Consider the following 56,320-nt stretch of genomic DNA (forward strand, 5'->3'; position numbering starts at 1 on the left):
CGGAAGTACGTAGCTCAAAATGTATTAAAAGCGTCACACCGGTTACATGAACGCAAGTAGTTGACGGAGGAAGTTCTGTGAGGCTAAAAGAGAAAAGCTCGGGTAAGGTGCTGCCCAAATTTCCTTCTAGTTTAAAAAAGGGAAAGCTCTACTGATCAAATCATAAAGAATAATAATAACTAATCAAGGTAAGTAGTTTATCTCACCCTCTCTTTAAATGTCTATGGTAGTGTACCTTTATTATGTTGCATGATTATGCTTAATTGTTATATTGCATTACATGTTTAAAACACGTTTCTCTACAAAGGACCCATGCATTATGTTTGTAAGATTATGTTAAAATCAGTTTTAATTGGGTGTAAGTTATGCTTTCCAGTCTAATCTTATCTTTATGTTAATGGTTGATTTGGATGCGACTCTAACCCTACTGACTGCATGACCCGCTAATCCATTAGATGGGTTAATTTTCGCTAATCCTCATCTTCCTATCAGGGCGGAGAAATTTATGTTTCCAGGGCTGGCAAGGGCATGTATGGTTGGCATCCCTCAGGCCTAATCTTACGTTATTTTATGCTAGGAACTAGCAGGTATGTATGGTTGCACCCCTCTAGTCCAATATTATGTTTATGCTAAGGTTGATTGGATGCGACCTCTGGCCTACTGCTGCATGACCCGCTAATCATCAGATGAGTTAGTTTTCGCTTAGGTCCTCATCTTCCTATCAGGGGGGAGAGATTTATGTTGGAAGCATAACCGATCACACTATGTATTATTACGTTTTCGGTCCCAACCATATGTTTTTCATGACATGTTGCTTGTGATTGTGCATTGTTCACTACCCTACGTGAGAACTACTTACTGGGTAATTATATTACTCAGTCCATATTTTTACAGACTTTGTAGGTAAGAACACAACGTAGATAGCAGAATTGACGTCGCTCAAATGGCCAACCATCAAACTCACTATTATAGTGCATATGCATTTTGTACCCACGCAAGTTTTATGGATCTTGGTGTTTTGAATAAATAAACTTTTTTATAAGTTTTCTATCTATAAAATATAAATTTAGATATGTTCTTTGAAATTTTACCAAACTCATCTCATGATAGAAAAAGTCTAAGTATGCATGTCATACGCGGTCGGATCAAAAATGTGTAAGGATCCGGGGTCTTCATAACACAGCGTAGATAGCATAATTCGGATGTCGCCAAAGGCCTAACCATATAAACTCAACTATTATAAGGCACAATCATTTTTGTAATCCATCCAACGCTATATGTTTATGGACCTGGTCTTGATAAATAACTCTTTATATAGTTTTCTATCTAATTAAATAAAATAGGATATGTTCTTCTGAAAATTTTTACCTAACACTCATACTCATGATAGAAAAAATCTATAGTACGCGATATCGTAGCGGCGGATCATAATGTGTAATGGATCCGGTGGTTACAGAACATGCAGCGTAGATAGGATAATTGGACGTCTGCTCAAATGGCCAACATCAAACTCACTATTATAGGCACATGCATTTTGTACCACCTAAACGCATTTTTATGGATCTCGGTGTTTTGATAAATAAACTTTTATATTGTTTTTCTATCTAATTAATTAAAATTTAGAATATGGTTCTTGTGAAATTCTTTCCAACACACTTCACTCATGATAGAAAAATCTAATATGCATGTCGTATGCGGTCGGATCAAAGTTAAGGATCCGGTTGGTTACAATACACAGCGTAGAATAGCTATAAATTCGGACGTCGGCTCAAATGGCCAACCATCAAACTCACTATCATAGGATCATCGCATTTTGTTACCACCACGCTAATGTTTTATGGATCCTGTTATTTTTGATAAATAAACTTTTTTAATATCGTTTTCTATCTAATTAATAAAATTAGATCATGTATCTTTGAAATTTACACCAAATACTCATCTTCAGATAGAAAAGATCTAAGTATGCATTGACGTAGCGTGATCGATCATAATGTTATATAGGAATCCGTCCCATTACAAGATGTTGAATTAAGAGAGAGCGCGCGCATAAATTAAGGTTTACTATGCGTAAAGATATATGCCAATTAATTGAATTAAAATATTTCCGAAGATTTAACCCATTCTCAAACAAATCTCAGTAACAAAGAATCGTGTGAAAGAGTAAGTGTGAGTGAGGAAGTTCTGTGAGGCTAAAAGAGAAAAGCTCGGGTAAGGTGCTGCCCAAATTTCCTTCTAGTTTAAAAAGGGAAAGCTCTACTGATCAAATCATAAAGAATAATTAGATCACAATCAAGGTAAGTAGTTTATCTCACCCTCTCTTTAAATGTTCTATGGTAGTGTACCTTTATTATGTTGCATGATTATGCTAATTGTTATATTGCATTACATGTTTAAAACACGTTTCTCTACAAAGGACCCCATGCATTATGTTTGTTAAGATTATGTTAAAATCAAGTTTTAATTGGGTGTAAGTTATGCTTCCAGTCTAATCTTACGTTTATGTTAATGGTTGATGTTGGATGCGACTCTAACCCTACTGACTGCATGACCCGCTAATCATTAGATGGGTTAATTTCCGCTTAAGTCCTCATCTTCCTATCAGGGCGGAGAAATTTATGTTTCCAGGGCTGGCAGGGCATGTATGGTTGCATCCCTCCAGGCCTAATCTTACGTTATATTTATGCTAGGGACTAGCAGGGTATGTATGGTTGCACCCCTCTAGTCCAATATTATGTTTATGCTAAAGGTTGATGTTGGATGCGACTCTGGCCCTACTGGCTGCATGACCCGCTAATCATCAGATGAGTTAGTTTTCGCTTAGGTCCTCATCTTCCTATCAGGGGGGAGAGATTTATGTTGGAAGCATAACCGATCACCACATGTTATTATACGTTTTCGGTCCCAACCATATGTTTTCATGACATGTTGCTTGTGATTGTGCATTTGGTCACTACCCTACGTGAGAACTACTTACTGGGTATATTATATACTCATCCTATATTTTTACAGACTTTGTAGGTAAGAACACAACGTAGATAGCAGAATTGAACGTCGCTCAAATGGCCAACCATCAAACTCACTATTATAGGCATATGCATTTTGTACCACCACGCGTTTTATGGATCTTGGTGTTTTGATAAATAAACTTTTTTATATAGTTTTCTATCTAATTAATAAAATTTAGATATGTTCTTTGAAATTTTTACCAAACTCATCTCATGATAGAAAAGTCTAAGTATGCATGTCATAGCGGTCGGATCAAAATGTGTAAGGATCCGGACGTTACAGATACTCTTATTTTTCTCTTAATTTTTCAATTCTCAACCATTTTCTCAGCAACCAAAATAAAAATTAACATTATAAGTTAAAATATGAAATCTCACATAATTCTAAAATAGCCAAACAATTAATAAAAAGGGAGTAAGAGAATATTGAGAAAAGGAAGAGGGATAAAGATGAAAAATAGAGAAGTAAAAAGGTATTAACACATCATTTAGGTCATCTTCTATTTTTTTTTTAATTTTTGAAAATTCGTGTATTTTTGGCACAAAATACGAACAGTTTCCATTTAAAATAAATAATAAAAAATATTTTTAAATTTATTTTAAAAGTTTAAGATTATTTTTTATACTTCTAAACTTTTAAAGATATGTTGGAGAAGTATTTTATATAATTTAGTCAATATATATTTACTCATTTAAATGCTTTTTTTTTTCATAATTTTTGTGAGAACTATCAATGAACAACAACATTTTATTACATTTTTATGGATATTTCTGTGAGATTCAAACACACCATCGCTAGATGCTAACTTTTTATTTCCCTATTTCATTTTCTTTTTCTTTCTTTTAATTAATTAATTAATTAATTAATTTATTTTTTTTTTTTTGTAACCATCACACAACCTTTCCCTTTCTTTCTAAACCCTATTTCACGTTCAGCGATTGCACCCCGTCCCGCCGTTCGCCGCACACCGTACGCCGTTCCTTCTCCTCGAATTCCGCCCCACGCTGCACTCTCAACTGCCGTAGTCTCACCCTTCCGACGAAACTGTTGCCGCCCTCCCTCTCACACTCTCTCGCCTCTGCGAGAAAAAAAAAGTTACTTTTCTCTTTCCCTCTCTCTTTTTCTCAGAAACACAGTGATTCAGCCCCTAGCCTGCGCCGTTGGCGGATCTCGCTGCCGCCGCTCATCTGTCGGATCCATAAGGTTTCGTTTTTTTTTTCTCGTTGGTTATGGTGGTTTATTCTCTTCTCCTCGGAGAAGAAAATCAAAAACATTTTTGTTTTGTTAATTTCTTCTTCAATCAGTGTTCAACTAGTCTAAAAGAAAACATAGAACGAAGAATGTATACATCACGAATTAGAAAAAAGAAAAAACAAACAGATTCAATAAGCACAAGGTACAAAACAAACACATCATTCTTATTCGAATCGATAAGTAAAAAGGGAAACAAAATTGTTTTGGAAGATGCAGATGAACAAAGCGCAAAAAAAAAAAAAAAAAACTCGACTATAGTTTTGTTGGCTATGATAAACTTGTTGGAATCAAAAGCTGTATTTTTATCTGAAAAGATTGGGACAGGAATACAATGGGCAAACAAAATAGTAAACTAACGATGAGTCCTCTTGCATATAGAAGAAAATATAGATGCCCATGGGCTAGGCATAATTTGTTTCATAGAATCTCTTATTAGTTGTTTTCTTTGAGCAAACTAGTTAAATATACCATTTTTCCTGTTTCATATATTTTTTTGAGCTTCAATTTTGTATATGTATGTATTTTTTATGGTTTCATTGCTTCAAGAAAACTTTGTTGGAAATACTCACATTAGAGAGAATCTGACTTATAACCATTATTAAGATTCTTGGTGCTAGTTTGTAGATGGCTTCTAACTTCCACGTTGAACAGCTTATGTATTCTTATTGACCGTAAATGCATTTGATTTTTGGGAGTGATTTAATAGGGTTGCTTTTAGAGTTGGTGGGTTTTGCTGCTTTTATTGGTGCCATTTTGACCAATTGCTTTGAAATACTTTGAGTTTGGTCAGGAAAGGACAAAGTTTAGTTTCATCTTGTGTTTTTAAATGCCCAAGGCGCTCTAAGGCACAATGGCCCTCTGAAGCCTAGGCGGTTTTTTTTTTTTTTTTTGTGAGGCGTACTATATATAAAAGTATTACATTACAAAGAGAAAGCATAGTTGAAGTGGAAGTATGAAAAAAAAGACACCAAACACAAAAAATTTTGCTTTTAGGCTTAGTAAACTTGATTCTTTTAGTTAATAAAGAATGAAAACCCTTAAATATTACTATTTTTTAAAAATAATAAAAAAGTTCAAGGCCCAAGGCTTTGAGCCTTGGGGCTTCACAAACGGTGTGCCTTATTTGCCAGACCTGCGTCTTGGCACGCACCCGAGAGGGCTTTTTAAAACATTGGTTTCATCTGTTTGGTTTAATGCGAAGGCCTAATGTGCAGATCAAGTGTGTCCATTTCTGATAGAGATAATGATATGCCCTGCACTTTTCTTATCAGAATTGTTTTGGTTAACAGTTTGATCGTTGAACTAGTAGACGATAACATTATAAACATCTGATCCAATTTAAGATATACTCTGAGATGTGCATAGAAAGTTGAAGGCTACTGATGTTTTGCCGTTTTGCCAACTTCTATAAGTAATAGTAATTTTAAACCTATAACATTTGACATAACTGTTAGGCATCTGCTGTTAACAATTATTACCAACATCAGTTCTTTTTATGCCATTTCTGCATTATCTACATTTTCTATCTAGTATATCTACCTTGGTTATGGTCAGATTAAGTTTCATGTCATTTTTCTAATTATTTGAATGTAAAGTGATAATTTTTTCATTATGCTTTATTCATTTCTCATTTGCTATTGCTCCCAATATCAATTGTCTTAGTGTTCATTCACTTGATACTTTACCGTGAGTGATATTTTTCCATTCTAATATAATTGCCTGTATGTGTATGGTATAAGAGAGGCTAATGGCTGACTGGGAAATATGGTAGTATCAGTATGAGATTTGTTTTGCTACATAGTTAGTTTTGTTTCTAAAATGATTGCTATATAGCTTTGCTTCTAAATTTAAGGACACTATTAGAGATGGGGATATCTATCTGCTTGACAATTTGTCAAGCATCTGTTAGGTGTAAGGCTAAGCTGGGAAATAATCCTTGCCTAATTTCCTTTTTCCCTCTGAAGTCTGAACTTTGAATTTTGCAGTTTTTTTTTTTCTTATCTTGGTTAGTTTTGTTGCAGATTATTTTGCTATGGATTCTTCAACCCAGACATTCCAACCTCGTGTAATGTCAATTAAATTATGGCCTCCAAGCCAGAGCACAAGGTTTATGCTCATAGAACGAATCATCAAGAATCTTACAACACCCTCCATTTTTTCCCGAAAGTATGGCTTATTAAGTAAAGAAGATGCTGAGGAGGATGCCAAGCAAGTAGAAGATATGGCTTTTGCAACTGCAAACCAACACTTTGAGAAGGAACCAGATGGTGATGGAAGCTCTGCAGTTCAAATTTATGCCAAAGAATCTAGTAGGCTTATGCTGGATATATTGAAAAGAGGTCCTAGAGTAAAAGAGGATGGAGAGGTGCTAATATCCGAGAAGGCTACTACTCGAGGAACGGTTTTTGATATATCAGGAGGACGAAGAGCATTTATTGATGCAGAGGAGGCTAAGGAGCTTTTAGAACCCCTTAAAGATCCTGGAAACCTGTTTACTAAGATCTGCTTTAGTAATAGAAGTTTTGGCTTAGATGCTGCTCGTGTTGCTGAACCGATCTTGTTGTCCATCAAAGATCGGTTGACAGAAGTTGACCTATCAGATTTCATTGCTGGAAGATCAGAGGGGGAGGCTCTTCAAGTCATGAACATTTTCTCTGCAGCATTAGAAGGTTGTGACTTAAGGTATCTGGACCTTTCAAACAATGCCATGGGTGAGAAGGGTGTCCGGGCATTTGGGTCGCTTCTGAGATCACAGAAAAATTTGGAGGAGCTTTATTTGATGAATGATGGTATTTCAGAGGAAGCTGCAAGAGCAGTTTGTGAGTTGATTCCATCTACAGACAAGCTTCGTATTCTTCAGTTCCATAATAACATGACAGGAGATGAAGGCGCAATTGCAATTTCTGAAATTGTCAAGGGTTCTCCAGCATTGGAGGATTTCCGTTGTTCTTCGACAAGGGTAGGTTCCGAGGGAGGGGTGGCTCTAGCTGAAGCTATTGGTGCTTGTACCTGTCTCAAGAAGCTTGATTTGCGTGACAACATGTTCGGGGTGGAAGCTGGAATGGCTTTGAGTAAATCTATATCTGCTTTTCCAGGTCTAACTGAAATTTATCTTAGTTATCTGAACTTGGAGGATGAAGGAGCCGAAGCATTGGCTAATGCTCTTAAAGATTCGGCCCCTTCGCTTGATGTTCTGGAAATGGCTGGAAACGATATAACTGCAAAAGGTGCTGCTTCAATAGCAGCATGTGTAGCAACAAAACAATTCCTCAGTAAGTTATATTTGGCTGAGAATGAACTGAAGGACGATGGTGTAATTTTGATTGGCAAGGCACTCCAGGATGGACATGGTCAATTGAGCGAAGTTGACATTAGCACAAATTCAGTCCGAAGGGCTGGGGCGAGATTCATAGCACAAATATTAGTGCAGAAGCCAGGATTTAAGTTGCTAAACATCAATGCCAATTATATATCTGAAGAAGGGATCGACGAAGTGAAGGAGATATTTAAGAATTCTCCTAATATGCTTGGGCCTTTGGATGAGAATGATCCAGATGGAGAAGATTATGATGAAGATGCTGAAGAGAATGGTGATCACGACGACGAACTCGAATCAAAGCTCAAGGGCCTCGACATCAAACGAGAGGAGTAAAAATTTCACAGGTCTGATTCGATCATCCTTTGATCTTCACCAGTGTTTTTGTTTCTTGTTTCTTTTTTTTTTTACTTTATGTGGTAGTTTCATACCAATATTTAACCAATTGTAACAAATCTCTGTTTTTAGCTAGGTATCAGAATCCTAGTTTAGAGATTTTTTAAGCAAAATTAGCTGCTTGCTATTCTGTAATTTGCCAGCTTTATTTTTTTTGTTGGCATATAAATTGATACAGTTCATTGAGACCTTCCGCCAATAGAATTGTGTTTTTTATTTTGGAAATTAATGTTCATCCTTTTATAGTGGACATCTTGGAGTTGAAGGTGTCGTTTAGGAGTTGTTGGAAACCATTTTGTAAAAATGGGGTAAAAATGTATGTTCAATTATAAGTTTGCTCCATGAACTTTTGTGTTAAAAAGGTATCCAAACATTATAACATAGGGCGAGTTTATTTATTAGATAATATTAATATTCACCAACTGTGATGTTTAGGCATGGATTCAATTTGATGTTTATTATATAATGAGTTCAAGTTTGATAGAAAGAACAGCTTACTTATGATTAAGCATGTGACATTTTGAATGGTATAGTTTTACATTTATGGGTTATACTTCTTTACATGATGATCAAGCCAATCTTTAATTTAAAAATCAAAATGACAATCTAATTTGTAGAGAGAAACAACCTAAATTAGTCTCTATATATGTAACTTTCCCTTCCAAGTTGATGGACGATATTTTCACAACATTTCTAGTTTTTAAAGTTTTGGTTTCTTTTCTCCTTCATGGAGTTCAATTAGCTCCACGAAATTCCATTTATTGCATCTTGTGATTCGAGATAGTGTGTCCACGAGAAGATACAATTTTGATCTATATGGGAGAGAATTACTCATTGAACTTAAGTTAAAATTGTTGTAAAGAGTAGGGGTGTACATCGCTCAATTGATATTAGTTTTGGGAAAAATTGGCACTAAATTGATCGGTAGGTTTTCATTTTATGAAAACTAACTATAATCGACTACCAGCAGTTGGTTTTGTTAGATTTTTTTCCTTAATTTTGTATTCAGATGTTTTTTCTTCAAATGTGGAGATCTGAGGTGAGGCGAGGTGGTGTAAATAGTAATCTGAGGCGAGTGAATGGCGACACTGGTGAAGGGAGATAGAGACAACAAAGAGATTGCTGGCGAGTTGTTAGAGGGAGATGGAGAGAGAGCGAGAGGGTGAAAGAAAGTTATGGCCATGAGGGATTTATGAGGTTGTTAGAGGGAGATGGAGAGAGAGCGAGAGGGTGAAAGAAAGTTGTGGCCATGAGGGATTTATGAGGTTGAGGGGGAGCAAGAGCAAACCAAAACGTATCTTTTTACGAAAGGAGTTCCTTTTTTTTTTTTCCTCTCTTTTAAACAATCGGAACCAATCAAAGGTCACACCAAATCGATTGAACAACCTTGATTCCATCGGTTTTGATGCATCTATTTTCACTCATATTAAGGAGATAATACGTGTATTCTGTTACACCTCCTATCATTCGTACAAGCTTAGCTTTAGCTAAACGATTGGGTATCAACCTTATAAGAGAAGGGGAAGAAAATGCTTTAGCTAAACGATTGGGTATCAACCTTATAAGAGAAGGGGAAGAAAATGAATTATTTCAATAATTGGCAATGGAGGAGGGAATAATCAAAAGAGAATAATTTAGTGGTCCCACTAGTTGGTTATTCTGGACCACCAACTCAGTCATAAAACAACAAGGAAGGAAGGGAAGGAGGCAACAATCATTTTGGGACAAGCTGAGGACAACTGCTAAATGAGAGAGAATCTAGCCCTCTCGAATAGGCTGATTATCTTTTCATTTCTTGGTTTTAGTTGATAATATTGTTTTTGCGTATTGTGTTCTTTCTTTGTATTTTCCCCCTTGAAATATATAAATAATATTGCACAGACTATTGCTCTGTTTTTGGGGACTCTGTTTGTTGGGTAAATTTGTGTTTGTAGATAGGGATACCTAACAAATTGGTGTTCAGAGTCGTTCAACTTGGGGAGGACTAGGCAAATGGCACAGAAACAACTCGAGGAGAGGATGGAAACAAATGAGAAAGAAATGCTCAAGATGAAGAACTTAATCGTGGGACTCTATAAGAATATGGAACGACTGATCGAAGAAGTGCGTGAAAATAGTGTGATGAAGAAGAATGAAGATTCGGGCATAGTGGAAGTATCCCATCTCAAGCTGAAGGGTAAGATGGAAGAAACAACTTCTTCAACAGGACAATGAGCAGTTGGATATGATAAAAGTAAATATAAGAGGTTAGAGATGCTAATATTTTTGGGAGAAAATCTAGAATCATGGGTCTATCGGGCGGAACATTACTTTGAGACTCACGAGCTTAGTGACACGGAAAAGGTAAAGGTAGTTGTGGTGAGTTTCGTACCAGATGAAGTTGACTGGTTCAGGTGGAGCCACAATTGGAAACCAATCACGTCCTGGGAAGAGTTGAAAAGAAGGTTATTCGAGCGTTATCGACCCACGAACGAGGGAAGCCTCATAGCAAGGTTGCTGCATATCAAACAAGAAGGGAGCTACAAAGAGTATGTGAGAAGTTCGTGACCTACTCTACCCCATTACCGGAGTTGGTAGAAAACGTTCTCACAGATGCTTTCCTTAATGGTCTGGAACCTGCGTTACAAGTTGAAGTAATCAACCGTCATCCTTTTGTTGAATTTAAGTGAGAAACATATGAGTACAATAAACATATGAATACAATAAACTAGGGCATATACCCAAAAGTTCTCCCACTTGTCCTAGTTTACAAACTTCGTAGACCTAGACTCTGTAGGTAACTTTCAAACACTTTAGCCATGAGGGCCTTTGTAAAAGGATCAACAATGTTTTGCTCAGAAGATATCTGAGTTACTACAACGTCTCTATGATGTACAATCTCTCGGATCAGATGGTATTTGCACTCAATATGCTTGTCGCGCTTGTGGCTTTTTGGTTCTCTTGAATTTGAAACTGCACCACTATTATCACAATATAGGGTGATAGGCAGATGCATATTTGGAACAACTTCCAAATCTGTCAAGAATTTCCTCAATCATACTGCTTCCTTTGCTGCTTCACATGTAGCTACGTATTCAACTTCCATTGTGGAGTCCGCAATACAGTTTTGCTTCACACTTCTCCACACTACTACTCCTCCATTCATCTCGATGTAGATTTTCTTGCATCTTTATCGGTTTGAAAATCAGAGTCAGTGTATCCAGTAAGGATCAAATCCTTAGTACCATACACGAGCATGTAGTTCTTCGTTCTCCTAAGATACTTGAGGATATTTTTAACGGCAGTCCAATGATCATATCCAGGATTGGACTGATACCTACTGACTATCCCTACTGCGTAGCATATGTCAGGTCTAGTACATAACATTGCATACATCAGGCTCCCTATTGCGGAAGCATAGGGAATGCGTCTCATATTCTCAACCTCTTGAGGTATCTTAGGACATTGATCCTTTGAAAAATGAATTCCATATTTGTAAGGTAACAGACATCTTTTGGAATTCTGCATCTTATACCTAGACACATTTTGTCTATATAAGTTGCTTGAGACATGGCTATTGTTCTGTTCTTGCGGTTCCGAATAATTTGAATCCCGAGAACATACTGCGCATTTCCTAAATCTTTCATTTGAAACTGCATTGCTAAGGTTCTGTTTCTTCTTTTAGATACACCGTTCTGCTGAGGCATATTAGGTGCAGAGAGTTGTGACATGATTCCGTGTTCTATCATATAGTCCTGGAATCTTAAGTCCATGTACTCTCCACCTCGATCTGATCGTAGTGTCTTAATTGTTTTACCTAATTGGTTCTCAACCTCAGCCTTATATTCTTTGAACTTTTCAAAAGAATCAGAATTATGATGCATTAGGTAAATATGACCATACCTTGAATAATCATCAATAAAACTGATGAAATATTCATACCCACCTCGAGCTTTGACATTCGTCGGTCCACAGAGGTCCGAATGTATGAGCTCTAAGGATATTGTGGCTCTGAGACCTTTTCCAGTAAAAGATCTCTTAGTCATTTTTCCCTCAAGACAAGACTCACATGGAGGTAAAGAATTGTCTTCTAACTGATTTAGGAGACCATTCTTAACCAATCTCTCAATCCTTGTGAGATTTATGTGGCCAAGTCTTAGGTGCCATAGATAGGCATTAGAAGAAACTTTTTTTCCTTTATTCTGAGTTTCGACTGTTCTAAACATCTCAGTATTTAAGACAAATTTTGCTTTAGTTAGTCTTAATTTATATAAGTTGTTTTCAAGTATAGCAGAACAAATTTGAATACCTTTTCTGAAAATGAACGCTTCATTAACTTCAAAAGATATTTTATACATTTGTTCCAATATATATGTGATAGATATTAAATTCTGTCTCATTTTAGGAGCATACAAAACATCTTTAAGTATGATATATCTATCGTTGAAAAACAACTCAAGTCTCCCACTGCTTTAGTCGAGATAACCTCTCCTGTTCCAACCTTGAGGGTGATCTCGCCTTCTTTAAGCTTTTTCTAGGAACTAGTTTCCTGAAAAGAGAAGCAAATATGATTAGTGGCTCCTGAATCCAATATCCATATTGAGGTATCATCCTCCACTAAACATGTCTCAGCAACTAGTAAATCATATTTACCTTGTGCTTCTTTCGAGGCAAGGGCCTGAGGACATTCCTCAGTTAAGACAAATCTCAGGTCATCTATTACTAGTGTTGAATTCAAATTTTTTTTCCATGTTGAGTAATTATCGCCGTTTAGTTTCTCAGAAGCTAAGAGTTGATCTAAAGAGCTAGTCATGCTGAAAAGAAAAACATATCATTTTTAATAAAACATTAATCTTTTAAATCCAATCAAGTTTAGAAAAAAAAAAAAAAAAAAACTAATAATATACCCTTCATTATTATATTTTGCAACGATATTTCAATGGTTTAGAATAACCTTCACCGAGGGGTGATCGACTATTCTTCCATTGAACCAAGACTATCTTGACTAGATACTATCACTAGATTAACTCTTATCCCTATAGTAACTTAGTTATCGCTACTTTGGTCAAGAATTTGCTAACACTTAGTAATTCTCGTAAGTGTGACCCTCCATTTTCAAACGTCAAAGATCGGAATCATCATGCTCCCGAAGTTGGAAAGACAAGAATGAAAACGGACCTGAGAGACCCTATCAATTTCTAGAGTTCACGAAGTTTCGAATCCTATAATACAGCCCTCCGATTGGTAAGGTCGCTCCAGGGCAGACATGCAGGGGCATTATAGGAATCTTATGGTGCGACCTAATAAAAGAGACCGTAGGATGTGTTGACACATTTTCTTCTCCCACTTACTATGAACAATTCCCCTATTCATCTTGGTATTGACTCATACAAACACTCTCCGAATGGAGTCCACTCCCAGGGTGGCCCAAAGTCAAGCATGAATTTCACGGTGTGAACTCTTAGGGATACTAGAGCTAAAAGTACATTACTTCTCTCCAGCTGAAGTGTTCTAGACGGTTACGGTATAAAACACTTAGCGATACATTTCAGCTAACTAAATATATCCTAAGTCTAGGTGATTCATCCGAGTATAACTTTTATACTGGATTTTTAACCTACGATGTCTAGGTGATTCATCTGAGTATAACTTTTATACTAGATTTTTAACCTACGATGTCTAGGTGATAAACAAATTTTATTACCTCACACCGCTCACGCATGCTCATAAAATCGGTTTAACCTAACTCAGACGGCGGCTCGATCTCCAGGTAGTAGGTGTTCCATGAACCGTCAACTTAAAAACCTTCAAACTTAGTCATCTTATCTGACTTTTTTCCGGGTGAGTTTTCTTGTAACTTCAGTTTTACAAGATATCGACCTATTTTTTATGAAAATTGGGATTGCTCGATGGTTAACCCTAAATGAGCATGCATCTTATCTGTATTATAGATTTTAGAAGTCTAGGTTATTTTATAACAATTATAACCCTAGAGCATTCATCTATAACATGTTTCCTTCAATCAAACATGCTTTAATATAACACTTATATTAAAACTAAGCATGCATAGTCTATATTTTATAACACTTATAAGATATAACAAATGAATGTCACATGCTTTTCCTATGGTAGGGTTTTAAAACTATATGACATACTATATGCACACATAATGAAACAACATTATACATCACATGCATAATAGGTAAACAACACTAAAGTGGACCGATTTTGGCATTAAAAACAAACAAATAACTAATTTATTACAAAAATCAACAACCAATTTCCCGGAACCGACTTCAAACACTTTGAACCATTTGGAACCGCCAAGAAACCACTCGAACTGGCCAAAAAACTCCTGAACCGGCCCAAAAACTCCAAAAACCAAGTTGAACCAGTCAAACCGGCTCAACAGGTCAAACAGACTGGTCTAGACCGTCTGGACCGGCTGGCGCAGTCAACGGGCGCAGGTCGGGTCGAGTCGACGGAATGCGCGAGTCGCGAGCAGGCAGGAGGCACGCGGGTTGCGGGTCGCGGGCGAATAGCGCATGCGAGGCAGCTACGGGCGGATCGGACCGGAGTGGGCGGAGATACCGGGTCGGAGCGCGAAATGGGTCAGACGCTCCATCGACAGCTGGCGCACACGGGGTTACTCCGAACCGGGCCAGATCCGGGTTGGCGGATCGGTCTGGGAGCTTCTCTCGGGTTTGGAGGCTAATTCTGGTCTGTGAGCAATTTTTCTCCAATTTGGCTGTTGTCCTCTCTCCCGGAATCAAGAAATTAAGCCTAATTTCAACTCTAATGACTCCAACAAATTTATAGACCCTTTTTCACACATTAATGCTCATAAACATGTGAGCAATTACAAATTTCCACTACTGAACTATGACCGGCCATCATATTAGCAAATAAACGTATTCCTGAGCTTAATGCGCGAAAACAATGAGGGATTAGCTCAAGGAGTACTAAAAAAGGTGCTAATGGCAGTGGGACTCCTGCGGGTAATGAGAAACTTAAAAAATGAAGCCCATTTCTTTGAAATCCCACTATAGTAATACCAATAAAAAGAGAAAATGAGAGACCCAAAGTAATGAGAAAATGACTTGAAGAAATTTAAAGAAAAACAATGCCAAAATCATAATAAATCCACTTTAGTCCATATTTCATTCAACACTTGAATAGAAAGGAAAAAAAAACACCCACTAAAAACAATTGAGTGTAATTAAAGCATGTTCTGATACCACATGATGGAACATGAGACATACGCAGCGGAATAAGGACCTAATTATACTCTAATTTCTTTTAATTTAAAGGAAAAAATGCATGCAATTGAAGGAAAAACAGTAATTAAAAAATTACCTTTGAAGCTCCCGAAACCCGCTTTTCCTCGCTGAATCTCGATCTAAACACGAACGGACCACCACTAGAGTTGACCTACTATCCTCTGGACTCAGAACCGGGTTGTGGGACCCGGTGGATGAAGAACCCGAGAGAGGGAAAGAGATTGAAAAGAAGATGGAATTTGGGTAGAGTTTGGGTTTGTTTTTCCAGCCCAATTTTGAAAACAAAAATTGGCAAATTGTCAAACTTTTTCCTTTAAATTAAAATCAATTAGAGTGTAATTAGGTCCTTATTCCGCTACGTATGTCTCGTGTTCCATCACCTTTGTGCCTGGATGAATGTATGAGGGAGGCCCAACTCGTAAATGACTGTAACCTAGCTTTTAAAATGACCTTAAACGAATTAGGTTGTGTTGGACCCAGAAAAAGGGAAGGCCCAGAACAAAGAAAAAGGGGTCAACGTATCCACGAAAACAAGCCTCAAGGGAATAGAAAGAGGAGCCACCAGACAAGTTTTGATCCCGATCAATGGGAACCCGATGAAGAAGGATCCACTGGTGAGGCGATTATCTGATCGCGAGTATAAGGAAAGGTTGGATAAGGGTCTTTGCTTCAGATGTAATGATAAATACTCGCAGGGCCATCGTTGCAAAATAAAGGAAAATCGTGAACAATGCTGTTCATAGCAACAGAAGAAGATGAGAAGGAAACAACAGAAAGCACTGGTATGGAGGAAGAACTTGAGGTGAATATGCTGGAACTCATTGAAGATGCGAAAATATCTCTTTGATCAATGATGGGGTTCTCGAAACAAGGCACCATGAAGCTAAAAGGAGAAGTCAAAGGGGAGATGGTGTTAGTACTAATAGATTGTGGGGAAACTCACAATTTCATACACCAAAGTTCAATCCAGAGGGCCAAAATATCAGTCACCAGCACGACAAAATATGAAGTGATCATCAGTAATGGAGAAGCCATAACCGGTATTAGAGTATGCAAGGCAGTGACAGTTAAGTTACCAGACTTGGTTATGGTGGCCGATTTTCTTCCAATGAACCTGGGAAAGATGGACTGGTATTGGGAATGCAATGGCTAGTCATGACAGGTTTTATGGGGGTTCACTGACCCTTTTTGACAATATGCTTCATGGAGGGAACTCATATAGTCCTTCTGAAGGGGATCCATAATTGACCAGAGTAGAGATTTCATTAAAGCGTTAGCCAAAGTGTGTAAAGAAGAAGATTAGGGTTTTTGATAAAGTTTCAGACTCTGGAAATCACTGGTAATCGAAATACAATCCCAAATAAGGAAGTTAAAGAAGAAGAAGCGCTACCGGTGGTGATTTAAGCGCTGCTGAGTGAGAACGAGGATATTTTCATGGTTTGCGTTGCCCCCCAAAAGAGAAATTGATAATCAAATCATCACTCTTGAAGGACAACCCCCAGTTAATGTGAGACTATATAAATATAGGCATCATCAGAAGGAATAGATTGAAAAGCTGGTGTAAGAAATGCTACAAGTAGGGATAATCAGACCAAGTCGTAGTCCTTATTCCAGTCATATTCTGCTTATTAAAAAAAAAAAGGATGGTGGATGGAGATTTTGTGTGGATTATAGGCGATACCGTGGTGATAAGTTTCCAATTCCAGTCATTGAAAAGTTACTTGACGAACTCCATCGATCTACAGTGTATTCAAAACTGGACCTACGCTGGGATATCATTAAATTCGGATGAGGGATGAGGGATGAGGACATTGAGAAAACGACCTTTAGAACACATGAGGGGCATTATGAATTCATGGTGATGTCATTCGGTCTAACAAACGCACCAATGACTTTCCAATCTCTAACGAATCAAATCTTCAAACCTTTTTTTATGAAGGTTTATATTAGTATTCTTTGACAACATTCTGATCTACAGTCCAGATATATCAACTCACGAAACACACTTAGCAGTGGTATTCAACGTCTTAAGAGATCACAAGCTATTTTCAAATAAAAAGAAGTGTGCATTCTACCAGACTAGGATTCAATACCTGGGTCATTGGGTGTCTCAAGAAGGAGTTGAAGCAAACAAAGAAGATCAAAGCATTGGTCGAGTGGTTGCAGCCTCAAAACGTGACAGAGCTCATGGGCTTTCTTGGATTAATCGTGTATTATAGGCGTTTTGTGCAGAGGTATTGTTAGATCACAACACCACTTACCCAACTGCTACAAAAAAATGCTTTCTGTTGGAATGAGCAAACCCAACAAGCATTTGAAGAGGGCTATGGTAACTGTTCCTGTATTAGCCTTACTAGATTTCACTTTACCGTTCATGATAGAGACAGATGCATCCAAATTCAGGTTAGGAGCAGTCCTTACATAGAACTCGAAACCAATTGCTTATTTTAGCTAAAAGTTGTCCACCATAGCCTAAGAGAAGTCAATATACGAAGGGAGTTGATGACTATCGTTTTAGCAGTGCAAAAATGTTGTCATTATCTACTAAGGGCAAAGTTTACTGTGATTTTCGATCAAAAGGCACTAAAGTTCCTGATAGAACAAAGAGAGGTACATCCATAATTTCAAAGATGGTTAACGAAGTTGATGGGATACGATTTTGACATCCTATATTAACTGGGTCTTTAGAATCGAGCAACTGATGCATTATCAAGGTTGCCTCCTACAGCTGAATTACTTATATTAACCATTCCTTCATTGTTGGATGTGGAATTGATAAGGAAAGAAGTTAGCGAGGATGAAGAACTTCAAAAGATCATTGCGATGTTGAAGGACAATCCAGAGGGGAAGCCCAAGTATTATTTGGGAAGTTGTTTTATAAGGGCAGGTTGGTTTTACCAAAAACCTCTTCACTCATTCCCTTACTTTTACCTACTTTCCATAATTCGGTATTGGGGAGCCATTTAGGATTTTTTCATACTTATAAAAGAATGTCAGGTGAAATATTTTGGAATGGGATGAAAATTGATGTAAAGAAGTATGTAGAGCAATGTGAGGCCTGTGAACGTAACAAAATAGATGCCTTAAAACCTCCAGGCCTACTACAACCATTTCCAATACTGTACCAAATATGGGAAGATTTGACAATGGACTTTGTTGAGGGGCTATTGTATTCATAAGGGTTTAATACCATCATGGTGGTTGTAGACAGGTTGAGTAAATGTGCCCACTTTATAAGGCTACGCCATCCATTTTCAGCAAAGCAGGTTGCAGAGCTCTTCATTCAGGAAGTCATACGACACCATGGAATACCAAAATCCATTATCACTGACAGGGACAAGATTTTTCTCAGCCACTTTTGGAAAGAATTCTTTTCGATGATGGGAATTATGTTGAAGCGAAGTATATCATTTCATCTGTAGGAAGATGGGAAAATCGTTGCCTAGATACATATTTAAGGTGCTTTTGTAATGAACAATCAACCAAGTGAAGTAAATGGATTCCATGGGCTGAGTTATGATATAACACCACTTTTCACACCTCGATCAAGTCTACTCCTTACCAAGTTGTTTTTGGAAGACAACCCCCTCCATTGATATCATACCTTTTTCTTTTCTGGTGGTGTGGTTGTAGAATGTGAGGAAGTGGTTCCTAGTTCTTCCAAATCTAGCTCTTTTATTGACTTAGTAGGTGGCTCCAATTCCTTGCCACTCCTTAGTGTTATTGCACTTACTTTTCCCCTGGGTTTCGATTCTGGCTGAGATGAGAGTTTTTCAGACTGTCTCTCCAATTTACTCATCGAAGTGGCTAGCTGAGAGACTTAGGTCACCAAAGCATCAATGACATTCTTTGTATCCTATCAAAATTTAAAAGAGTGGTCAGCAAGGCTCCTGACAATATCTTCCAAGGACATACCTGAGCTAGACAGAACTCGATTAGGCTGAGCTTACTCATTCTATCCACCCCATTTGAAGTTTGGATGATCCCTCCACCCAGGATTGTATGTTGGACTGAATGGGACCTGCCTCTTTTTTGCCAATTGAAGTTGTAGCATCCAATAGCATTTACCTCAAACATTACTCTTTGTAGAGCATTTGGGCAAATGTCAGCTGTATATCCAGCTCTATGACACATTTGGCAAACAATAGTAGGCGGTCTATTCTCTGTCTTCGCCATCTGTTTAAAAATAGAAACTAGGTCAAATATTTCTTTTCTAAGTTCACTAACCTCGTTCCCTGACTGTAGCTCTAGTGCCAAATTGTTGAGAATTTGTTGCCATGGTAGCTATCAGTTTCATTTCCTCAGTTGGGGTTTTATTAACTAAAGTTCCTCTTGCGGCGGCATCTATGCTACTCTTGTCAGTCTGCATCAACCCCTCGTAAAAATACTAGATCAACAGATAGTCTGAGATATGATGGTGGGGAAACTTCGCACAAGTCTTTTTGAATCGTTCCCAATACTCGTGAAGCGTCTCCCCATCGAACTACATAATATTGTAGATCTCATTTCTTATGCTGCCAGCTCGGGATGCAGAGAAGAACTTTTCCAAGAACTGCCTCTGCAACACTTCCCAAGATGTGATGCTCTCAGGTGGAAGGTGTTGGGATTGGTGTCTTAATTCTCCCGGAGTCTCATTGTTTGTAATGGTACACATTGTTTGATGAATAAAATAAATGTTATTTCATTTTGGCATTTACTCATATCCAATAAACAAAGCTCCTTGGTTATTTTATGTAAACTTAAGCATGTATATGTGATATACAAGTGAATCATGACTTAAGTGATAACCTAAATAGGTTTGTAGTATAAGGATTAAGGTTGGATGCCTGATCCTGGTGACACTACGGATACGGCCCGCTTTGTAGAGGTTTGCAAGTGTTGTAAACTACTATAGATGGTAGATCCTGACATTCATATGGAGACGTGCAAGTAGGGGTGTCCTATACAAAGAGTTTGTATAAGACCAAGACCAAGACCATGAGATGACTAGACTCTGTATATAACGTCGTTGATACTAGAGACATACATCTCACCTAAATGACCATAGGTGACACGACCTCATTCCTGAGTGTTTTGGGAACTCCTGCCTTTGAGGGCGGTCCTTTGATTAGTATGGGTGAGAGTGGCTATATTCTCAACTCAACATGCCTACCTTTTTGGGGACTTGTCTGATCTGGGAGCTAGGAACTCAATCCATAAGATGAAATTCACTCCTTTCCCAAAGCAGGGATAAGTAGAGAGATTGCTCCCTTAAGTGCTGATTCCAGGGCTTGAACATAGTGGCTACAGCTTCTCTTTGGAAAAGAGAACTCGGTCATAGTAGGATTATGACTTATGTCATTAGAAAGACCAGTGGTACTTAAGAAGTTAGATGTAACTACGGGGGCATAATGGTTATTGGCCCAACTGTACTTACGAGCAATTTGTGAAGGGTTGTCGCACTACTGATTGGTTAAGATGGACACATAATATATTTATGGTAAGGAGAGTTTAGCTATTGGTCTTTGGTGGAGTGTCTGACAGTTAACGGATGGTGGATTCTGTGACTAAAGAGTTTAGTCAGTTATTCACGTACCATTGGAGTTTTGAGCTACAAGTCCATAAGGTCCCCTTGGTAGCTCAATGAATTTAGTTGAGAATCAGTTCTTGGTGTTGATTTGAAATGTTCAAATTGACAAGAGGTAATTCGATTATATATGATATGATCGATATGATGTATGAGATACATCTATTGGAAGATTGATGTAAATGAGATTTACATTAAATACCATAGAATAGAAAAAGAGCTATGGTTTATGTTTCTCATGAGATGAAATATCAAAACTATAGGTTATAAATATAGTATGATAAGTTGGTTCTCAATTATATTTATAATAATATTAATTATTGGATAATTAAATCTTTTTCTCTAATAACCAATTGAGTGGAAGGTTATTGGTGGTTCATGGTAACCGTGAGATAAAAGAAAAATTGTTTTCCTAATTTTAGTAAGTTTTTGTCAAAAAATTGATTTTGAGATTTTCTCTCGAAAAAAGAGTCTCATGGAAGTTGTCAAGTAAATACGGATTTACTAATCGACAACTTGACAAAAGGTAAACGATCGTGTAGTATTTGTAAGAGACAGACACGGAAGTAAGCAATGAGCTAAACGATCGCTTAGCTTTCCCTAGACGATCGCTTAGATTTTGCTAAACGATTGGGCATCGACCTATACGATAGGTTTCAGCCATCTCCCACTTGCTTAATCCTTTACACGATTATTGATTCCTCTGACTTCTACCTCAAACCAAGTTCACACAGAGCCCATCCCCTGGATTCTCACACCGAGAATACCGAGGTAGCCTTCTTGGTGGTGTCATACTCAACTCGACACCCTGAGGTTCTGTGGAGGCCGTTCGTGCTGTTGAGGTGTTCGTGACCGAGGCGATCGATGAGATTGAGTGTCCGGTGTTCGTGCTGCATAGCGGTTGTATTGTTCAAGCATTTGAGGTTGCAGAATTCGAGCATTCATGATTAAGGAGCGTGGAGACGAGTCTACAAATGTTCATAGTATTTCTCCTTGTTCATTTGTATTTTCATGTTGTAATTTCTGTAATGAATACATAACCGTTTGTTTCGTTTTACGACTGTAATTTGTTAAGTTCATACAGATTGTAATTTTGGAATGATCTTTTTCGCTGCTTATGGAAATCCTTGTGATCGATTTCCTTCAATTGATATCAGAGCCACTCCTTGACATCTCCTTTTAACGAAAAGGGGAATGCCCGCATATTGATTTGCTCTTGAATCACCCCATTCGGTCTCATCCCATCGCACACCACATAGAATTCCTTCAAGTGCTTGTGCAAATCTTCACCTTGTAGACTAGAAAATGCAGGAAGTAAGTGAATTAATGCAAATTTAAGCTTAAAGTTACCTATCGTTTCAGGATAAGCAATGCATTGCGGTTGTTGAGTGAAGTTTGGTGTTGCAAGCTCCCTAAGAGTTTTTTCACATTCAGCTATTATTGGTAAATTTTCAGGAACACTTTCTTCTCTAGATGTGTCTTCAACACGAATATCTATATAAAGCGCAACTTGCTTTCTCTTCTCTCTCCTGATTCTCCTCTCCTCCTTAGAAATTTCTGCAAAATACAACTACCTAGAATCTTTGGGAGTGTGGGTCATGAACCAAAAGAGAAAATCGATTAGCTAGGAAAGCACTACAAGCCTAAAAAATCAAGAAATTCGTTGGCTCCCTAACAACAACACTAATTTTGTAGGTCGTCGAATTCATCGTTGCCTGTAAACCTGTGCTACACAAATGATATTTATATGCATTAAACAAACAACTTATACTAACTAGTAGTATAAATGATAAGTCTGGATCGAACCATATAGAGCCAAATTGGATTCCTCAAAAATTGAAACTAGTAGAAGTAACCAGGGAGGTTTTGTGAAAATTGCGAATTAAAATTGCACAATGTGAAAGAATGTGTAAAAATATCAATTGAACAAAATACTTAGCTTGGGTAGTTTTAGTTTATCTCATTTCTTTTCAATTATATCATAGACTATTCAAAAGATATGTGAGAATTCAAATTACAACTTAGCCTATTGGTTTAGAATCCTAACCGGTAGTCCATAAAAGCAAGTTAATTAAAGGAAAAGGAGAATCGTCAACTAATCAATCAATCAACAACCATTAAGAACTAAGGCAAAGCTAAGCCAAACAATTGATTTCCATCGTCTAACCAATTATTTGATCGAGAATTATCTAAGTTATAAAGTAATGCTTATTAAATGGAGTCCCAATTTAACTTCAAAAACTTACTTAACTCTTGCTTCTAGGTGATGACTATCTAATGATTACAAATTAGGGTCAATCAAAGCAATCACCTATACATGCATAGCTAATTTGTCAGATTATCCCATATAAGACAATTGAATAATAAACACAAGATAAATTTTCATAAAATTCAGAAAAGTCTCATAGAATTACATAACATAGTCTCAAGAATGAATTGGAATGAAAGTAAACTACGAAACCCAAGCTAAGTTCTTACCCTTTAGCCATAAATCATCTTTTAATTCAATACAATGCTCAAAGGGGAAGAAGATTCAGAATTCTGATCAAAAGAAAGGTAAAAACTGAGTAGAAACAAAGTGGCGATCGTGCATTCGAGTATGTGTAACCTAGGCTCGAACTGATCGGTATTTTATAAAATCTATCGCAGCGTCGCAATGCTATGGACAGTGTTGCAACGTTATTCTGCTTCCACGCACTGTTCCAAGTCGTAGCTTGCAGCGCTGCCCTGTTCTTTCACGGAATGGGTAGCTACTGCCTTATAGCGTTGCGACGCTCCGGCTGAGCAGAGAACTTCATTTTTTTGCCCTTCTTTCTTCATTTGTTCAATTTGGCTCCTATCTTTGCCATCTTAATGCCTTTTTGTCCCAAACACTTCATTCAACTGCTTGTACACTCGAGTCCTACAAAAAATTTGTAGGACAATCCCGAATTAAGTAAAGGAAGATAACACATTTTCGATGTTATCATTTCCTCTTAATGAAGATTTTGGTTTCTCCTCGCTTTTGTTAAGTTCTTTGGTTATTTTCCATAAAAGAATATCTTATGTCAAATAGAGTTTGTTATTGTTGAGCTTGGCAGATAATATTTTCTTTAGTTAGATATCTTGTCTCTAACATGGCTGAGTTATTCATTCCTTATCAATGACAGATTTGTTGGGGAGATCGTTTCCTTTTATTCCTGTCGCTGGTGTTGGTCTCTTTTCCTTGTATTGTTTGTATTTATTGGTTGGTTTTAGTGTTTTTAGGATAAGTCATCTTTTGCCTTGATTAGAGTTTTTTTTCGAAAAAAGGTTTTGTATGAAGATTTTATATTGTATAGTGGGCTATCTTCGAGAAAAAGAGCGGTGGTTCTCTGTGAAGCTTGATCTGTTTAAGTAGTTTGCTAGTAGAGTTGTTCAAGACACCAAGTAAGTGGTTATTCGTCTGGCAGGTGAAGAGAAGGTGAGATCATCACTATGACAACAAATTTAGGGGAAGCCTAAATCTACGAATCCATTTAAAGCAGTACTCGTGTTAGGAGGAGGCTAACTTGCTTACTAGTCATTCTGTTATGTGTAAGGTGATTTTATGTAATTTTAGTTGTTGTGTATGTTGTAAAACTAAATTACAAACTAGTGGATTTCTTTTCACTTAGGCAGATAGCTTCCCTGACGTAGGTATAGTTACACTGAACTGAGTTAACAATTCTCTGTATTCTTTCTCTCTCATCTCTCTTTCAATTGTTTTTAGTTTTGTCTATGACATCTTTACAAGCTTGTGACATCATTGTGATTCACCTTTTATTTCAACAGTCATTTTCAATCTTTAATGCTAATGTCTAATATTTATTAAGAAAATTGAAAGATTTATAATGAACTAAGTTTTACTATTTTTTTCATTATTGTTAAAACTAAATTTCAAATTTTACTTCAAAATTATTGTAAATTGATTAAAAGACATTAACAACCAAACAATGAAGTGGATATTTACTGAAAAGTCGATTTTAAAAGTGTAAATATTGTACATAAGAACCAAATGGAAACAAAACCCAAATCTCAAGGGTAAAATTCTAATATGTTGAAAGGGTCTTTTTAAATATAAAAAATTGAACCAAAATATATACAAAATATAGCAAAATTTTAGAACTATCGATGATAGATGCTGATAGACACTAATAGACCTATTAATGTATATAGGGACAAAATGAAATCCAAATGTAAGGACTATAAGTACAACATTTTGAAACTTATGGATTAAATAAAAACTAGACTCGAAATCTAAGGACAAATTCTTTGCTATACAATTATCTTTTCTAAAATACTTCAGTAAATATTTTTAGAAATATTCACACGTACATAGCTGAGAAAAATTAATCAGTGGCAAGTTTTTCTTTTCATTTCTTTTCTTTTTTTTACTTTGAGCTGGAAATTAAAATAATATATGTACATATTTGGTAGATAAAATTTATAATATAATATTCATTTAAATACACATTTTCTAAAATAATAAAAATAATAATATGTGTTTAAGTCTATCTCATAACAAATTGAAAATAAAAATAATATATAATATGTATATTGGAAAAATTGAAAAATAAAGCTAAAAGAAAAATCTTACCTTAGCAAATCATTTGAGGGAAAAGGCTAACTAGATAAATATGATATATGTAATCTAAAAATGAAAAAAAAAAAAGAGATAAATATGATTTATTCAATTTCATCCTCTCTTCAATCTTTGTCAAATGTCAACTAATACATGAAGCATAATAATAAAACATGTCTTATTCCATCAATATTTGGGTCTTTTCATTGGGGAGGGGATCATTTAAATAGATATAATCTGTCTTTTCTTAAATATATAAACATATTTGAAAACATTTATTTATTTTAATAGAACAATTAGAGATGTTGTTTTTAAAAAATCATTACAAATATGATTTTTTAAATGATTAGTTTTGAAGATAATAATAAAAAAAAAAAAGTTCAACTTTAATAGCGAATCAATATATTTTTATTTCATATGACCGTAATTTGTTTAAAAAATCCTTTATTAATTTAGATATTGATAAAATTAATATAAACTCGACTTACTTTAGTGAGAAGAAAAATTTTCATAAATGGTAAAAATGAACTTCAACTTACCTAAAGTTTCTATAATCTATCTCGAGATTAGAGATTCTATTCTTTAACTCTACATGTCAAGTAGAGATAAAAAAGTCGATCTCAAAATAATAAAAATAAATGGGGAAAATATTAATAACTAATTGATGATTTTTTAAAAAAAAAATATTTGTGAAATTGTGCGGAAAAGATATTTTTAGGATATGTGAAGGACATGAAAGGAAGGAAATTAAAGACGAAAGAAAAAAATCTTTGTTATCTTATAAGTAAGAAAATATGACAAATAATTGATTGACCATTTTTAAATAACAATTGAATATGCTTCATACATGTGTATTGTGTATGTTGTATGTAACTAAGCTAGTAGAGAAAGTCATTTATTTAAAAAAGTACAAATGAACTTTGTCTTTTTCTTATAAATTCAATGGTCAAAAACATTGCTTTGTGGGACATTTGAACGGATGATCCAAAAATTGGACCCAAAATGTCAAATGACCCATTTTTAAAAAATAATGTCAATTGACCCTCTGTTGACACATCGCCATACCAAATTACGTAAATTGTCCTTACACTGGCCTCACGAGGTAAATCTCACTCTCACTCTCGCTTGAAATTTCCTGGTTTGATGTGATTGCTCGTCAGTGTACTGTTGATTTGACAAAATGTAACGACGGAAGCCTCAAATCAAATCAATAATACCTAAACACAATACAATGGTGATTTCTTTAAACTCTAAACTCCATTTCAAAAGTGATTACTTCTCTAGTTTTCTACGGTGTTTTGTTGAACGGAGATTTTTCGAACGGGGATTTCCAAGACGAGACTTTCTTAGAAAGGAATAACTTTTTTCAGAAAGGTGAATTATTTTGAGTCTGTTTAATTATTTTTTATGTGTTATTTCTGGAAAGGTAGCATTACGAAATTTTGTATTGGAGAGAGTAAGAAAGAGGAAGAGTATGAGAGAGAGTGAGATTATGAGAGAGAGCGAGATTACGAGAGAGAACGAGATTTTGAGAGAGCGAGATTGAAAGAGCGAGAGCGAGATTTTGAGAGAGAGCGAGAGTACACTTCAATTGTTGTACAGCTTAATGACAAATGTTCTCTTGCTTTGTAGGATGACAGAAAAGTGTCTATTTATTCGATTTGGAGGTGATTGGGATGAGAATGAAAGTTCGTATATTGGGGGACAGTTGAAAGGAATCGTTATGCCCTCTACAGTGAATTATGAAGAACTTAAATCTCGCATTTATAGGGCTACAAAAGTCAGTTCTTCAGAGTTTGATCTTATCTTGAAAGTTAAATATAATATTGAATTTGAAGCCCTTCCACAATGCATAATGGATGATGATGATGTTCACTTCCTTCTTTTGCGAGAAGAGCTTAGTAGACTTCAGATAGCTGTAACGTTGAAGTATAAATAAGACGAAAGGGTTGGAATGGGGTTTGAAAATGTGAGTTATGATTATACGGCTGTGGATAGACAATACGAGGAATCATATCAGTTTCATCGGGAAGAGGATGATATTCCATTGTCTACCAACATTGATATTCCATTATCTACCAACACTGTACCATCAACATTCGATTATATGGATTGTGGTTCTTCAGTGGATGTGGATGTGAATGAGTAACCAGTAGGATTGAATGAAATGGATCGTGATCATGAAGATGTGTGTCGTTCTACAGCAGCTTCAGTGGTTTCACCATCTGTGTCTTCAAGTCATAGGATAGAGTTGATTATGCTTGACACCTCTTCATCTGGGACAGAGGACGTTGAAGTTGGTCAACTATTTTTTAGCAAAAAGGACTTGAAAATGAGATTATCTATTATGTACATCAAAAGAAATTTTGAATTTAAGGTCAGGAAATCAACCAAATCTCTATTCACTGTCAAATGCATTGGGGAGACATGTAAGTGGAACCTTCATGCAGTTAAAATGGAAGGATCTAATATATTCAAGATCACAAAGTATTGCAGTTCGCACACATGTTTCATAGGAATTTTGAATCACGACCATAGATAAGCAACTGCTACGGTTGTTGGCCAACTCATCAAAGATAAGTTCATGGGCATAGGACATATTTATAAACCTTGTCATATCGTTGAGGATATGAGGAGATTATGGCGTGAACATAAGTTATGATAAAGCATGGCGTGCAAGGGAAGCCGCGTATGATCTCACTAGAGGTACTCCAGAATACTCGTACTCCATACTACATGCTTATGGAAAAGCGTTAAAAATAGAGAATCTAGGTATAGTCTTTGATATCGAACTTAAAGATGAGGTACATTTCAAGTATATGTTTATGGCATTAAGGCCTTGTATTAGAGGTTTTTCAAGCTGTCGGCCTTATATTATTGTTGATAGGTTGCACTTGAAAGGAAAATACAAAGGTACCATGTTGGTTGCAATTTCTATGGACGGGAACAATCAATTATACCTACTAGCATATGCTAACATCAATTTCTACCGACGTGTTCTGACACAACCGTCGACATAAATTCACAAATTCTCACCTATTTTTTAATTGAATACCCATCGGTCGACGGTCCTTTGCTTACCATCGGGCTTACTCCACACCTCCCAATGTCTGCTTACACCACTGTCGACATAAATTCCCCATTTTCCATAAATTTTTTTTATTATAATAATGATCACCCGACAGTCTCTCTTTGTACCATCGAGCTAACTCCACAAAACCTGACGATTATTTTCGTATCGTCGGCCTAACCATCACAATTTTCCATAAGTCATTTCATTTATATTTCTTATTTTTTAAAAATCAAACTACGCCCGACGATTGCTCGACCATCGTCGGAAAAAAATTAATTTTACCTGACGGTATTATTTCGACTGTCAAGATAAGAGAAAGATAGCCCGACGATCATGATACCATCAGGATAGCTGAATACACCCAATGGTTAGTTATTAGACCGTTATGATAGGTGCATTATCCTGACGGAAGTAAAGAAACCGTCAGAATAATTTTTTATCTCCACGCCATTGTAGCACCGTTGGGGGAAGTAACATATGTCGACGCTTTTGTCCGCGTCGGGGTAAATTTCGTTTGGAAATAATGAAAACTTTTGTAGTGTTTGATGAGTCAATCTATGAGCATCCTCACATGGACACCGGTGAGAGGCTCAACCTTACTGAGAGCCGATTGACAAGGTCATTGAAGTAATACAAGCTAGAGGGTTTATACACCCAAATTAGATCCAGATTGTTTAGCTCATTATTGTGACTAGCCAAACCTCAAAACTCAATATGGAGTGGGAGCTAATGTTGAATGAACTTGGACATGACGAAACAAAGCAAAAAATCAAGATAAGATTTGATCCAACTTGTTTGGGATTAAAAAAAACGATATCCTTATCCTAAAAGGGTTAAGTTAAACCCTAGGTCAAATTTCTTATAAATACACCATTATGGCTCCATGAGCTATTTACAAACTTTTTAGTTCTCATACTGACTTTGACATTAGAGTTTTTTTTCTTTGTTTTGTAAGTCCTCTTCTATAAATTATAAATTTATCATTGCTATCACGTGAAGACCAGATATTCTTTTCCATATCCAAAATTTGGTATCTAATAACATATATTATTTAAGTTCACAAACATCTAGGTTTGGGGAGATTCTTAAATCTTTGGTCGAAATTATTGCCTTAGTTACTTGAATGATACGTGAGTTTAGATTTGGCAAGCCTAACTAGTCTGTCCATGTTTATATTTGACCTATCTTGTCCACATAATATCACATCTTTTATGTTTGATTGGGCAACATGTCATTGCAAATGTAATCGTGTACATTTTTAGTTAATTAAAATGATATATTTTCATGAAATAAATACCTTATTTGATACTCAATCAAGCATAGTTCAATTAATATAAGAGTGTATTAGAAATTACGAGGTATGTGGTTCGAAACCCCTATCTCAAATATGCTAAAAAAATCTTTCTTTGACTTGTCTTACAAGCTATCATTTTGTTTTAAAAATTCTGAAGGAAAAAAAAGGGACTATAACTAACCTTTTCATTTTTTTTTTTTTTTGAGTTGGATTTCCATTTTTCTTAATTATTATTTACTCTACTATTATATTTTTGGTAATTTTACAGGCGGCTTTTAAAATTAAAATGTGATGGATAATCTTTAGTACCAATACAGAGATAAAGAGATATTATTCTATCTTTTCTAATAAACAGACAAAAGACATGGATAAAATATGTGGTGGATAATTCTTAATACCAATCCTACAGCAAGAGATTTTTTTCTTTTTTAATGTGTTTCGGCAAAATGATTGAATAGAAAAATCCGAATTTATAATCTATTAATCGATGACATGATTTAGCTATATTCATATCGGCATAATAAACGATGATATTTAATTAAAGAAATGACAACTGAAATAAAAATCTAAAAATTAGAAATTAATAAAACAAAAAAAAAATTATTTTTAAATATAGAAAAATAAAACAAAATATTTACAAAATATAACAAAATTTAAAACTATCAATGGTCAGCGTATATCATTGATATTTTTAGAATTTTATTATATATTGTAAATATTTTTTACAGTTTTATCATTTGAAATAATTTCTTATAAAAAACAAGTATAAATCACACTTATTGTCTCCACGAAATTTCAATGTATTTTATGTATGAGTTTTCAAAAGTTATGATTTAACTACTTTATCAAAATAATTATAATTTAGTTTTTTTTTATTAAAGTACGACTTTTAATAATTAATATATATAGATATATCAATTAAAGTTCGAAATATCAAGATCTTGATTTTATATATAGTTAAGTCTCAAAACCTTCCCATTTGACCGTTCGCTTTCTCAGTAGTAAAAGCGCTTCTCTTCACCCCTTTATGATGAAGACCAATCTTCCAAATCAGAAGTATAGGTAAACAATTTCAAATCCCGTGCTAGCTCATTTTCTGGTTGGATAAATCAAAATTGTTTATTTCTCCAAAAAGAAAATCTAATAGCAAATGTTTGAGTTTCGAACTTGGTATTCGTGTTTCAACCCCATTATACTATGAATACTTATGGGGCACTATATAAAGCTACTACTATAAGCAAGTGAATATATATATATATATATATGTGGACTAAATTATTTCAATCTTTGAACGTACCATGGTCATATATATTAAGAAGGTCTTCCTTGTAATTAATTAGGCATTAATATTTTCAATTTTTTTAAACATCAATTTTAATTCATAAATTTAAAAAAGTCTATCCATTTTTAACTTGAACTTGCAATTTTATCGAATTATACCTCAAAATTTCAATTGAAAATCTATTTAAATTTGAAAATCTGTTGATGAAGAAAATATTCATAAGTATATTTAATGAATATAAAATATATGTAAGGTAATTGTATAATAGACCCAATCCCAAACCTCAAAATGGCTTTTTCTGCTTTTTGAAACTTAAAAGAAATTTTGCCTTCTTGCTTACATCATCATCGGTTAAAGTTACAAAATTGTCCTTAATTTTTTCCTCCCATTTTCTTCTTTTCGATTTTTCTTCTTTCATCTATGCCAATCATTCTCCATTTTTCTCTCCATTCGTCGCCAGCCATCAAAATATTGTAAGGTGTCGTTGCTGGCCATCGAAATGTTGCTTGAAACATCAAATGCAATGGAGTGAGAGAGCAAAATGTGAGACAAAGAGAGAGCAATAGGAGACTTAGAGTGAGTGAGAGACAAAAAGATCAAGAGCGAGAGAGAAAGGAGAGACTGAAAGTGAGTGAGAAAGTGAGAAAGAGAGAGCAAAGAGCGAGAGGCCAATCCACATGCATGAGGTTTTATTTTGGTAATTTCACATGAATATAATATCAATAAAGGATAAAAAAAACTCTATTTTTCAAAAAGTAAAATAAATTTCATTTTCCCTCTCATTCATTTGTCAGACCCAACATATGCCCAATATGAACTTATAAATTTAAAAAGATTAATTCTTGTTGAGAGATTTTTTTTAATAGCATAGGCTATCCCGTTTAAATTTTGTATAAGGTTGGATTGCAGGTATTATTGTTGACATGTCAACATTTTCAATGGGTTCAACATTGACATGAGAGATAAATAGAAATTTAATTCTATCTTAAAAAGTCTATGAAGCATACAAAGTTGGCAATTAAATGACACAAATGCGAATATAAAATAAGTAATAAATATTTTAACTAGTTTAAAAATGTAAAAATATTTATGTATTAACATAAATATACACATTTTAAATTTATTTATGTATATATATTTTTAAAAAATATTTTTCGACATTTTTATAAAATTGATATTTCAAAATTTTCAACCACGAACATTCTAAACTTTAGTTGGATCCGGTTAAAATTAGTAAGTTTGAAAAAAAAATATTACATTTTTTCAAATAAATAGGAGTCTTTTTAAATATAAAAAATATTTAAAAATATTTATCCTTTATAATAAAAAATCTAAAAAGTTTTTTTTTGTTACAAAGTCTAAATATATTTTAGATTTTTCTATTGAGAAGAATTTTTCCAGGAATCTGAGTATACAATTATTACTATTTTCAGTGCAATTATTATTTTTCCAACGGGTGTGTCGTGCATCTTATTTCACAGCTGGCTGAAAAGATATTTCATCTTATTTATCACATGTCCTTTGGTTTTTTTCCCTAAAAAAAAGTAACTTTTTTTCCCTTTCAGTAATTGCTCAGATTACATAATTTTCCATCATTCATTGTTTCTCAATTCTTCATCCAAGTGTTATATTTTCCACCAAATAATGACACTTGAGAGGGGATGGGATTTTATTACATCATAAAAAATATATAAAACATATAAAATATCATTAATATGAAAATAAAATAGAAAAATTATTTTAAATAATAAAATTATTGAAAATATTTAGAAATAATAGTAAAATAACACAGTCTATCATATATGATAAATCGTACTAGACTACTATTTGTATCTATCATGATACATATAGATATAAATAATAGTCTATCGTGGTCTATTGCGATATCACATATAGACAATGAATTTTTTTTATATTTTAAAATATTTTAATTCATTTTTTTATATTTGAAAACAATTTTATAAAATAAATAAAAAATATGGTAAGGTTTTACTTTTAAAAATGTTTCTAGAGTGTTTTATGTTTGTACAAGTTTATATTCACAAACATCTCACTTATAATTAGTTACTAATAACCCATAAATTATATATTTTATTAAACTATAAAGTTTCATATCTGATGCTAGAACATGATAAATGTTTTTCTTTCTTTATTTATCTTGATTTAACCATTATTACACTTGAATATATAAATTATTGAGAGTCTTAAAATTTTAGAAGTTTTGCAACTTTTTCATTTCCAGCAATTATAAAAATAACTGTCTTTCAGTTATTTTCTCAACTAAGGGGGAAAATATTGTCTAGTATAATATTACTGTCCTACAATTGAATACTATTCTATTTGGAATTGGCAACATATGACAATTTATGAATTAGGATGTTATGTAGATGATATTTCAAGGTATTGGAAAATATAAATTGGATCCAAATATTTAAATAGACTTTTTTAAGAGTAAAATTGTTGAATCGGATGTCACGAATGTTGCTGCCCCGTGGAAGAATCACTATCCTGAAAGCAAATACGGCGCGACTTCGATGCTAATCGCTTAAGCCGGTTGCTCTCCAAGATTAACGCAACCTCCAAATTCAGGCGTGCACTCGTTGGAAAAAGGACTAGAATTGAAGAGAAGGTTGCTCAAAACAATAGAAATGAAATGCAGAAGGAAGAATAAATTTGTTGTGTGTCATATTCACAAATTTGAACGTGTTTATATAAAGGAGGAGAGGAGGACACCAACGGACGGAATGGAACGAGTGGAAACAGAACGGTCCATTAATGGAAGAAAACCAACGGTTAGAACCTCAACGGTCAGTTAACAGACATAAATCAACGGTCAGAATTTCAACGGACCAATAACGGATAAAAACCCCAACAGATAGAATTCCAAAGGTCAAAAGTCGACAATAATAAACAAAAATAAAAGGATAAGAAATAAAAATTTAATTCTTTTTTCGCCAAGTGCAATTACCCGAATCCGTCCAACCGAATGAATGACAGTGGTGCATGCATGTAGTGAAAGGGTTATACTTCCACCATCAACTCACTTTAGATTCTCATCTAGAATATCTTTGTATTTGTACCCTCTAGACAAATAAAAAACTATACACATGGGACAAAACTTCTCACTCTCCTTTATTTTTTCTATGAACCTAAATCCAAAAATCATTTTCAACCAAAATATGTGGATATCTTATTTTTTGAACTAGTTGAAATATTCATTATTTTTTAGAAAATATAATTGAGGGATATTTTGAGTGAATGAAAAACTAAATATATCATCAAATTGATAAATTTGTGAATAACAAAATATGAACATGTTTTTTTTTTCTTTTCATATGATGTAGAATGAAGAAATAAAATAAGTTCATGATACAAGTTATATGTTATAAGTTATAATTAATTTTAAATTTTCGAATGTATTTGAAATTTCACAAGCTTTGGTAACTTTTCTATCACTTACATTATAGAGGGAGCATTTTTCCAATTATTTCACCAGACTTAGAATAATTTTTTCACTAAATTTTAAGTCTATTTGGATTGATTAGAGAAAAAAAAAATCTTTTTTTTAAAAAAATCATTTTTATTCAGATATTTTTGAAAAAACTTGTTTCAAAAGCTATTTTGACTCATTTTCAGACACTTCAATTCTTTTTCAAAATGACTTATTTTCAAAATTAAACATTTGGAAAGTTAAATCAAACATAACCTTAGTTTATGTTATTTTTTTATTTTTGAAATTTTTATTTAGTCGAAAGCAACTTAAAATATTATATGATACATTTTTTTAGTACAAGGATGTAGACCAAACGCTCCAATCTCTAAAAAGAAAAGATTATGTCAATTATCGTTGAGCTAATTAGCTATTATATAATACATTTAAAGAGTGTTAATTAGGTTATTTTATCAAATGGTCATTGCTAAACATGGATAATTAGATACCTTCCAATCCATTTGATCTTTGTTTTTAGAATTTCTTTGATTCTGCAATTTCGATTAATCATTTAACCTTTTGTTATGAAATTTGAAAAGATTAATGTTTATGGAATATATTCACATTTATTTAAATATTATTTTATGCATTCAACTCCATATTTCCTTCACGCCTAAAAAATATACTTCATATTTCATATTTTTACCTAAAAGAAAAAGAAAAAAAAAAAAATGTATTAGAAAACAGGGATGATAAAGAACAAAGAAAATAAGAATTAGAGAATAAAGTAGAGAGAAAAAATATTATATTTATTGTAATATATATTACAAAGATATCATAATATATTTGTGGAATTTAAAAAAGTATAGGTTACACAATGTCATTCAAATTTTGTAACTCATGGTTTGGTGGTTATAAATTTGTGTTATTTATACATACATTATGAATATCTACTAGTTATTACATATTCTTTTAAGCATGAGCACAAAAAAAATAATTATTTAGGAAAAATTTAATTGTTAAACAGTCCCTAAAGTTAGTTTTTCGTTATTGTAACTAACCTGATATAATTTTATTATTATTATTTTCTTTGAGGTGATATTATTTTTAAATTGTAAGGCTTATGATATTTTGGTGAAATTAATATTTCATTTATTCAATATAGGAAAAAAAAATACTCTTTTGTTTGATAGATTTTGACTCTAATTTTAATTTTTTTCTTTATCTTTCAAAATATTACATTTGTATTCTCGGAAATGAGTTAAAATTTTATTTGATGCATAAGTTTTAAAATAAACATTTTATCCTTTTATTCCCTTGATGCTTCACGTTTGATCTTTGACATTAACTTGTAATTACTTTTTAGGAAAATTTTTAGCGATAGAAAAATGTCAAACTATTTACAGAAATAACAAAAAAAAAATATTTATAGATATTAATAGACTTCTATCAGCGTTTATCAGTAATAGACTTTTATCAATTTCTATCACTGATAGACATTGATAAACTTTTATCAGTATTTATCAAAGAAGATCAAAATTTTACTATTTTGTGTAAATAGTTTCTCTTATTTTTCTATTTTTGAAAATCCTTCTATTTTTAACTAATTTTCATAGTAATGAAAAATTAGTGAAAATTAAACTTAATTAGGATTTATTTAAGGGTTATTTTCAAATATAGAAAGATGAACCACAATATTTATAGATATAACAAAATGTCAATGTCTATTAGTTATAGTTATTTACCACTCAGTGATAGACTTCTATCAGTTTCTATCATTGATAGACATTGATATACTTTTATCAGCATCTATAAAAAAAAAAATTAAAATTCTACTATTTTGTGTAAATAGTTTCTCTTATTTTTCTGATTTTGAAATTTCCTCTATTTTTTTTAACTAATTTTCATAGTAATAAAAAATTAGTGAAAATTAAACTTAATTAAGATTTATTTAAGGGTTATTTTCAAATATAGAAAAATGAACCATAATATTTATAGATATAACAAAATGTCAATGTCTATCAGTTATAGTTATCTAGATACTATCAATGTCTATCAGTGATAGAATGTGACATTTTGTTATATTTGAAAATCTTTTCAGTAGTTTTGTCATTTAAAATAATTTTTTTAGATTCTTTTAAATTAATTAATATAGGAATTTTAACATTAAGCGTCGAAAATGAGTATTTAATAAAAATCAAAGATAAAAGTATAAATCTTGAAATTTAAGGACCAAATAAAAATCAAACTCTTAAACTAGGAAAATTATTATATTTTAAACTTGGTAACCAAGTAGAAACTATACTGAAAACTTAGAGACCAAAAAATTTTTTTTCTTTACCTAAAAAATAATATTTTCCCCTTTTATATATTACCAACCCACGATATATATGTGTTCTTCAACTTCAATTCATCTTTTTCTCCTCCCATTTCCTTTACATGATCTTCCTAAACAAATTTATAAATTAATTTCCCTAAGATAAAACACCACAAAATATATATACATCCCATCAACAATACATATAAAGAAATCTTTTAAAATAAACGGGCAAAATATTGTGTATATCACTGTAAATATAGTCATAATTTCAATTATATCTTCAAATTTCTATAAGTATTAAAATTGAACCCTCAAACTTAAAATAGTTATAGAAACTAGGCTCTAAAAATGATAAAATTCACCTCTCAAATTTTTACGGTCGTCACAATTTCTACAATTGCGTAAGTTTGAAGGCTCACTTTTAATACTTGTAAGTGTTAGATCTCAATTTTTACTATTCAAAGTCCCATACTATAAAAGTGGTTTTTGCAATTCCACTTAAAAAAACACAGTACATAACAGAAAGAGAAAATGGTCAAGACTATTGGAAATTGGAAGAGTATTGAAATGAGTGAATAATCAAGGATGAAACGGAGAATGAGATTGTAAAACATGAAAATAGTGGCAAAAAGAATTTGATCCAAAACACTCAATCCAAATATAAATTTTGAATTATATTATATTACAAACTCATTCAATTACGAATCTCTAATCAACCTATTAAAGATCTACGAAAGATTTAAAATAGTCAATATCAGGACCGTGTTTAATTTCACCACAATCATCTAACCAAACAGCCACATAGAGACCATCAATATATCTATGGAAAACGTGCCATAAAAAAAAAAAAATAGAGATAATTGAGTACTCTTTCTTTTATAAATAAGGCCATCCTTTAATCTACACAAAGGCAAGAAATATCATATCATCAATGGCGATTCCTTTGTCTTCTACCATTGTTTTCCCATTTTCAACTAAATCACAGCTTCTTCCTAACCAAACCCTTTTCTCCATTAATTCGTCTTCAGATTCTCATTGTTCATGGACATTGAGAACTCAACTTCTTCTTCATCAACCATGTTTGGCATTGTCTAAAAGAACCAGGAAAAATGTATTGTCCGCCATATCTACTGACTCGGAAGTATCGACTCGGTCGGCTGAGGCTGAGACTGAGTTGGCCAAGAAATGGAGGGAGATCCATGGAAGTAATGATTGGGTTGACTTGCTTGAACCGATGAATCCTATTCTCCGATCTGAATTAATTAGGTATGTAACCGACTTTTTAAATGTTAGTTTCATAATGATTATTCAAGTCGGATTGGGTAATGATTTTAGTTTTAATTTTTTATTTTTGAAATTTATGCTTTAATTTCATACTACGGTTCTTATATTTTATTTAGGGAACTTCATGTGTTTTTAGAAGTTTTTGAAATTTTTTTTTAATATTTAAAATTTGACTTGATTTTTTAAAATATCGATGGAAGGAGGATGACAAAAGAAAGAAACTTATAAATAAGAGCAGTATTAAACCAAAAATCAAATGTTTAGATCCCGATTTATAATAATTTAGTTTTTGATTTTGAAAATTAAGTTTATAGACATTATTTTCACCTTCAAATTTCTTTCATTGTTATCTATTTTCACCAATGGTTTAAAAAATCAAGTCAAATTATGAAAACTAAAAAAATGTAGCTTTTAAAAATTTGTTTTTGTTTTTTAGATTTGGTTGAAAATCTAACCATTGTATTTAAGAAAAGAGGCAAGTCATTGTGTTAAAATAAAAATAAAATCAACTTAATTTTTAAAAATAGATAACAAAAAATAAAATAATTACCGATCTTAAATGTGAAATTTTTAAATTTGTGTTTCTCATATATATCTATTGAAGGGAATTAATTTTCCGTAGTGGGAGCAAGCAATCACTTGTGTTTTTTTTTTTTTTTTTTTTTTTTTCAAATTTTAATAACAGAAAGTGAGTTTTTAAAATTAAATTACTTTGTTTAGTTGTTAAATTATCTTCAACTTTGAAAACACCCGAAAATAGTAGATAACAAAATTAAGATACCATTGGAGTTTGTGTTTATAAAATTAATTTTTAAATATTAAAAAAAATTTAAAACAAGATAGCCATCAAATAAGGTCAAAAGGACTTTTGAGTGTTAGAAAACAGTTATCAATTATCTTCTTAATTAAAAAAAGAATTATTTATTAAGCATTAAATTCGTTCCAAATAGATCCTTTTATATTTCTTTTTCGAAATTTTTTGTGCCCTTGTGATTCTTAAATTGAGATTTATGTTTTTTATTGAAAATTTGTGTCTATATGCGATTCTTAAAATTTGATTACTCTACTAGATATAAATTTAAAATCTATGTCGAAAAGAAACCTAAATTTTCAATTTTGTGTTAGTAAATCTATGTAATTTAAAAATTTTGAAGAGTGAGAGACTTTAATTTATAATTTTTGAAAGTTCAGAGATCAAACAGATACAAATCTCAATATCAAACCAACTAAATATCTAATTTAATATTTAGTAGTTGATGTTTGTTTAAGAAAAATTATTTCAAATGATAAAACTATTAGAAAATATTTACAAGATATAACAAAATTTTAGAACTATCAGGAATAGACACTGATGTCTATCAAAAATTATAAATATAAATATAAATATTTTATTATTCTATATTTAAAAATGGCCCTTTGTTTAAAGGCACAACCAAATAGGTATAAAAAAAAAAAAGAAAAAAAAAGAAAAATCCTTATACCATCATATATCCCTCTCCTTCCCTTCCCTTCTCCCAATAATTTGGGCATTGCATTATCACAAGTTTTTGAAAGGAGGGAGAGATGGAAGAGGGATGGGCAAGGTAGAATAATAATGACAATAATATGTTAAATTATTTAAGTTTCCAAAATTTTGAACAAGTTCTAGACTATGTCCTTATCATTGGGAAAGTTTCATTTATACCCTCAACTCTTAAAAGTATTTCAAAACAACCCATTGTATGAATTTTCCATTACAATGAAGATGAAAGTGTTGTGACATGATGATAGCTAGTAAACATACATGAATATGTGTGTTTCAATTATGTATTTACTATTTTGAAAGTTTCATTTCAATTCTTAGAATTAAAATTTTGTTCAAAATAATTGCCTTCTTCTATTAGCATGAAAGACAAAAATATACAACAATACATACTGACGTTTGTAGAAAATCATAATGCTTAATAAATGGTCTATTTAGATTGACTTTATAAATACTTAAAAATGTTTTTAAATACTTAGAAAATCAAATCAATCCAAATCAGACCCAGAGTCACATTCGAAAAAAAAATACTTAGCTGCATCCAATCACAAGCTGCCATGTGGAATTTTTTTCTTTTTTAGAATATTTTTAAAACTCTTTTTCTTTTATAATTGAAGGAGGAGAAGATGCATAAAGATGAGTGTAGCTTGAGATGCATCTAAGTAATCACCCATTTAAAATGGTGTGATTTATGGAAGAAATTTTGAAATTAAGATGAATTATTGCTCCTTTGCGTCACGATATCAAAAAAAATCTTGGGGAACCAAAATTTTTAAAAGGATAAAAACCAAGGACAAACAATAAAAGATGTGATGTCCCTCTCACAATTAATGGACAAACATTATTATAGCTATAAACTCTCTCACAAACATATATACTCTTGTGAAACTCTCTCACAAACATATATACTCTTGTGAAACTCTCTCATGACCCATTCTCCTTTGAACTTATTCAATATTAACTTATTTTGTATGTACATCACTATCATTTTGACTAATATTCCTATTATTCCTAATCAACATAATTTGGAATAATGTGACTAATAATTTTCTCTTATCTTGGAGTGCTTTTGGTGATTTAAAAAGAAAATTATTACTCAATAGAAAATAACCTTAAGCTGGGTTCAAGAATAAAATATTATGGTCTATAGATATTTTTAAAAAGTTGTAAAAACAAAAAATTAAAATAAATAAATAAGGACCTTTTTTTTGGTAGGGAATATGAAAAATAGAAATTTGAAAATAATGAATTAAATGAAAATAAAATCGTATTTTATATTTATAGTTATGTGTTTATTAGCAAAATTTAAAAATTAGATTCTAATTTAAACAGTTGTTTTAAATGTGTTTGATATATATATAATATATATATATATATAATATATAATATATATATATATATATATATAATATAGCATATAACTAAATGTAGTTATCCATTAAATATTAGATTGACTATGGAATATTATTAATTAATTTATGAACATGTTTTATGTTAAAAAAATTATATATATTATCTTATATATATTATATATATTTATATTACATTATATAAAATATATTTTAATGTAAAAAAAAATGAATAAATTATAAACATAATATACTTTATTTCTAAATTTTTTTTTATCTCTATTTAATATAATTTTGCATTTAAAAATTCATTATTCAAATTCTATATTTAACGAAAACATAAAAATGTTGTTTTAAAAATTTGCACGGTTTGGATCACATGACCCAAAAACATTTTTGAGAATTGTTTATAAAAAACACACATTTGTTGAATTCAATGAATCTGAAAATATAAAACAGAATCTAGATGACCAACGAAATAGACTTTATATATTTGGTTAAATTATAGATTTGGTACTTATAATTTGAAAAAAAGTTAGAATTCAATCCTTATATATTTAAAAGTTAGAATTTAGTCTAGTTTAATAAAATCTCATAAATAAGTTATATAATGGGATTTTTTTAAAATAAAATAAAATAAAAAATAAATAATTTATAAAATATAGCAAAATTTTAAAACTATCAATGATATTGATAGACATTCATAGAAGTCTATCAGTATTTATCAATGTCTATTATTAATAGTTATAAAATTTTGCTATATCTTGTAAATATTTTCAATAGTTTACCATTTGAAATGATTTCTCTTCTATAATTTTTTATAGATACTTATAGAAAGTCTATTAATATTTATCAGTGTCTATTATTAATAATTCTAAAATTTTGTTATATATGGTAAATATTTTCAACAATTTTATCATTTGAAATAATTTATCTTCTATAATTTGATAAAATCTTTATAAATAATCTTTATGGGTCGGATTTTGTAGATATGGAGAAATGACACAAGCATGTTACGATGCATTTGTGTATGACCCATATTCCAAGTATTGTGGTACCTCAAGATACGCTTTGGAAAGCTTCTTCCAAAGCCTAGGCATGGAAAACCAAGGCTACCAAGTCACTCGCTTCCTTTACGCCACCGGCAATATCCAAATGCCTAATTTATTCATCAAGCCTCGTTGGCCCAAGCTGTGGAGCAAGCATGCCAATTGGATAGGGTATGTGTCTAATGGTATATCAAGTTTTATGTTTCTAACCTCGACATTTACCACTACTCTCTTTTTGTTTTGTTTATTGTGTCTCGTAGGTACGTGTCGGTTTCTGATGATGAGACTTCAAAGCGTTTGGGGAGACGTGACATCGTTATTGCGTGGAGAGGGACAGTGACAAGGCTAGAGTGGGTGGCAGATTTGACAAATTATTTGAATCCTATTTCATCAGGAAAAATTCAATGTCCTGATCCAGCTGTGAAGGTGGAATCTGGGTTTCTGGATTTATATACTGACAAGGAAAATGAGTGCAATTTTTGTAAATTTTCTGCTAGAGAACAAATCTTGGCAGAGATGAAACGACTATTGGAGAAGTTTAAGGATGAGGAAGTGAGCATCACGTTAACTGGTCACAGCCTTGGTAGTGCTTTGGCAATGATAAGTGCGTATGATATTGCCGAAACAGGCTTGAACAAGACAGCAGATGGTCGCGATGTACACATTTCCGTTTTCTCCTTTGCAGGTCCTCGAGTGGGTAACATCCGATTTAGGGAACGACTGAATAACCTAGGCGTAAAGGTAATTCTTTTTTTGTTCTTTCAAGTTATACTTTAAAGAATTAAATAACTTAAACATGTGAAATGTCCTTTAGAGTAAAAGTGAGAGCATACAGACGAAATTGAAAAAAAAAAAAAAACACCAAACCAGACTAAACCAAAACAATTACCACTAATCAGCATAAATTGGTGAATTGGTCTTTGGTGTCAATTTGAGTTGACATTTTTTTGAGTTGAACAATTGCGGAGTGGGGAATTGAACTTACGATCTCTTGGATCGGAGTACATGTCAATACCACTAAGGTAAGTTCACTTTGGTAAATGATAAAAATATTAAATTAAAGTGAAATAGATAATGACATGTATTATCACCCCTTCTCAAATTCCTCAATGCAAATATAGATTGAGTTGCCACTCTATCTTGTCTGCTATCCACTTTATTCTACCATGTCAAGCCAAAACAACTTATGTAGTTTATGATATTCAATGACAATGATTAAATATAGAATCAAAATTCAAAGCTTAAAGACAGCTATAGAGTTTCAGGACCTAAATTAATAATTTTTTTAAATTTTTTTTATTTAATTAAATGAGATCTAAACTTTAATAAACCATAAAATATTTGTGTTTTTAACAAACAGGTATTGAGAGTAGTGAATGTTCATGATATAGTACCAAAATCACCTGGACTTTTCTTCAATGAAAACTTACCACCATGGCTATTGAAGATGATTGAATGGCTTCCATGGACTTACATACACGTTGGTGTTGAGCTCAAATTGGATCACTTGGATTCACCGTATCTACGACGTTCTACCGATGCCGGTTGTTCACATAATTTGGAGGCTCATTTACATCTACTCGCCGGGTAAAAAAAACTTATTCTCTAATGAGAAACAATATCAATTTAAGACCAGTTTGGAATAACTTTTTAACCATTGTCATTCTAAACAAGCCTTTCATCGTGATCTCTATATACCATACGGTTTAAGCTTAGTTTCAATTCGAATGCAGATATCAAGGGAAGGGTATGAAGTTTGAGCTTGCAATTGGGAGAGATCCAGCATTGGTGAATAAATCATGTGATTTCTTAGAAGATAAATATGTGGTTCCACCAATGTGGAGACAAGATGAGAACAAAGGCATGATATATGTTGATGGTCGTTGGGTGTTTGCTGAGAGGGAAAATATTGATGGTCACCCTGAAGATACACATCATCATCTCAAAGAAATAGGGTTGTTTTCGGACAGCAATTAAAATATCTATGTCGATAGAAAAATTTGATCTCTTAATTTTATGGATTTGTCGCAGAGATATTCTTAAAAAAATGTTAATCAAGAAATTTTTACAACTTCTAAAATCCAACGGTTTGTATTTATGCTCATATAGGTGAATTTTTTTAAGGGGAAGTTTATATGTGTTTTTGTATAAAATATTTTGGGTGTTCTTTTAATTTAGTTCCTCTTATTTCAAATGTCTGGATTTAGTCTCTTGCATTTCAAGATTTTTGCAATGGTACCATTTTGCGATGGGTGGATATATTAAATTTGGTGATCATAAAACTTAGGAAAAAAAAAGAGAGAGAGAGAAAGTTATACCCTATTAAAGTATGTATTTATCACAAGTTCTTTACAAGGAGTATATAGAAGTATAAATACTACACTAAAGCCTAAGAATAGAGCCTACAAAATCTCTAACCATATTAAAGACCCTCCAACTAGGACTATGTATACATTCACACCCTCCCTCAAACTTAAGGCGGTTAGGTTGAAATCAGTTTGAGGTTGTTAAGTAGTTGGAGAAAACGACTGGGAGACAAAGCTTTAGTGAAAATGTCGGCAGGTTGCTTAGTGGTGGAAACAAATCATAAAAGTAAAGTTTTACTTAGGAGATGATGACGCACAAAGTGACAATCATTCTCACTATGCTTGGTGCGCTCATGAAAAACATCATTGTGAGCAATCTGAATAGCACTACGATTGTCACAGTGAAGAATAGTTGCAAATGACTGAGGGACGCCCATATCAGCAAGAAGCCAATGAAGCCACAAGAGCTTTGACATAGCATCAGCTAGAGCGCGATATTCAGACTCTGTACTAGAATGGGAAACTACACTATGTTTCTTACTTTGTCAAGAAATGAGAGAGTGACCGAGGTAGAAACAGTAACTAGAGGTGGAACATCGGTTAATAGGATCATCAGCCCAATCAATATGAGAGTAGCTGGACAAACCAGGGAAGACTGGGAAGAGAACTGAAGTCCATGTCCCAAAGTTCCTTTGATATAATGGAGGATACGAAGAACAATAGTAAAATGTATGGTCCGAGGAGCAACCAAGAATTGACTAACAATGTGAACAATATATGCAATGTTAGGACGAGGGACTATCAAATAAATGAGACTGCCAACAAATTAACGATAGAGACTGGCATCCTCAAGTGGAACGCCATCAAATGGAGTCAAGCGAACATTGGAATCGAATGGTGTTGGAGCCGTAGCAGAGTCAATGGTACCAGAGCGCACCAAAAGATCTGAGGCATACTTCGTGTTGGGGTTGATGCCCTAAAGTCTCATGTCCTATAATTTGTAAACAGTATGTACGAACGCTTGTGTTGTTAATATATGATATTTACTTCACATCTTGTATTTTGCTCATTTACTTGTTTTATTTGCTTTACCACAAACCAATAAACATAAAATCCTTGGTTATCTGTATGTGACTCAAGCATGTATGTGCTGACATACAAGTGGATCATGTCTTGAGTGATAACCAAAATGGTCTATAGTATATGGATATAGGAGGGAAACCTTATCCTGGTAACGCTATGGATACGGCTCGCTTTGTGGAATGGTCACAAGTGTTGTGACTTGTCACAGATGGTCTGATCTTGATCATTTGTGTTGGGGACATGCGAGCGGGGGCGTCCTATACAAAGAGTTTGTATAAGACTTGACCACGAAGTGTTAACATCTCGTTATATAACACCATTCATGACAGAGACTTCACTTCACTAGGATGACCATAGGTAACATGACCTCAATCCTGAGTGAGTTGGGAACTCCTACTATTGAGGGTGGTCCTTTGATTTATATGGGTGCGAGTGGCCAAGTCGCCGATTCAAACCTACAATTTTGGGGTTCGTCTGATTTGGGAGCTGGGAACTCAGCTGCACAAGCTGGAATTCACTCCTTCCCCGAGGCAGGGGTAAGTAGATAGATGGCTCCCTTAAGGGCTGATTCTGGGGCTTGAACGATGTGTTGCCACACACCTTTTCTTGGACCGAGAGGTGTTCACACATAGTTGGACTATGTTGTATTGTTCATTAGAGGAATCAGTGGTACTTAAGGAGTGAGATGTAACTGCAGGGGTAAAACGGAAATTTGGCTCAACTGTACTTACGAGCATCTGTGAAGGGTCATCGTACTCATGATTGGTTATATCCGATGGACACAGAAATATATCTGTGGTAAGAAGAGTTCAACTGTTGGTCTTTAGTGGAATGCTTGAAAGTTAACAGATGGTAGATCTCGTGGCTAAAGAGTTTAGTCAACTATTCACGGACCGTTGGAGCTTCGAGCCACAGGTTCATTAGGTCCTCTGGGTAGTTTAGATAAAGTCGAGAACCAATATTTTCGTTAATTTGAAATGTTCAAATTGACAAGAGGAAGTTCGATTATATATGATATAATTGGACTGGTTAATTATATATGATATAATTGGCAAATGTATGAGATATATTATTATGGAGGAAATTAGATATAAATATGATTTGTATCAAGTAGAGGAGAAAAATACTATAGTAGATATGTGATATCAAACTATAGGATATCAATATAATATGATTATATTAATTAATTAATTAATTAGCTGATTAATTATATGATAATTAATCCCTTTTCCACGTTCGGACGTTAGTTAGTTGGTAGCGTTGGTTATTGTAACCGATGGGTTAAAAATGAAAATAGTTTTCATTTTGAATGATACAATTAATATTCATCTTCTGCCTAAAAGATTTCGTGAAACGATCGTCCGAGAACCTATATGATAGTTGCTTCTCTGCCTAAACGATCGTCTACCTCGCGATTTAACTAAACGATTGTATACGTTTTTCCTAAACGATCATTCAGCACTTCCTACACGATCGTGTAGCTCCTCTATGCGATAAGCACTTCCCTATACAATAGCATTGTTTACTCTCCCACTTGCTTATCTCCTACACGACTCGTTTCCTCCATCCTCTACCAAATTCACCAAAGCCTACCCTTTGGGTTTTCATTCCGAGAATACCCGGGGTTCATTAGTTGTGGTGTCGTCCCCGTTGCGGCATTCGTGTTGGCGTTGATCGTGCTGTTACAGTCGACGTTCCCCTCGGGTCTTGGTATATCTCTTGGAGGGTTTCCACTGTGTTGGAGTTCTAGAGTGTGAAAATAGTCTTCAACTGGTATGAAACTCTATCCCTTATGATTTTGTTTGTTCTTAGCATGCCGATAATTAGGTTTATTTGCATAATTGTATGTGATGAATGTATATTGTTATATTTCGGTCACGGTAAGATTGAAGCGATCCGAAGCACTCATGAAACTCATCGGTATGAGATCCTTCACTTCGCTTGAGACAACGAATAACCAGCAAAGCTTAATGATACTTCAAGGCCAAGAAAGTAAGTCAGTGAGCCCAAATCCTTCATCTCAAAGTGTTCACCAAGGTAGTGTTATAGATTAGAAACTGTTGGGGTTGATGCCCTAAAGTCTCATGTCCTGTAGTTTGTAAACAGTATGTACAAATGCTTGTGTTGTTAATATATGATATTTACTTCACATCTTGTATTTTGCTCAGTTACTTGTTTTATTTTCTTTACAACGAACCAATAAACATAAAATTTATGGTTATTTGTATGTGACTCAAGCATGTATGTGGTGACATACAAGTGAATCATGTCTTGAGTGATAACCAAAATAGTATGTAGTATATGGATAAATGAGGGAAACCTTAGTGTTATGGACGTGACCCGCTTTGTGGAATGGTTACAAGTGTTGTGACTTGTCACAGATGGTCTGATCCTAATCATTCATGTTGGGGACATGCAAGCGGGGGTGTCCTATACAAAGAGTTTGTATAAGACTTGACCACGAAGTGTTAATGTCTCATTATATAACACCGTTCATGACAGAGACTTCACTTCACTAGGATGACCTAGGTAACACGACCTCAATCCTGAGTGAGTTGGGAACTCCTGCCATTGATGGTAGTCCTTTGATTTGCATGGGTGTGAGTGGCCAGTTCGCCGATTCAAACCTACTATTTTGGGGATTCGTCTGATTTGGGAGCTGGGAACTCAGCTACACAAGATGGAATTCACTCCTTCCCCGAGGTAAGGGTAAGTAGATAGATAGCTCCCTTAAGGTTGATTCCGAGGCTTGAACCATGTGGCGCCACATACCTTCTCTTGGCCCGAGAGGTGTTCACACATAGTTGGACTATGTTGTACTGTTCATTAGAGGAATCAGTGGTACTTAAGGAGTGAGATGTAACTGAAGAGGCATAATAGTAATTTGGCCCAGTTGTACTTACGAGCATCTGTGAAGGGTCATTGGTACTCATGATTGGTTATATCCGATGGACACAGAAATATATCTGTGGTAAGAAGAGTTCAGCTGTTGGTCTTTAGTGGAATGCTTGAAAGTTAACAGATGGTAGATCTTGTGGCTAAAGAGTTTAGTCAACTATTCACGGACCGTTGGAGCTTCGAGCCACAGGTCCATTAGGTCTCTTAGGTAGCTTGGATAAAGTTGAGAACCAATATTTGAGTTTATTTGAAATGTTCAAATTGACAAGAGTAAGTTCGATTATATATGATATAATTTTACTGGTAAATTATATATGATATAATTGACTGAATGTATGAGATACATTATTTTGGAGAAAATTAGTTATAAATATGATTTATATCAAGTAAAGGAGAAAGTACTATAGTAGATATGTGATATCAAATATAGGATAAAATATAATATGATTATATTTATTAATTAATTAATTGGTTAATTATATGATAATTAAACCAATTTTCACATTTGGACGTGGGTTAGTGGGAATGAGTCGGTTATTGTAACCGATGAAATAAAAATGAAATGGTTTCATTTTTTGAATCAATCATTTGATTGCCCTTTCAATCGCCTAAAAGATTTCGAGAGCGTGCGTTGGTGAACATTCTAAGCGATCAGTTAAGAAAATCAAGAGATTATACGATAGCTCTTCTCCGCCTAAACGATCGTCTACCTCGTGCTAAACGATCACACACTGTCGCCTACATGATCAGATAGCTTCTCTAAATGATCGTATAGTATGCCGGTTTTACTAAACGATCATGTACCTTTTCCTAAACGATCGTTCAATAAATACTACATGATCGTGTAGCTCCTCCTAAACGATAAGCATCTCTGCTATGTGACAGCGGCGTTTTCCCTTCCACTTGCTTATCGCCTACACGATTTGTGTTTCCTCTTTCCTCTACCTAATTCACCAAAGCTCACCCTTTGGGTTTTCACTCCGAGAATACCAGAGGCTCTTTAGTGGTGGTGTCGTCCCCACGACATTCGTGTTGCAATTGTTGATGCTGCTGTTGGGCATTGGTAGATCGCGTGGAGGTTTTTGTTGCGGTGAGTTCTAGAGTTTCGAAGACGGTCTTCAACTAGTATGGAACTCTCATCTTGTTATATCTTTGTCTTAGCATGCCGTTAATTAAGATTTGTATGCATAACTATATATGTTGAATGTATATTGATGTATTTTGGTCACTGTGAGATCGGAGTGATCCGAACGCGCTCATGGAACTCTTAAATATGAGATCCTTCAATTGATATCAGAGCCAAGTTGTGATACTCCGATTTCATCTATTGCAATGAAATAAGATTTACATTCATGGTGGGTGCATTTTTACGCTGTTTAATGGTTAAACTTCTTGTGGATGTACGAATTAATGGATGTTTTCGGGAGGATTAGCCTCGGTTTGATTTAAATCCTTTTACATTTGCGATTGTTGTAAAGGCCCCTGCGTTTTTTGGCATTAATAATCGTTATCAAGTCTGTATTCAAAGTTTGTTTGAAGTTTTAAGTCGTTCGTCGAAGAAGCAGATCTGTGTAAGCGTTGCATAAGAGTGGTATGCGATATGGGCAAGCGTTGCAGTTCTTCAAAGAAGGAGGCGATCTAGGGTTAATCGCATCGTACATAAGATGTTCTACGCGATTGCTGTTGATCGCATCGTAAAGATGAAGGAGTACGTGAACGCTATTGAACGCATCGGTTAAACGATGGGGTATGTAACAAAAGTTGATCATATCGTTATGATGATCGGGTACACAATCGCTAAGTATCGCGTCGTGTAGACGATGAGGTGCTTGCGGATCGCTTAACGCACAGGCGCACTAGACCATCATTTAGGTCAACAAGCTTCATCGCTTAGTAACTGACTATACGATTGCTTAGCATCACAAGGTAAGTCGTTTACCTTGTTGCACGCATCGTGTAGACGATGAAATGCTCGCGGATCGCTTAACGCGCAGGCGCGCTAGACGATCGTTTAGGTCAACAAACTTCATCGCTTAGTAACTGACTAAGCGATCGCTTAGCATCGCAAGGTAAATCGTTTATCTGGTTGCATGCATTGTGTAGACGATGAGATGCTCACATATCGTCTAAATAACACGTGCTAGAAGATCGTTTAGACCAGCAAGCTTCATCATTTAGTGAACTGACTAAACGATTGCTTAGTAACGCGAGGTAAATCGTTTACCTATCGTCGCACTACACGATCGTATAGACGATTAGGCTTCGTAGCCTCGTTGTTGTCTATGCGATCGTTTACTTATGCTTTTATCGTTTAGTCGCACTGAACGATCGTCTACCTACTGAAGTTTACTACACGATGAAGACCTCTTGGCAGTTCAAGATCTAGTTCGCTAATGAACTGGTTTGCTCGATGAAAAATGTAATAGATAGGATTTTTTCATTCCAATTTTTTGTAAAGGCTCATCCTGGTCCATTAATCCTTTATTTATTACATGCATCATCTCTTTATTGTAATTGTTATAATTTAGAGAAGCATGATTTAATTATGTCAGAGCATGCTCGTGCATCATATGATATAAGAGTTATATTTATATATGCATAAAAAGCATTGACATGCATCATCTTTATATTATAATTGTTATAGTATGAGGGTGAATGATAGCATGTTTGCTTGGTTGTTACGTGTTATATAAAAGTTATGTATAGTAATGACCGGACATTGCATGAAGTATAATACATAGGTTATTTTATAAATATTATAAATGCCTCTTTGTGCACAATGATTTTAGTTGTTTCTTTTTAAAAGTTAAAGAGGAATTAGAACTAAAAGAAGAAAGAAATGCATGCTCACTTAGGTTTAATTCATGGTTTTAAAGTGTTTAAAACTTGGATCACATAGACTTAAGATCACGGTTCTAAGTCGATTAGCAACCCTAAGCTTTAATATTTTAATGAGTTTAATAGGATTAAATTGGTTAATAAAAGATTAAAGTGTAGCAAGTCTATCTATAAGGGACCTTTTTTCAAAGGCGAGTTCTGCTAGGCTAAGGTATTTAAGTTAACGGAAACGTAACACCGCTACTTGGGAACTTACCTGGAAAGGTAAATTAGATAGATTTAATGCATGCATGCAAGTTAAAGACAGTCCATTAAAGTGTTTAAATGTGATTACTTGAACTTGTTCATATTTCATAGATAAATGTTGTTTATGAATAGAGTTTAAAAAGACGACTTAGACTAAAATCAATAGCCAAATTGTCTAAGTTAATGAATCCATAGGTAGAACATTCAGTGGGAGGTACTTGGGGCATAAGATGCTCTACTTAAAACTTTCACATTTCTCCTAAATAGTTCACACCATGAGATCTATCCTCGGCCTCGCGGCATCTTTGGCGTGCCTCTCCAACGGATGGTGTTTGGGTAGGTCAATATCAAGGTGGATGGAGAGACGGTTCATAGTAAGTGGGAGCGCAAAGTGCGACAACATATCTCTTGGTCTCCCTCGTTAGGTTGAATAAAGTTATTGTGCATCGCCTCGAGGCACCCTAGGAGTGTCCCCCTAAAGGATGGTAGTTTTGCATGTTTCTGTATTTGATCTCCTGTAAGAGGATAAAGTAACTTAGTCTCTTGTCCAAATCTACTTCTTCCCTACGGTGGGCTCATTAGGGTGGGACACTGGCACCGAAAGCGCGAGGTTACGCTTATGCGGAATAGTTAAAGGTTAATAATTCTAGACCCAAAAATGGTGGCTGTTAGGTTCAGTTCCAAGAGTTGGTTCTGCCTAATGGTTGAGAATGTCTCATCCCAACGAAGGGGCAACTGATCACCCTACCAGTGGCGTTTGTCCTGCCTCACTGGGGCATCATTGCAAAATAGAAGTCTATAACTTAGGGTACTTGAAACTGTTTTGCAAAACTGATTGGTTTAAAAGTGGTTTAGGAAAATCTAATAAAGTTTTGTTCGTATTTTCAACAATTCAAAATGGCAACCACCACATTAGCATTGCTAAGCACCGAAAAACTTACTAGCGATAATTTCGCAACATGGAGACATATGATCATGACGATCTTGATCATCAAGGATCTAATGTTCACTCGAACGGTTTGAGGCTTGTCCTCCTATTCCAGCTTCTAATGTTGCTTGAAATGTTCGGGAGGCATATGAGCAATGGACAAGGGCAAATGAGAAGGCCCGAGCCTACATCTTGGTAAGTATTTCTAAAGTCTTGGCCAAGAAACATGAGCCTATGGTCTCAACGCATGAGATCATGGAGTCCTTGCAGGGGATGTTTAGACAACCGTCTGAACAGTTTATGCATGAGGCTCTTAGATACATATTCAACTCCAAAATGGAAGAAGGCACCTCTGTTCGTGAACATGTGCTAAACATGATGCCACTTTAATGTGGCAGAGTTGAATGGGTCTACCATCGATGAGGGCAGCCAGGTTAGCATAATCCTGCATTCTTTGCCGGAGAGCTTCTCGCACTTTGTTAGCAATGTGATTCTTAACAAAGTGAAATGTAACCTTACAACTCTCCACAACGAGTTGCAGACATACCAATTTTTAATGAAAAATAAGGAAAAGCAGAAGCGTGAGGAATGTTGCTTCATCCTCCAGGACGTTCCATAGAGGTTCGACCTCAGGAATGAAGTCTGCACCTTCTGCTTCTAACTCTGCAAAGGGGAAGAAGAAGAAGGGTGGTAAAGGAAAAAGGGAAGACACCTGCTAACCCACCGCCTGTCGCCCCAAGTAGGTGTTCACCAGTTGCTAAGGAAAAGTATTTCCACTGCAACCAAGATGGACATTGAAAGAGGAACTGTCCTCGATATCTGAAAAAGAAGAAAGAAGCCAAGGCTAAGGCCAAGGCCGATAAAGGGTAATGTGATTTACTTGTGCTTGAAACTTGTTTGGTGGAGAATGATGATTCTGTCTGGATAATTGATTCAGGCGCCACTAACCATGTTTTTTCTTCTTTTCAGGGGATTAGATCTTGNAAACTTGTTTGGTGGAGAATGATGATTCTGTCTGGATAATTGATTCAGGCGCCACTAACCATGTTTTTTCTTCTTTTCAGGGGATTAGATCTTGGCGACAGCTAGAAGCTGGTGAGATGACGATGCGAGTAGGCACCGGACACGTCGTTTCAGCTGTGGTAGTGGGGGGATTCCAGTTAGCTTTACAAAATAGGTTTCTTATTTTAAATGATGTATATATTGTTCTTGAACTAAAAAGAAACCTTATTTCTGTAAAGTGTTTATTGCAATGTAAATATACTATCTCTTTAATGTGGATAAAGCGTTTATTCATAAAGATGGTGTTTTTATTTGCATAGCAAATATGGAATCAAATTTATATGTGCTAAGGTTTTTAGCCATTAATTCCTTCCATAATACTGAATTATTCAGAATTGCCGTAACTCAATCAAAACGCCAACGAATTTCTCTAAAAGAAAATGCAGTGTATATATATTTCCTTGTTAGACATGGTTTGCTCGATGATGAGTTACACTTCTTTACCGGACTCGTTTTGGGGTTTCGAGTGGAGACTGCAGTGTATATATACTCAACTGTGTTCCCTTTAAGAGTATTGCAAGAACACTTATGGAGTTGTGTAACGGGTATAAAGCTAGTTTACGCCACTTTCGCATTTGGGGTTCCCCTGCACATGTGCTTGAGGCTAATCCCAAGAAGTTGGAACCACGGTCGAGGTTATGTCTCTTTATAAGCTACACCATAGGTACACAAGGGGGTTATTTTTATGATCTGACTGAAAATAGGGTGTTTGTTTCAACAAGTACTACTTTCCTAGTGGAGGATCATATAAGAGAGCACAGTTCACAAAGTAAAGTCATGTTGTGTGAGCTTTCCAATGAAACTACAGAAACTTCAACAAGAGTTATTGAAGAGCCTGATACATCAGCAAGGGTTGTTGATGGGAGTTCATCTAGTAGGTCGGTTCCACCTCAAGAGTTGAGGAAACCTCGATGTAGTGGGAGGGTTGCGAACCCACCCGTTCGCTATCTGGGTTTCATGGAAATCCTTGCTATGGTAGCAGATGGTGACGTCGAGGATCCGTTGTCTTATAAGAAGGTAATGGAGGATGTTGATCGGGATGAATGGATCTATAAGAAGATAATCAACGCTTTAGTAGTCTTCTTAGCGTTATACATAGACGATATCCTACTCCTTGGGAATGATGTAGGTCTACTAACTGCGGTTAAGAACTGGCTAGCGACCCAATTCCAAATGAAAGGTTTGGGAAAGGAACCTTTCTTTTGGGATCGTAAGAACAAAGTGCTAGCACTGTCTCAGGCATTGTACATTGACAAGTTGTTGCTCAAGTACTCAATGCAAGACTCTAGGAGAGGCCTACTGCCATTTAGACATGCAGTCACTTTGTCTAAGGAAATGTGTCTTAAGACGCCTCAAGAGGTTGAGTAGATGAGACGGATCAGTCTAAACCAGGCCATTTTAATGTTGCTGACCTGTTTATGAAGGCTCTCACAGCTACAGTGTTTGAGGGTCACCAACAGAGCATGGGTCTACAGGATCGCCTGCGGTTAGACTAGGGCAAGTGGGAGATTTTCTTGTACTTTGCTTTTATGCCCTAATTTATTGTTTTTACTAAGTTTTTTGTACACCCCACTTCGCTTTAGGACAAGTGGGATATTGTTGGGGTTGATGCCCTAAAGTCTCGTGTCCTGTAGTTTGTAAACAGTATGTACAAACGCTTGTGTTGTTAATATATGATATTTACTTCACATCTTGTATTTTGCTAAGTTACTTGTTTTATTTTCTTTACAACGAACCAATAAACATTAAATTTCTGGTTATTTGTATGTGACTCAAGCATGTATGTGGTGACATACAAGTGAATCATGTCTTGAGTGATAACCAAAATGGTATGTAGTATATGGATAAAGGAGGGAAACCTTATCCATGTAACGCTACGGACGCGACCCGCTTTGTGGAATGGTCATAAGTGTTGTGACTTGTTATAGATGGTCTGATTTTGATCATTCGTGTTAGGGACATGCGAGCGAGGGCATCCTATACAAAGAGTTTGTATAAAACTTGACCACGAAGTGTTAATGTCTCGTTATATAACACCGTTCATGATAGATACTTTACTTCACTAGGATGACCATAGGTAACATGACCTCAATCCTAAGTGAGTTGGGAACTCCTGCCATTGAGGGCAGTTCTTTGATTTGCATGGGTGCAAGTGGCCAGTTTGCCAATTCAAACCTACCATTTTAAGGATTCGTCTGATTTGGGAGCTGGGAATTCAGCTACACGAGATGGAATACACTCCTTCCCCGAGGTAGGGGTAAGTAAACAGATAGCTCCCTTAAGGGCTGATTCCGGGGCTTGAACAATGTGGCACCACACACCTTCTTTTGGCTCGAGAGGTGTTCATACATAGTTGGACTATGTAGTATTATTCAATAGAGGAATCAGTGGTACTTAAGGAGTGAGATGTAACTGCAGGGACATAATGATAATTTGGCCAAGTTGTACTTACGAGCATCTGTGAAGGCATTGTACTCATGATTGGTTATATCCGATTGACACAAAAATATATCTGTGGTAAGAAGAGTTCAACTGTTGGTCTTTAGTGGAATGCCTGACAGTTAACGGATGGTGGATCTCGTGGCTAAAGAGTTTAGTTAGCTATTCACGTACTATTGGAGCTTCGAGCCATAGGTCCATTATTTCCCCTGGGTAGCTTGGATAAAGTTTATAACCAGTGTTTGGGTTAATTTGAAATGTTCAAATTGACAAGAGGAAGTTCAATTATATATGATATAATTGAACTGGTTAATTATATATGATATAATTGGCTAAATGTATGAGATACATTATTTTGGAAGAAATTAGATATAAATATGATTTATATCAAATTCACCAAAGCCCACCCCTTGGGTTTTCACTCCGAGAATATCCGGGGCTCTTTAGTGGTGGTATCGTCCCCACGACATTTTTGTTCTCGGTCGTTTGTGCTGCAATTGTTGACGCTACTGCTGGACATTGGTAGATCACGAGGAGG

General features: G+C 34.5%; 2 protein-coding genes across 2 annotated transcripts; both read left to right on the forward strand.

Moving 5' to 3' along the window:
• The first annotated feature begins 3,880 nt into the window (after positions 1 to 3,880).
• LOC120086223 (RAN GTPase-activating protein 1) lies at positions 3,881 to 8,197 on the forward strand. Its single transcript, XM_039042766.1, has 2 exons — positions 3,881 to 4,209; positions 6,282 to 8,197. The coding sequence occupies exon 2, from the start codon at positions 6,293 to 6,295 to the stop codon at positions 7,910 to 7,912; it is 1,620 nt and encodes a 539-aa protein (XP_038898694.1). The 5' UTR covers positions 3,881 to 4,209; positions 6,282 to 6,292; the 3' UTR covers positions 7,913 to 8,197.
• Positions 8,198 to 37,672: 29,475 nt separating this feature from the next.
• Positions 37,673 to 44,155, forward strand: LOC120086092 (phospholipase A1-Igamma2, chloroplastic-like). Its single transcript, XM_039042533.1, has 5 exons — positions 37,673 to 38,044; positions 41,923 to 42,153; positions 42,243 to 42,723; positions 43,343 to 43,569; positions 43,716 to 44,155. Exons 1-5 carry the CDS (start codon positions 37,710 to 37,712, stop codon positions 43,957 to 43,959), a joined length of 1,518 nt encoding a protein of 505 aa, XP_038898461.1. The 5' UTR covers positions 37,673 to 37,709; the 3' UTR covers positions 43,960 to 44,155.
• The last annotated feature ends 12,165 nt before the right edge of the window (positions 44,156 to 56,320 follow it).

Source organism: Benincasa hispida, chromosome 9 (genome assembly GCF_009727055.1).
Source record: "Benincasa hispida cultivar B227 chromosome 9, ASM972705v1, whole genome shotgun sequence".
NCBI lineage: Eukaryota > Viridiplantae > Streptophyta > Magnoliopsida > Cucurbitales > Cucurbitaceae > Benincasa > Benincasa hispida.

Excerpts from the sequence above, each read along its gene's own strand:
- LOC120086092 (XM_039042533.1), top strand. The coding sequence starts at position 37,710 with ATGGCGATTCCTTTGTCTTCTACCATTGTTTTCCCATTTTCAACTAAA. Across the intron at positions 38,045-41,922 it reads CTCCGATCTGAATTAATTAG|ATATGGAGAAATGACACAAG; the intron begins GTATGTAACCGA and ends CGGATTTTGTAG. Across the intron at positions 42,154-42,242 it reads AAGCATGCCAATTGGATAGG|GTACGTGTCGGTTTCTGATG; the intron begins GTATGTGTCTAA and ends TGTGTCTCGTAG.
- LOC120086223 (XM_039042766.1), top strand. The coding sequence starts at position 6,293 with ATGGATTCTTCAACCCAGACATTCCAACCTCGTGTAATGTCAATTAAA.